Source organism: Musa acuminata, chromosome BXJ3-9 (genome assembly GCF_036884655.1).
Source record: "Musa acuminata AAA Group cultivar baxijiao chromosome BXJ3-9, Cavendish_Baxijiao_AAA, whole genome shotgun sequence".
Classification (NCBI taxonomy): domain Eukaryota; kingdom Viridiplantae; phylum Streptophyta; class Magnoliopsida; order Zingiberales; family Musaceae; genus Musa; species Musa acuminata.
The window spans coordinates 39164617-39236705 of NC_088357.1; the positions used below are offsets into that span (position 1 = coordinate 39164617).

At 35.2% G+C, this 72089-nt stretch overlaps 4 protein-coding genes across 8 annotated transcripts; 3 read left to right on the forward strand and 1 right to left on the reverse strand.

The window, feature by feature from the left end:
- Positions 1-4640: 4640 nt before the first annotated feature.
- Positions 4641-11604, forward strand: LOC135649909 (uncharacterized). 2 transcript variants are annotated; one of them, XM_065168871.1, is made up of 4 exons: positions 4641-6249; positions 6334-6773; positions 6847-8372; positions 11297-11604. In XM_065168871.1, the coding sequence occupies exons 1-3, from the start codon at positions 4765-4767 to the stop codon at positions 8297-8299; spliced, it is 3378 nt and encodes a 1125-aa protein (XP_065024943.1). In that variant the 5' UTR covers positions 4641-4764; the 3' UTR covers positions 8300-8372; positions 11297-11604. The 2 variants fall into 2 exon arrangements, with proteins under 2 accessions (XP_065024943.1, XP_065024944.1); XM_065168872.1 differs by having other exon boundaries at positions 11345-11604.
- Positions 11605-12389: 785 nt separating this feature from the next.
- Positions 12390-13921, forward strand: LOC135650126 (small ribosomal subunit protein mS78 (rPPR3a)-like). Its single transcript, XM_065169288.1, has one exon. It carries the CDS (start codon positions 12467-12469, stop codon positions 13685-13687), a length of 1221 nt encoding a protein of 406 aa, XP_065025360.1. The 5' UTR covers positions 12390-12466; the 3' UTR covers positions 13688-13921.
- A 24603-nt stretch (positions 13922-38524) lies between these two features.
- On the reverse strand, positions 38525-40483 carry LOC103998568 (gibberellin 2-beta-dioxygenase 8-like). The gene is made up of 4 exons (XM_018818068.2): positions 40354-40483; positions 39791-40253; positions 39185-39506; positions 38525-38855 (listed from the first exon to the last, which is right to left on the reverse strand). The coding sequence occupies exons 1-4, from the start codon at positions 40421-40423 to the stop codon at positions 38625-38627; spliced, it is 1086 nt and encodes a 361-aa protein (XP_018673613.2). The 5' UTR covers positions 40424-40483; the 3' UTR covers positions 38525-38624.
- Positions 40484-46287: 5804 nt separating this feature from the next.
- LOC135648511 (polyamine oxidase 5-like) lies at positions 46288-55006 on the forward strand. 4 transcript variants are annotated; one of them, XM_065166265.1, is made up of 10 exons: positions 46288-46629; positions 48251-48357; positions 48503-48591; positions 48682-48795; positions 49333-49420; positions 49528-49613; positions 49703-49805; positions 52397-52494; positions 53960-54389; positions 54469-55006. In XM_065166265.1, the coding sequence occupies exons 1-10, from the start codon at positions 46593-46595 to the stop codon at positions 54778-54780; spliced, it is 1464 nt and encodes a 487-aa protein (XP_065022337.1). In that variant the 5' UTR covers positions 46288-46592; the 3' UTR covers positions 54781-55006. The 4 variants fall into 4 exon arrangements, with proteins under 4 accessions (XP_065022337.1, XP_065022336.1, XP_065022338.1 ...); XM_065166264.1 differs by having other exon boundaries at positions 46289-46638; XM_065166266.1 differs by having other exon boundaries at positions 46289-46638; positions 48260-48357.
- The last annotated feature ends 17083 nt before the right edge of the window (positions 55007-72089 follow it).

The following is a 72089-nucleotide window of genomic DNA, read 5'->3' on the forward strand; positions in this document are numbered from 1 at the left end:
ATTGAAAAGAATAGAAGATAACATGAATTTCCCTGAACATAGTAAAAAGATTTCCTCGTATAGTTGAGAAAATCTTACCTGCTATCATGGATTATATATCATTGATATGACAATAGAGATTCTTGTACTCTTGGTTCCTCACCAATAACAAAATCACCAATGTCCAAGGTCCTACTCGGCAAATGGTGGTTTGTGCAGGTCTTTCCTTAATTCTCATTTTGTGAAAGCCTAATTGTCAATCATTGCTTGAAAAAATCACCTAGCTACTATGAAAACCTCAAGACGTGGGGGAGGAACTATTTACCATGAATTTGTTATCGAATGTGATGATACATATAACCCATCCTCTACTTTTGCAGGCATTGGTTTCTCGATCATGGGCGCTCAATGGAGCGGTTGGTTGTGCGACAATGAAGGCATATAATGTAATACAATGGCAGAAGGATTAAAGCCCTCGTTTATGTGGAGCTCGAGGGTTTATGGATCCATTTAATTCAACTAACATTGTCAACTATGTCAATGGCCATACAAATAGTCTCTGGTGTCTAAAAGTTATAATCTCTGCATGATGAGCCTAAAGGTTATTAAGGTCAGCTTAATTCCTTGACAACTTAACACATTGGCTCATAATCCTGCAAAATTTGGAAGCAGCATCTGCTAATAACTGTAATGCTCTTTCTTTAAGTGTTAATATATTTTTTTAAAAGAAATTATGTAGTTGATATAATTATTATTGGAAATGACCTTATTGCCATGGTAACAACTCTCAAAGGATTTCTCCATAGAATAAAAATAATATTGAAAAGTTCAATATTTATCAAGTTTGGAAGCAGCACATTCAAAAAAATTAATTTTGGTCTTAATATATATCAGAATTATATTTGTCTCTTTACAATTATCCATGTTTGATGGTTATAAATTCTATCTCTAAATTAAAAAGACTTGTTAGCTCACTTATTTGTCTTATGATTATAATCCCTGATAAAAACTTTCTAGATGCACCTTCTTAGTCAATTTACATCAACCTCAAAAACAATATAACTATCACAACAAATTGAAGTTTGTAATATTTAAAATAAACACCATAACATGGTCAATTTTTTTTGATAAAGAAGAATAATCTAGATTTAACTTAGCATTATGATGCTAATTAGGGGGATTGATTTATTATGAGAAAATTATTATTTTTCTTTTTTCGGATCTTATGTTTTTTTGCTTGAGGTTTCTCTCAAGCATCTCTTGAAAGACAAAAGGATAACAAAATGTTGCTCATTCCTCAGTGGAAGGAGAATATAGGCTATAGGACTATCGCAGTAATCATCTATGAATTTATCTAATTGAGATATTGTTTACAAGATTTATGAGTTAATATTTCAAGTTCTTATTTTCTGATAATCAAGAAGCAATATTGTATATTCAATAAACCACATCACCAAGCATATTGAATTTGATTGTCATGTGGTTAGACAAAAAAAGATTCAATCTAATTTTAGATTACTACTATATTTACTTTATAGTATTCTCAAATTACATATATTTAACTAAATCTAAACTATTTGGAAAGATGTTTTTTTTTATTTACATCTATATAAGTTGAGCATTTTGAATATCTCCAATTTGAAGAGGAGTATTTAAAATGATAATATATTGGACAAAATCTAATAAATTAGGTAAAAGATTCTTTTAATTAATTAAGAAAATATTCTTTTATCAACAATAACCTAATTTATTTTTTTATGATTAATTTACTATTAAAAATCCTAGTATTGAGTTTTTACCAAATGACATATCCTATAATTATTTTTTTATCAAAGGGTGATCCTTTTTTAAATAAATATTGATAATGTCCGTAGAGTATTTCAAGCAGATCCATAAGTCTGTTTGATTTAGTCTGGCCATCATGGTTCGGGTCAGACCGTTTTAAATTGATCGAGTTGAACATTATTGAATTTATAAACGAGTGTCCTAAATATAATACGAGTATAACAAATATATTTTTATCAAATCAATCTAAATTTATCTAGAAATACTAACAAATGATTCTAAAATATTTAGTATTTATTATTATTATTTTTATGATTTTAGGGTAAATAAATTTTTAAACATAATATTTTTGGGTTAGATGGATGATCAAATGTAACTCATTGAATTTTTACTAGATCTTTTTAAACTTCTTTAGATTTACTAGAGTGAGATGATAATTTATTTAATATATATATATTTTTTATTTTTACAAATTTAGAATAATTAATTTTTGAAATAGAATAGTTTTAGGTTGAATATGTAATCAAGTATAACTTCAGTATAACACAATTATAACTCTTTAAATTTTTATGAAATCTATCCAAATTTCTTTGAAACTACTAAGATAAGATGTAAGATATTTAATATTATATATTTTTAATTTTTTATGAATTTAAGATGATAATTTTTTAAAATTATATGTTTTATGTTAAATTTATGATCAAATATAATTCGAGAGTGATTTTTTTTAAAGGTAAACCTTGATGAGGAGGAGGAGGAGGGGGAGGAGGATGAAGGAGAGAAGGGAGAAGGCAATGGAATAGGAGGAGGAGGCGACGTTGAAGTTATAGTGAGAGGATGAGGAGACGGGGGTGGAGTGGGAGGAGGATGAGAGAGAGGGGGCAATGTTAATGTTGGAGTTGGAGGATGATGAGGTGGGGGAGGAGAAGAAAGCCGAGAGAGAGATTGAGGAGGAGGATGGGGAGAAGGTAGCGGAGTGAGAGGAGCAGCTATAGAGGTGAAGTGAGAGAAGGAGGAGAAAGAGAAGGAGGTGGAGTGAGGCTAAGGAGATAAAAGGGTAATTTGACAAAAAAAAATCAAGGGGTAATATAGGGCTTAATTAAATCGATTAAATAGTTATGATTTAGTTGAATCAGTCTCCAACTAAAAAAAATCAATTCAATTCTGAAAATTCAAGTGAAACTTAGTCAAAAAATAATCACTATCTTTTTATGATTTTATTAAGAATATTTTGATTATAATTAAAAAATCATTTAGCAAAGACCAAATCATTTGGCGCCATCATAATCAATAATGGCTAATCTAAGTTTTTGATGAATTTTAATGTGAGGAATATAAGGATAGTATTTCAATATTTTGAAGGAGATATATTATCTATTAAAACTTGTAGAGTAGAAACTGATTTTCAAACCGTATTTAATTTTTAAGCCAAAAAAAAAAGTGAAAATTGATTTATATTAAAAATATTGAAAACATACATGCAGATAAAAAAAGATATGCTACTCGATAAAGATATATTCCTTTCTTTCATCTGACGGAGACATATTAAGAAAGCAAAATATTAGGTAAAAAATATTATGAATCATGAGAACCATTATATGTGATTCTCTTCACTATAATATTATTTTATATTTATTCTTGATTGACAAAATCCATTGTATATATGTCACACACAGCAGCATCAACCATTGCTTTCGATCATAGTAACCCATGGCCATTCCTTCATCTACCTCATTGCTTGATCTCCTTCGTGGCCCTCCACTTCTCTTCCCCTATTCACCTCATCATCTCTCATGGTCTACGAGCAACAGCATGCTCAACAGCGTGACCGTCGTCGCAAGGAACCGCATGAAGTCGGCGGCGTCGAAAGAGTCGGAGCATAGTCGGAGATCAAGTCGCTTCGCGCCGAGATTCTCGGCGATCAATCAGGGGTTCTCCGAAGACGGTGACGACCACGAAGGATCGCTTTCTGTGGCGGAGTTGAAAGCCATCGTCGACCACCTAAAAGACTACGGATGGAGGATGAGAGCGCTGCGTTCAGGACTTGGGATTCAAGTGCATGTTAAAGGAATCGAGGAGCATTGTGAAGACGAGAAAGGAGACGATGACATAGCTGGTGACAGACAGGGACAAGAACAATGTGGTTGGTGAAAGCTCAGTAAAAGATTAGTTGCACAGAAGATTCATGTTCTTTGTTTGGTTGCGAATTGATTTCATACTGTGAGAGATCAATCAATTCCAGATTGATTTGTTGGATAAAAGCTATGCAACTTTTTAGTTAGTTAGGAGACTGTCCATAAGATTAAACCTCCCCTGAAGTCTTAAATCTACAGTAGTGGCAGGAGATGAAAGATCATTTTCACAGGTAACTTGAAAGCTTGATTGAGGAAATAGTTTGCATTTGAAGTCAATTCTTAGATGTCCAAAATAATAGTGATCGAATTTAGAAGATTAGGGTTTTAAAAGTCAGTCTGATATGACAATCGCTGGATGCAACAGAAATTTCCGAGTCAAACCAATAAAAGAAAATCGAGTGTAATTACAATTTATTTTTATATTGTATAAATGTTGGATTGTGATTTGATTTCTACGAAATAAATTGTTAGAGAATTATTTAAAGAACAAACCGATGATTAATTTGAAAATATAACTTTGAAGAAGTAAGTAATTAAGCCAAAAACACATGAACCATATAATAAATACATTCAAATCCTATTTTTACCAGAATTGGCAACTGTTCTTAACCGACCGCGGCCATATCGGACGCGGGGAAGCGGATCCAGGGCTGTTAACGGGCCGGGTATGAGTTCGATCGATTTGATCCGTATTCTTTTGATGACATTCTGATTCCAAATCTCGCTTCCACATTTACCACGCCGTCCTCTCTCTTTCCTCCCTCTCGCCACCATCCTCCCCTCTTCAATGGCAACCTCCTCCTCCTCCTCCTGCGATATCAAGTGCTAGATTGTGAAGAGGATTAGGAATTCAAATCGAAGAGAGATGGAGAAGCAGCCGCCATCGCCCTCGCTTTCCCTGCAGGAGTGGGAGACCCTCCTCGACGACTTCGGTTCCGGCTCCCCCGCCCGCTGCGCCCGGTGGCTGCCCCTCCCCCTCCTCGACCTTGCACTCAACGCTTTCCTCCGCCGCGACTTCGCCTCCCACCTCAAGCCCCTCCTCCTCCTCTTCATCGACGACCTCCTCTCCTCACCTACATCTGCCCCACCCCCCTCCGACTCCCTTCCCCCTCTAATCGACGCCCTCCGATCCCTCCTCCTATTCTCGTCCCCCTCCGCTTCCGACCCTTCTCCCGCTCCCGCCGCCGCCCTCCTCCGCGACCAGTTTATGGCCACCGCCGTCTCCGCTGCAGTCTCCTCCCTCGACGCCCCACTCGACGCTTCCTCCGCCGCTCTCCTCGAGCCCCTCGTGGAAGCCCTCCTCACAGTCACCAACCGCCCGAATCACGGTCCGGACCGCCAGTCCCGCGCCGCTGCCTGCGAGTGCCTCCGCGAGCTCGAGTCCGCCTTCCCTTGCCTCCTTGCCGACGCCGCCGGCCACCTCTGGGCCCTCGCCCAGGCCGAGCGCACCCACGTCGCACAAAGCTACCTTCTTCTCCTCGCCACTGTCGTCCGTGACATTGTCCTCCGCCCTGGTCTTCTCTCCTCCCCAACCTCTATCCTCTCCACCTTCGTCCCCCTCGTGCCCTTTAGTGCCCCTAGCTGTTTCTTGTCTCACCATTCTGCCGATCGTGACCGCGAGCCCTCGGAGGTGAACCTGAGGGAGATCAAGCGGGTTCTGGGGTTCCTCTGGGAGCGGCCGCAGGCCCTGACACCGGCCGCCACCATGGAGCTGGTCTCGATCTTGACCAGCATCGCTGGCGCGCTGGAGCAGCACGTGCCGACGGGCGGGGCGCTCCTGAAGGTGCAGTTCTCTGGCCTGATTTACTCGTATCACCCAATCCTCTGCCATATCGTTCTCATGCTCTATTCCGGCTTCCCAGATGCCTTTGCTGGCGAGGACGAGCGCAACATCGCTCGCCGCCTCGCCCTTATGGCCAGAGAAGCCCACCAGCCCCTCGTGTTTCGTCTTCTCGCGCTCCACTGGCTGCTGGGCTCGCCTAGGCTTGGCAAGGGAAAGGACTCGCTTGCTCCCTTGGCGCCCAGATTTTACCCTGGGGTTTTTGATCCTCTGGCTTTGAAAGCCAAGAAGCTCGATGCTTTAGCGTGCATTGCAGCGAGTTTGGATACTTTGGAAATGAGAAGAAAGGGGGAGGAGGATGGTCGAAGGGCCTTGATAGTGAAGCTCTTTCAGGATGGGTTGGTTTGCATCTCTGCTTACAAGTGGCTACCGCTGTGGAGCACAGAGACCTCGGTTGCCTTTCGGATGCTTCACAAGTTCTTGGTTGGAGTCATCCCACATCGTGACGATTGCTCAGAGGAACCTCAGCTTGTTTTTCTCATGGATTCCACCATATTCAGCACCCTTCAGGTGAGAGAGGTTTCTCTCCACAATAGTATCGTTTTTCCTTCATGTGTGTAAGTTCTTAATTTTTAATTACTTGACTATATGCAGAGTATGTTGGTAAATTTGGCATTGGAGCACCACGGTTTGGTTCTGGTCATTGGCATTTTTATCGACCAACTGTTGAAATGCAAGGGTCACCAGTCCGTAGGGGAGCGACTGCTCCAGAAACTTGATGAGCATTTGCTTCCGAAACTTGAGATGGGATACCGGTTGACTTCTTATTTTCCCATTTTTGAGAGGATTGCTGAGAATGATACCATTCCACCCCATGGTTTGTTAGAGTTACTTATGAGGCATATTGTTTCTATATCAGTGAAACATGGACCAAACTCAGGGTTGAGTTTATGGTCTCAGGGGACTAAAGTGTTGGGTATCTGCAGGATGATGCTTAAGCATCACCACAGCTCAAGGATTTTCCTTCCTTTGTCACGCCTTCTAGCATTTATTTGCCAATGCTACCCAGACTTAGAAGTTCGTGACAATGCAAGGTAATTACAAAGTTATATTCTGTTGGACTCATATCCAAGTTTTCGTCATTAATACTATTGACACCAATTTCAGGATCTATCTGCGGATGCTTGTCTGCATTCCTGGGAAGAAGCTAAGGCAGGTGCTGAATCTTGGTGAAGAGCCTTCAGGAGTCTCACCATCTCCTCACCCAGGCTCACTTTTCCAAGTTCCATCACCTCGCCACTCGGAAAACATCAAAAAGTCAGGCAGTGTCTCTTCTTATATTGATCTTGAAAGGGTTGTTCCACTTATTGTGAAACAGTCATGGTCATTAGTTATACCGAAATCAAACATGGAAGATAACACGGAAGCAAGTAATGTTGTAGGTATAAGTGATATCAGCATTTCTCCTTCTGCAGAATCAGACAAGGATGGTGAAATGAACTTTGAACAAATAAGTTATATTAAGGAACCACTGAGAGTGATGGATGCAAATGTGGCAGAAATTCTGGGAGTCCTCCGGAAGCATTTTTCATGTATTCCTGACTACCGACACACGTCTGCAATTAAGATTAGAATACCCTGTACACTAAGGTTTGAGTCTGAACCATATAGCCATGTCTGGGGAGATGGTTCATCTACTTTTGATTCAGAAGAGGGGGAGACTTTGCCTGCTATGTATGCAACTACTATCACATTTTCATCAACAGCTAAGTATGGCAAAATTCCACCATGTCGGGTACCTTTTCTTCTCGGTGAACCTTTGAGAAACAGATATGATATCGTACCTGCGGGCAACAGCTTTGAGGAGGGCTCAAGTCATCGTGCTTCAGTAAATATAGAATTGGAACCTCGTGAGCCAATGCCAGGTCTTATTGATGTTACTATCAAGGCAAATGCAGAGAATGGGGAAGTTATTTCTGGAAGGCTACAGAGCGTTGCAATTGGCATTGAAGATATGTTTCTTAGGGCTAGTATACCACCTGATATTGAAGAGGATGAGGTGCCTGGATACTATTATGATCTGTTTCATGCACTATGGGAGGCTTGTGGTAATTCTGCAAGCACAGGACGTGAGACGTTCCCTCTTAGTGGAGGTAAAGGTGCTGCAGCAATTCATGGCACACGATCTGTGAAACTTCTGGAAGTATTTCTGGATTCTTTGATCAAGAATGTTGAGAAGCACCTGGCTTCATATGTTGTGAGTGTCACTGGCGATCCACTGGTGAATATCGTAAGGAACAATGGAATTATTAGAGATGTTGTGTGGGAAAATGATGCTGAAGCTTTTGTTGTTCATGATGTTAATGCGCTGATGCCATATTCTGAAAATGTACCTCTTCAGCTCCCATATTTTGATGAACAGGGTGATGCAGAGAATCTTTCACCTGTCAGTAAGAGGACAATTGGTACCTTTATTATTTTGATATTCCTACCACCCAGATTCCATCTCCTTTTCCAGATGGAAGTAGGACATTCATCAACGTTGGTACGAATAAGAACTGATCATTGGCCATGTCTTGCATATATTGATGAGTACTTGGAGTCATTGTTTTACACATAGAAGGAAACAAACACAAGGACATATTCTGGAGTGCTACAACGATTCTATCTTGGCAAGCTTTGTCCTCTTAAAGGTCTGGTTAGATCCTGTGCCTAACTTGCTTATTTGCATGTGCGTTATTGTTAAATAATTGCTCAGGCCCTATAAGCTTAATAAAGTTTGTAAATTCTTTTAAAAGGCTATGGATTTACATAATTTTACTTGGTCTATTGAAATTAGAAAAGAATTCCCCTATACTATTTTTAATATGCTTTTCATTGATTTTTCTGACTCCATATGGTTACAAAGGGCTTATAAATCTTCTTTATGACATACACCAATGGCAAGCCAAACCATCCCTGGTAGCGCATATTACTTATCATTATGGTTTTACAGAATTTATTGTGATCAATCAGAAATGGACTTCGAATGCAGGCATTATAGTTTACTTCTGTTGCATCTTTTGGTGCTAGTATTGAGAAATTAAATTTATCTTTAATAGGAATAAGGCATGAAATGTTCCTATCCAATTAACAAGAGTTTGTGATAGAGTTATCTTCATTTTTTTTACCAAAAGCAAAAAAGGATTCATATTAAGTTATTAACCCAAAAACAGTGCTATTACAACTATAACTATGAACAAAATGACATGGAACTCAAGATGCCAATGGCCAGACCATACAACACCAGAATTTCGTAGACATGGCAAACTTCACAAGCCAATGTGCACTATGATTCTTCCCTAACATATACAAAACTTTCCAAGCCCGAAATAGTTTCTGTAACTCTTTCACAATTTTGACAGTTTGAAATACACCATGGTGGTGTTTCCTCTCCATTAAGTTCTTTCACGATTTGCAATGCATCAGTTTCAACAATGATGCACTCAATGTTGTTAAGTAGTGCAGCTTCCAGCCCTTTCTTAATTGCTAGCATCTTGTTAATCCAACTATTGCCTTGCTCCACAGATAGAAAACCTGCACAAAGACACATGACATTAGAGTTACTAATCAGAAGATCAGCTCCACCATCTAAACTTTGAGGATTAAAAGCTCCATCTATGTTTAGCTTAAACCACCCAATTTCAGGTCTACACCACTGCACCACAATTTGATATTTTGATGTGCCTCACTCCTATGTCCTTCGGACATTACGTCCAATTTGCTGTTCATTATATATGAAACGGACCCATACACAACTGTAGAGTGGCCTGTCCTTATGTTATTAAATAGAACATCATTCTTGGCCTTCCAAATCAGCCAAAGGCAATGGGCAATCAAGGATCTGACTAAACTAGGATGCTCTGGTAAGCCACTCCTCTCCTTGAGCTAAGCACCTCTTTCCACTCCCCAAAATGAGATAATTCAGAACCCAACTTATTACTAAGCATTGTCCACATCCTTCCACCAAATGGACATTCAAAGAAGACATGATTTTGATCATCCCAACCCTCATTAAAAACATAACACACACGATCATGATTGGCAAATACCCAACGAAAACAGCCTAACTGAAGTAGATAGCTTGTGATGTAAAAGTTTTCAACAAAATAAAAGAGCCTTAGAGATAACAGGAAGTTTCCACTAAGGTATACAGTTTCGAATGATACCGCTCGGTACGGGCGATACATATCGGTCCGAGAATAAACCGGTACGTGGATCACTCACTACCGGACGATATTTTTTAATTTATATATATATATATAAAGGCGACGTCGCCTTGTTTTTTTGTGACGTCGTTGTGGGAGAAGAGAGGCGACGTCACACATTTTTTTAAATTATATATATATAAAATATAAATATATAAATAAAAGATTATATATATATATATATATATATATATATATATATATATATATATATATATATATATATATATATATATACTGAATGGTATACCGCTCAATATACAATACTGTACCGTACCGAGAGAAGGTCGAAACTCCGGTACAGTACAATATTTCAATCCTTGGTTTCCACAATTCACTCCAACATCCTTCAACCTCCCCACTAGATTGATCCAAGTCTTTGATGTACCTATAAGCTAGTTTGGTTGATGGTTGCCCCTTTAGGTCAGTTCTCCAAATCCATTTGTCATTCTCAGGAGGAGGCACATCAATGTGGGAGAGAAGTCTGCAAATATTACCATCAAAGCATTGATCAAATAACAAATCATTCCATTTATTATCAAGCAGAAGGTTAGAAACATGCCAATGTCCATCAATAATAGAAATATTAAAAAATATCGGTTTAATGGCCAATGGAATGTTAAAGATCCAATTGTAATGCAAAACATTTAGTTGATCACCATTTCCAATAATTGGATGAAATATAGCTTTTAACACAGACATATACTTATTAAAAGGCTTCCAGCACCACCAGGTGGACTTGGGAGTAGGTTGACTGTTCCAAGGAGATCCCCAACCATACTTTTGACTTGGATAGAGTTATCTTCATGACTTACCCTTCCAGTCACTTAGTTATTGGTCTTATGTATCACTGCTGTTCTACTTGTCAGAAGAAGGTAATCTTTGTTGCTTCAAACTCCTCCAATTGAGTTCTTGGTCTTATGTCTCACCACTCTTGTTGTCAGAAGAAGGTAAGTTTTGATGCTTTAAACTTCTCCACACTTTGTCAAGGGCATCACTTGGTTATATCTTGTTTCCTCTTGTTTTGACATGGATGGTTTCTTCTCCAAGAAGAATTATTAATCACACAATTACGAGGATTCTGTTTAAAATGTCACTGATCTAGTGATATAAAACTAGATAGATAAGACCAGGTGCTGGGATTGTACCTGTTTCAGAACCATATCCTCCTATGTGTTTTCATCGACGAGTGTAGGTTTGATCTTCCGTTAGTCCTAGCAGAAGTCGGTGAATTCATGTGGCACATTTACTAGGGAGGTGACTCCATTTCGGTTGGTTCTAGTAATTTTTAAGCTCAGGACGTGTTGCCCTTCCTTGTTCTATGTTTACGTAGTTCCTAGTATTTAAGATGTAACTTTGCTTTTTGGCAGAACTTTATTCATCAGCTTGACTGAACGAACACCCGTTTTAAATCCTAGGCCAAGTAGAGCTGCTGGAGGCATCAAGGAAGTGAATTTGGGAGTGAGACTTGATTCTCCAAAGCAAGAATCTGGATGGAGTATACCACTTGTAGTTGAGAAAGGTGAGAGGAACTAAAGTTGGATCTTTTGATTGTAAATAATGTTATTTATTCATTTGGAGGATGTACTTGTTCAGTGTTATTTCCTTTGGAATGAGTCATAACTTGATCTTGTTTCCTTTATTCCTCATATTATATTTAGGTTTTTGGTCTTTGCAATATGAGATACTCTTCTGTAATCAGCAAATCGGTTATGCTTGGTCTTAGACAACATGAAATTGCGTCACCAGAAGCATCATCAAGAAAGTTGTTGCATTATGAGATGTGTTCAACAATATCCATGTTGAACGGCTTTGTTGGATCATCATGAGAATTGTTTTCTTCTTATTCTTGGCGACGATAGAATTTAACTGGACATTTGATTGGCCATTAGGTAGTTGTCCACTATAAAATTCCTTATTCTCTGGGTCCTAAGATCCACTAATTCAATCCTTTTTTATATACATCCTATACAAACAACACTTATTATTATTATTATTATTATTATTATTATTATTATTATTATTACTACTACTACTACTACTACTACTACTACTACTACTACTACTACTACTACTACTACCAACTATTATGCTATAATCTCTACTCTTGAAGTTTGTTTAGTTTATTAGTTCACTTGTATCACTTAAAATGTTTTCAAACTAAATGTTGTAACAAATCAATACATTAATTATAACGAATGATAAAAATATTTTAAATATTATTCAAAAAATATATTTTGAAAAGAAAAATAAAAACAGAAGCATCTTTCCAGAAAAATAGTCCTTTAATTTAAACAGATTTAGGTAGAGTTCAAAATCCAAATCAACATTTAATTGGGACATTACCCGTCTCAAAAACACACAACTCCCACTCCGGAGAGGAACAACCTAACCTGATCCGCAAAGGGTGTGAGTTAAAAAATCCGACCCGTCACTTACTCGGACCAAAAGCGCCTTTGATATACGCCATCTATACGACGGCTAAACCCTGCAGTCCGAAACCTAGCGATTGCTAATCAACAGAGTCCCCAACTCCACCAATGGCGGCGGCACTGCGTCGATCTCTAAGAATCCCCCTCTTCCGCCGCCGCTTCTCCGCTCTCTCAACCGCCGCCACCACCGCCACTTCACCCACTCCCTCCTCCGATCCAATATCCGCCGCTAAGTCCGCCATCCGCTCCGAGTGCGACCCCGACCGTCTCGTCTCCCTCTTCGAGTCCGCCGCACACGACCCTTCCTTCTACGACGACCGCCCAATCTACCGCTTCTCGATCCAGAAGCTCGCTCGCCACCACCGCCCGGACCTCATCGAGCGCCTCCTGGAGGGCGCCAAGTCCAACCCCGACCCCCCTAAGTCGGAGGGTTTCCTCCTCCGCCTGCTCTCTCTCTACTCCGAAGCCGGCATGCCCGACCATGCCTTCCGCACCTTCGAGGCCATGCCTGGCCTCGGCTGCCGGCGCACGGATCGATCGCTCTGCGCCCTCTTGTCGGCCTTTCTAAAGAACGACTGCGTCGATCGCCTTCAGGACGTCTTTGATCGTGCCGCCGTTGAGTTCGGGATCGCTCCGGGCATCGCCTCTTACAATGTCCTACTCAGAGCTCTCTGCTCGATCGACGAGGTTGAGAAGGCACGCGCCTTGCTTGATGAAATGCCTGATAAGGGCGTGGAGCCCGACATCATTTGCTACAACACAGTCTTGGAAGGGTATTTAAAGAAGGGGGATTATTCTGGATTCGATGAGTTTCTCAAAGAGTTCAATAGGAAGAAATTTAGCCCAAATGTGGGCACTTTTAATTGTAGGATTGCTGCGCTTTGTGCACAAGGTAAGAGCTTCCAGGCAGAGGAGTTGTTGGATGTGATGCAATCTAAAACAATCCAGCCGAATAGGCTTAGCTTCAATACCTTGATCGATGGCTTTTGCAAAGAAGGGAACATGGATTCAGCTATGAAGGTTTTCGAGAGGATGAAGGGGTTCAAGAGGCCCGATGACACTCGTGTTTCACCCGATTTCAAGACATACACTACATTGCTGGAGGATTTGGTTGAGAAAGAAGAGTTTGGAAAAGGAGTAGAGATTTGCAAAGAGTGTTTGAAAAAGAAATGGGCACCGCCATTTGAGACTGTGAAAGGATTGATCGATGGATTGGTGAAGAGTTCACGTGTAAACGAGGCAAAGGATGTCATCTCAAGGATGGGGAAGGGAATCAAAGGTGACGCTAGAGATGCTTGGAAGAAAATTGAAGAATCATTCTCCTTGTGAGGTGCGTAGTTGCTTAAAGTTAGTGGGTAGCAGCCCGGGAAAATTGACTGGTGAGCCTCGAAAAATGATGTGCTAGTTATGGATTGTTTTCCCTTTGGACTAGTGGAGTTGTATGTGTTCTTGCCGAGAAATCAAGCAACTTATGCTTTGGCTTTTGACTTTTGACCATCCAGTCAGGGATTGAACCATCCTCTTTATTTTGATGGCAAATAAAAATAACCTTTTTGGTTCTAATTTTAGTAGGATAATGCTTCATCCCTAAATCAAAGGGATCTATAACTGCTTTGAGTTGCTATTCGACGATGGGAGTAAATGGATTTGGCCACTTTGACTTGTTGATTGCATGAGAGACATGATAAGCTGCTTGAATGTATTATGCTTTGAACTTTATCTTCTGATATTTGACTAATCTATTTCCAAGGATGATATCGAAAGCAATATATTGATCTGACGATACTCAATCTCCGTTTAGAACTTTTTTATTTCTAATTTGACATCATCTGGCAACTTTTGTGAACCAATTGTTACAATCAGAGACCAAGAATTTTGTTCTAGCATACTGTCAAGTAATCTTGGAGCTTAAATAAAGAAATAGTGATTTTGAGAGGTTACCTGCCATCTGTTCCTCCAATCTGCATGTTTTTGATTCTCCCAATTCATTCTTTTGTGTTGTAATAAAATCATAATGGATTAGTGCTCTTCCAGTTTAATTAGTGTTTGGACATTTCCAATTAATAGCCACATCAAGATTGAGGTGAGGAGAGTTTCCATGCAGTTGGTTTTCTGACATCTTTCAGCAGTGCTTTTCCTTCAGACTAATTGGTTCCTTTTATGCCTTTTGTGTGCTTGTCCGAGCGGAGATCGAAGGCTTGGATTGGTAGAAGAGCAGGCTTACAAAATTGTGTGTAGCGTTAAAATGCACGAAGGAGAAGGCAGCTTCTGTTCATGGCAAAACGGGTACTTCGGCTGTTCTTCCGTGTGTGGGTTACCGGCAAGATGGAAAGAAGGTATCTCTGAGAAGTCTTCACCGGCGTTGGCAGGAAAGAGAAAGCTCGTTTCGTTCTTCTTGTGGATGCACATCTGCTTCTGGCGCTACAAGCCACTTTGTTTATCTTATATTTTAGTAACATTCATGTTCCTTTGCTTTGCCTTGTGATCAGATTTTGCTTAGTGCTTGTGGCTGTACTGTTATAATGACAACTTTTTTTTGATTTTGTTTTTGAAAGAAAGAGGCAACTATATTGATTTAAAGATTAATTACAAAGAGAGAGAGAGAGAGAGAGAGAGAGAGGAGTAGAATCTACCCAAAAGAAATCCTGGGCTAACAAAGTTAGAAGATGTAGGAAGGTGAGAAAAAAATAACAATTTTAAGCTGATCAATTAAAGGAAAAATGTCCCATAGAATAAATATACTCCTAAAAAAAACCAAGGGATTGAGAAGTTTTTTTCCTTCACAAAATTGACTCTTGTCTATTGAATCTGAGTTCATCCATGTTGGGAGGAAAGTCGTAGTGTTGCGGCAGCTTGCTTTAATGGGGTGGAATGGGTGAGAGGCGCTTCAGCCATCAGCGGGCTGGGACGCAGTGCAGCGCCGCCCGCCTCCCATCCAGAGGTTGACCGGTTTGGGATTTGAAAAGGAAGGCCATAGGAGATCAGCTGCCATAAAAGAATTCTCGATTTCAATACAAAAATCAAAACTTACTCGAACAGTATCCAAGCCATCGCAAGTGTTCTATGGACTCAGAAATGGTCATTGGCAGCGATCATAATGTTTCTAAGAAGGGTTAGATGAACCGGTAACGTGATTGTGGTACCTCAACCTCATTGCTGTTGTTCCATAAAAACCAAAGAAATAAAGTTACGGTGATATAGATAAGAGATGGGAGCGAGCAGGTTTATCAAGCAAAAGAACCTTCCTTCACCCAATCGCCCACATGCCATGAGTGAAAGAACTAAAAGCAAACTTGAAGATGTTCCCTTGAAAGATCCTAAGAAGTTCAATGTAAAGTTGCACTCACGTAGTATATTGGGTGGTGGAGTCAAAAATGCATATGACAAACCATCCTCGCTGACAATAAAGAATATTGGAGATGAATCTCGGAGTCGAGCGATAGGATAGTTTCATGTAATTTTTAAAGAAAAAAATTTAATTTTAGAAATAATCCTAAGAAGTCAAATCGTCTTTCAACTTTGTCAAAGTACATCAACAGTATAGTCTCTAGTTAGGTATATAGAGGTACTATAAAGTATGGTGTTGCTTGATGGATTGAGAGTCCATACCCAAAAATCATCATTAGGATGGATTCTAGTATTCTAATGGTTAGTATCAAGTCGGCACTAAGAGAGATGGTGAATTAATTAATACAACAGTAAAATTATATTGAGTCGAAAATTTTTGTACGATAAAAATGTATCAGAAATATGCTTAACTTGAAAGCATACGAAAGCGTAGTGAAAGTAACAATTAAGTTTGCAATATAAAGAAAAAAAAATACAAATTAGATTTTTATAGTGGTTCGATCATTATGACCTACATCCATTCTCGATTCCTCTTCACTCGAGGCCATCGGTTTCCACTATTGATTTTTTTTTAATGGACAAAGATCAACTACCATTTTATATCTCTCTTCTCCTTTTTATAAGTTTAGGAGACAATATTTTATAAGTATTCACTCCTCCATAAATAAAATTCTAAACTTGGAACTAGAGGAGAGGATCTCTCAAGTGATTGCTATAGTGTTTTTTCACTTTTAAGCTCTATATGCTTGTCTGTTAACCAGGGACGAGAGGGGTATTTATACGCCTCAAATGGATTCAAACTTAAATATTTGCAACACATGTTATCATAAAATCATGCATAATCAAAATTTCAATATATCATTCATTCCATGCATGATTGTCATCATAAATTCTCCCCCTTTGTCATCAACAAAAAGGAGAAGTGCAACTAGCAAATTTTTAGATATAATTTCAAATTATTGCATAATTTTAAGTCTTTGAAACACCATTGCATAATTTCAAGTTTTTGAAACATCATTGCATATATCATTATGCAAGCTAGCAAGTTTTTTGATATGAATGTTAGCAATTTTATTTACGTCTTTTGAAATGTACAAGATAACACTTTTGCTTCTCTTGAGATTACAAGTTAGCAATTTTATTTCCTAACAAGTTTTTCTCCTTGAAATGTGCAAGGTAATAAGTTTTAGCTTCTTCTTGCATATATCATCATGCAAGCTAGCAGATTTTATCTCCCCCTTTGTCATTGTCAAAAAGAAGGGAAGAATATAATTTTGTAATTCTTTTTCTCTTTACAATAATTTTCAAAGCATGACAAAAATAAATAGAAAATTTATATCAATATTCCAATCATAAAAAATGAAAGATCAAGTTATGATTGTTGACATATCTCTTCTTTTGTATATAGAAGGAATGATAGGGAAACGATCTTGATATAAAAAAAAGATTCTAGGTCTAAAAAATCAAGAAATCAAGATCGTGATCCAAAAAATATATAAGAAGAATTTATGTATTTGGGAGATCTAACATGTCTAAATTTATCATTCAGCTAGCAAATTTGGTTCTCTTAAGATGCTAGCTATTTTCTTTCTCCCCTTTTTCATTTTAAACAAGAAAGAAGAAGAAGAGAATTTTATAATGGTGCAATTCATTTCCTTGTTAGATCAATGCTCTAAGCATCACATAAATACAAATGTGTCATATGAAAATCATGACATAAAAGATGGAAGACCAAGAAAGATCAAATGTAAATGATTCATCTAAATAATTCTTTTTTTAGTAATTAACAAAAAGAAACATGGGAGTTCAAAAATAAGATCTTGATTCATAGAAAAATGTCATGTATCAAATATCAAGAAATCAAGATGATAATTCATAAAAAAAATATCACAAGTTATAATCAAGAGAAAAATCATCATTCATTTTCAACTCATTCAATTTATCAAATCAACAAAGTCACTTTAATAGTTCAAGAATAGATTCATTAATTGTTTTTTCAAAAATCAATAAGATAGAGAGAAAAAAATTTTAAGAAAAATATTTTTCTCTTTTTAGTTGTTTCAATTTAAGTGATTTGATTTCTCAGTATCATGCCTTTATCTTTTGTGTTAAACAAAAATATGCATCATCGTTTTTAAAAGTAAAGTTCATTACGACAAGATCAATATGCCATACATCACAAAGATCATCATGCATAATTTTAAAATATAAACTCATTAAGCATAATTTTAAATCATTATTACTTCAAATCATCATACATAATTAAATCATTAAATAATCAAGTATGATTTCATTAATCATAAAGCATTTTTAATCAAAATCATTTTAAAAATTATTTTTGACATAAAGTAAAATAATTTATAAATTTAAATCATCATAACTTAAATTTACAAATTGATGATTTTAAATTAAGTGAATCTAACTCATCATGCAATTGTCATGCTTTAATTTTTTTTTTCAAAATGAAAAGAAGCATGATATTTTTTGTAAAATTTATTTATTTATTTCTAAATTTAAAAATAACTCATGAAATACATCATGTAATTTCGAAATAAAGTAAAGGGATTTTGGTTACCTCATCATCGAAAGCCATTAAGGCGTAGGTTGCCACCTCGCCTTTGTTGGTTTGTTCTTCATCTCTAGATGAACTTGATTCGTCCCAAGCCACCTTGAGTGTTTTTTTCTTCTTTTATAGCTTTTTCTTTTTAGGTTCATTTTTATTCTTAGATTTTTGTTTTAAGAATTTTTTAAGCTTTATAGTCAAGAGTTCAAAGTCATCATCACTTGAGCTTTCGCTCGAGTGGTCTTCATTTGTTCTAAGCATCAAATCCTTCATGTTATTTGGAAGGTTGTTCTAAAGTTTATCATGTTCATCATGTGTCTTGCACGTCATTTCATATATCATCAATGAACTAATAAGTTCTTCAAGTGAAAAATTATTTAAATTCTTTGTCTCTTGTATTGTCGTTGTTTTAGGATCCCAACATTTTGGAAGGGATCTTAATATCTTGTTAACAAATTAAAAATTTGAAAAGCATTTGCCAAGAGCTTTTAAACTATTAACGACATCCGTAAAACATGTATGCATGTCAATAATAGTTTCACTTGGCTTTATACGAAATAATTCAAAATCATGCATCAAAATATTTATTTTAGAGTCTTTAACTCTACTAATGCCTTTATGTGTGATTTCAAGAGTGTGCCAAATCTCAAAAGTCGTTTCACAAGTCAAAATATGATTAAATTCATTTTTATCCAAAGTGTAAAATAAAGCATTCATAGCTTTCATATTTAAAGAAAATAATTTTTTTCTCAAAGTCATTCCATTCGTTCATAGGTTTATAGGGGGTTTGAAAACTAAGTTCAACAATATTCCATAAATCAAAGTTCAAGGAAAGCAAGAAAACTCTCATCCGAGTTTTCCAATAAGTATAGTCCGTCCCATTGAACATGGGAGGATGAATGATAAAGTGACCCACTTGAAAGCCGAAAAGAGTTATTTCTCTTGGGTGTTAAACCAAATGAGAAAAATATGGTTTTGATACCAATTATTAGGATCCAGTCAGCACTAAGAGGGGGAGAGTAGGGGGTGAATTAGTTCAGCGATAAAATTATATTAAGTCAGAAATCTTCATATGATAAAAATGTATCAGAAAGATGCTTAACTTGAAAGGATACGGAAGCATAGTGAAAGTAAGAATTCAGTTTGCAATATAAGGAAAAAGCATGAAGGAAATGCAAATTAGATTTTTATAATGGTTCGATCGTCGTGACCTATATCCACTCCCGATTCCTCTTCACTCAAGGCCATCGGCTTCCACTACCGATCTTCTTTCAACGGGCGAAGATCAACTACCTTTTTACACACCTCTTCTCCTTTTTACAAGTTTATGAGATAACTTTTTACAAGCACTCACTCCTCCCTAAACAGAATTCTAAACTTAGAACTAGAGGAGGGGATCTCTCAAGTGATTGCCATAGTATTTTTTTTACTTTTAAGCTCTCTGTGCTTATGTATTAACTAAGGATGAGAGGGGTACTTATAGGCCTTAAGTGGATTCAAACTTGGAGCATAAAAATGTCTCATCCTTGATTTTTGGGGTACTAACAGTACCACCGCCTATGTTGGGTGGTACCACTACCTACAGCATTGATACTGAGTGATACCACCGCTTGACACCCTACCACTGGGCGGTACCACAGCCTAATCTGGCGATACCACTGCTTGACACAATCTCGAAGATTGTGCTATAATGGTTCCACTTGCTGGGTCACTGTTTAGGCCTTTCACTTGGCCCAACATAGCCAACCCAATTGGCCCTTAATTTAGTTGGCTAAATTCTAACTCAATTATGCCTAAAACCTACTTCGATCTAAATAATTATTACAAAGCTAAATCAAATATTGTCCGGTATATCATTGGTTCATTGATGCCTCATCTGATTCTTCGGCGCATCGTCCTCTCTTGCGGTCTATTACCCAATCGACCAGTTGACCTCCGTAACTCTGATTTTCTTGACATAATTTTCGCTCTTTTTGCCCCGATGCCCGATCCTATAGCCCGAGGCCTTCTGTCAATACGTCGACCGATCCTCCGGCTCAACGTCCAATTTTTAATATATTTCACTCAAGCCCAACATGATTATTCCTACTTTAATTGTCTCTCCCTGATCGAAGCTTCCTGTGTCACTCAAAACACAGATCAGATCATAAACATATTAATTGATTTTATCATCAAAATATGAGATTCAACACTAATATGAGTCCAAAATTAGATTAGAAACTTAGATATAATACTTTATTTCATTTACCATAATGGTTACCTATTAAAAGACATGTTGTTAAGGCAAGGATCTTCTCAAATTTTAGTTGAGGATCCATCACTAATAATCTAGTGACACCCATCCTGAATACTATTAGTGAATTTAAGAATAAATCTAAAGGTTTGGGGGGCATTCTTGGTATTAAAAAATTCTCATGGATGAATAGTCAATATTTGGAAAGAAAAAGTTTGACCCAAAGATTATTATCATGGTTGAAAATAGGAGTAATGCGTTTAGCACATATAGCTTTTTTTTTATGAGGACTATGTCTCTTATACCCAATCCACCTTGATCCTTAGAAAGGGTCATGTTTTTCCAAGCAACAAGGTGCATTTTGACTGGTTATACTTATCATTCCAGAAGAAATCATGTGAGAGCTTGGAGAACATAGCAAGTAACTTATCGAAGATCGAAGACCTGAGCAGAATATGGATTGGGATCGAATTTATGACCGAGTTAATGAGGATCTATTTTTCAGCTTGTGATAGCAAGGCTTTATGCCATCCTTTCATCTTATCAGGGGCTTTATGAGTTTTAGTATCTATCAGGAAGTCTACACCGGATAAGAAAGTACCTAAGGATTTGAATATCAACTCTTTCAAATTAATTAAGGAAAATCAATTCTTTCAACATGTATAAATAGATATCATATCAAATTAATTGACGTATGTTTTTTTTATCTTTACAACTTCATTCTTATTTTATCATGGGATCAGATAAATGAGAAAAGAGCGAGGCTTCACCCCTACTTTCAGCCAGCGATCATCGCCGCCGTAGTCACATTCCCGAGAGAGGCTTCGCCCACCTCCCACCTTCTACCGCTGCCAGCATCCCATCCCGCCGCAGAAAACCTTTGTTCATTAACGTCAAAGCTATCTCTGGAACCATCAGCATCCTCTGCTCTAGTCAGTCCTACACCAGCAACTCTGCCAACCAGATCACCTCCAAGGACACCACCCAAACCCCCTGTAACACCACCATCTGATACATCGCCGACAACTCTGCCATCGGCTCTAATTGCTCGCCACTCACCCATGGGATCCAGTTCTCCGCCACATCTATCATCAACTCCTCCTACTTCAACCTTGCAGCACACAACACAACGGTCCTTCAGAGATCCACCTTCTTAGCCTCTTGCTGCTGCTCCCTTGAAGCTTCTCCTTATCTCTGGCAGCGATACTCACCACCCAAGGGCCCCTGATCTTTTGTGGTGCTAGCTTCAGAAGCATCACTGTCAGCACACCGTCCTCCAGCTTGGCACTCATGGAGTTGAGATCGGTATTGTCCGACAATCGAAACAGGCGCTAGAACTTGCCGTAGGAGTGCTCCACTAGTGATTCGCTGTTGGCCGCCTCTTCTTGACACATTGCAACTCCATTCAACTAGAGAACCATTCAAACAGAGCCCACACTCACAGAGCACAGTTGCAGCCTCTATTTCTACCATCGACTGTTGCTCCCTCGCCAACCGAAGTCTTTCGCTGAAGGTTCCATCTGCTTCTTCCTCCACCGAAGCTTCATGACGTCTCGAACTTTGGCGGAGGCTCCAAGTTTGCCAAGAACGTCCCCGATGCCATTAGCTTCCCACTTCCGATCACGCCCCATCCCCCTCGAGGGAGAAAGGGATGCCTCATCCCTGACTTGACCCTTGATTCGACGTATGTGCTCGTTTGAGGAGCCGCTGCCCACACTCCGGTGGTGAACAGAACCTCTACCCCATGCTCTCTTCTTCTTGCTCATGTTCATATTCCTATCACTGCCACGCTACCAAGGGCAGCCTCTACACCGTAACAGCATCACTGCCACGCTGCTAGGGATAGCCTCTACACCGCAACAGCACGCGAGGCGAGTGCAGCTCTGCTACGTCCTGCTCTACCTTCTCCGGTGTACCCGACCCGACTTCTTCGCCTCGACGAGCAGCATCTAGAACCATTTCTACTCCACTTGCTATCCATCACTGCATCGCTGCTAAGCAAAGTACCGTAGTGATCTTCAGCGACGAAGCATGCAACAATACTCTTCACGTTCTTCACTGCCCAGATCCCCAACCACAGAACTGCTACACAGAGATTTGCAACTTTACTTAATATACGCCTCCTTCAGCAAAAAAAAACTCATTTGCCAGCAACCCACCTCAGGCAACCTCAGGCGACACTGATCTACACAATACTTCTTCCTCCCTGATCACTGTCATTGTTATAGACTTCCACTTTGCTCTTTCATATTGGTACATATCTTCAATATGTCCTCATCATCTACCTCTAATACTCCGGTTACTATTTTCATAGAGAACCATAGTACTTTTTCACATACAAATCTTATCTCCATCAATACAACAACCCTCATCCCCTTCAAGTTATCCAAATGGCGTGCTCAATTCTCTAATCTCCTATTTGACTATGATCTACTAGGTTATGTCGATTGCTCTCTTTGTTGTCTACCAGCGGTGCTTAACATCCCAAGAGCACCCAGTTCAATACCAAATTCGAACCAGAAATTATGATTACGCTAGGATCGTCTCATCCTCCAAGCAATTTAAGCATCGGTCGCTGGATCCCTCGCCCCACTCATCTTTTCATGTGATACTACTGTCGAAGCCTAGTGTAAGTTGCAAACCACTTTGGTAAATTGTTCACGCACTTGCATGCTTAGTCTCTTATCCAGTCTCATGAAAATAAAACAAGAGGGAAGTACTGTTGTCGATTATCTACAAAATATAAAAATTATCATCGATAACTTAGCCTTGATAGGTCATTCCCTCAATGATAAGAAGTTACTATCCATACCCTCAATGGCTTAGGGGACAAGTACAAGAAACTGGTAGTAGCAATATGGGCACGTGACTCATCAGTGTCATTCGAAAACTCTACGACAAGCTTACTAACTTTGAGATATATTTAAAGCGCGAGGTTTAACAAGATTGTCAACAAAGGTTTGACTAAAATGCCTCATGATCGTAAACCTATGAGCTTCAAACAAACCATCCCTCCTCTATATCATCAATATTTTAATTACAACTACAAAGGTGACTACTTCAATTATCAGCAGTCCTGGTGCCCTAACCACACAAACTAATAAAGAGTTGTTTGTCAATTATTTGATAAAGTCGGTCACTTTGCAAAGGTTTATCGATCTCGACCTAGACTTCCTGCTTAATCACATTGGCCTTAAGCAAATCTCATAACTACTCCAAACACTAGTGATTATAATTGGATTGTGGACTCTGGCGCATCCCACCACATCATCTTTGATCTACAGATCTTATCCATCCATAACAACTATAGCGGAAATGATGACATCATCATCGGTGACGATAAAAGAATTCCTATTACTCATACTAGTTCTGCAATGCTTAATTCACCTACCACAACTTTTATACTCGATGATATTCTACGTGCACCTCACATTAAATGAAATCTCATTTCCATTTCTTAATTTTATAAACAAAATAATACCTCAATTGAATTCTTTCCCAACTCTTTTATTGTCAAGGATTTGAGCATAGGGGTATCATTGGTCCAAGACAAGAGTAAGGACAATGTTTATAAATGGCTGTCAGTTCCACAAATAAAATAGCCCAATGTTTACTCTTCAATTGCAGCTCCAATTGATATGTAATATCGTCGTCTTGGTCATCACTTACTCTCTATTCAACATAAATTACTTTTTCGTTATTCTCTTCCTACTTTTAAAAATAATAGCATTATAACTCATTGTAATGCTTATCTCAATACTAAAGTTATAGACTCCCTTTTGGCATATCCTCCATATCATGTTCTAAACTATTTGAAATTATTTATACTGATGTTTGGGGCTCTATCCCAATCGCTTCTTTTAACAAGTTTAGATTTTATGTCATCTTCGTAAACTATTTTACTAAGTACACATGGATATACCCTCTCCATCATAATGCCTCTCAACCTGTGGCATCCACCTTAAGTCACCCCCATATATTCCTCAACGAGTTGGCTCTGCTAAATGTAAATATCGACATATAGTAGAAACTGGTCTTATACTTCTACATCAAGCCTCCATGTTAGCAACCTTTTAGTCTATAGTTTTTCAAATTGTTGTCTACCTTATTAATCGTATGCTCATTCCAATCCTCCAATATTAGTCACCATTTAAAAAACTATTTTTTAAATCCTCAAACCTTAAAAAACTCAAAGTATTTGATTGTTTATGTTATCCATGGCTATATCCCTATGCCTCACATAAGATAACACTTAGATTTAAGCCTTACATTTATATAGGATGCTCTCTTGAATATAATATCTTTCGATGCTACGAATCTAAAACTCAAAAAGTCTTTATATCACGTCATATTATTTTTGTGGAGTCTCCCTTTTCATTTCAAAACCATGAGTCTCCTACCATGCAAGCTACTCCAATAAATATACATAACTGAAGTATACTGTCAATCCTCTCAAACGAGTCTCTCACTACACAATCCAGTCCTTTTTCTAAGGATCCACTCTTTTGTTCTTCCGGTTCAATAGATCCTCACTCCCTCCATTACTTCTCTCCTTCCTTCTTCAAAAGCTCTACTTACTACTGAACTAATGTCCTAAAAAACTCAACCACCTTCTTTACCCTCTATTGGACCTAGTGACACTGATGTACATTAGCCTACCCCGACCCATGTCAATGCCTCTCCACCACCCATACCAATAATACAACCTACAACTCCTAGACATCCAATGATAATACACTTGAAAAGTGATATCTTTAAACTATGTCAGGTTCTCAACCTACATGCTATCCTAAAATCCTCTCCTAAGACTAATGTATCTATCACAATTACTTAAGCCTAAAAATCTTCACACTGGCGCAAAGTCATGTGTGAAGAATATGATGCTTTACTCCATAACTCTACATGGACCCTTGTACCCTTTCATCCTACACAATATATCATCGAGTGTAAATGAGTCTTTCAAATTAAGCGAACCCAAATGGGTCCATTGTTAGATATAAGACACGTCTAGTAGCTAAAGGATTTCATCAATAAACTAAAATTGACCTCATAGAAGCTTTCAATCCTATTGTTAAACCCACAATAATTCAGCTTATTCTAAATTTGGCTATCTCCAAAGGTTGGCACTTATGACAACTGGACGTTAATAATGTATTTCTACAAGAGACTTTAACTAAAGATGTCTTTATGCAATAATCCCATGGCTTCGTTTATTGTCAGCTTCCAAGACATGTCTGCAAACTACAAAAAACCATTTATGGACTCCATCAAGCTTCAAGAGCTTAGTATACTAAACTTAGATCGTTTCTAACATCAACTAGTTTCATCAACTCTAAGTCTGATACCTCATTATTCCTACGGCAATAAAATTGTAACACAATATATCTTTTAGTATATGTGAATGATATTATTATCATAGGCAATGATCTCTTGGAGATTCAAGTATTTCTAAAATAATTGGCTGATCGATTCTCCCTCAAAGATTCAGGACCCTTAGTTACTTTTTGGGAGTTGAAGCAACATTTACATTGTCAGGTCTCCTCCTATCACAAAGAAAGTATATTCAAGACTTATTATCTAAGACAAATATGTGGATGCAAAAGAGGTTGCAACTCCCCTCTCTATTAGTGAATCACTCAAATTATGTAATAGCAACCCTCATACAGACTCAACTCAATACCGACAAGTACTTGACTCCTTACAGTACTTGGCTCTTACCCATCCAGATATCTTATTTTTAGTCAATAAATTATCTCAATACATGCACCAGCCTTCTACTATGCATTGGTCTGTGGTTAAACAAATTTTGTGATATCTTAAAGGAACCCTTAATCATGGCCTCTTTCTCCGCAAACACACCTCACTTTATCTCCATGCCTTTGTTGATACTGATTGGGCGAGCAATTTTGATGATAAAATATCCACGTTAGGGTATATTATTATTTTTGGATCTAATCCAATCAGTTGAAGTTCCTAAAGGGCAAAAGATAATCATACGGTCTACAACTGAAGCTGAATATCATGTCATCGCTACCGTTGTTACTGAACTCAATTGGGTTACAAATCTCCTTAAGGAACTCAACATTAGCTCTACCCTTCCTCCTATAATATATTATGATAATGTTGGAGCTACCTACTTATGTGTCAATCCAGTGTTCCACTTATGGATAAAACATATTATCATCGACTTTTACTTCAAGCGAGATCAAGTTGTCAGACATGAACTACGTGTCTCTTATGTACATACAACTGATCAACTAGCAGACTCACTCACAAAGCCTCTCACCCGTAAACTATTTTTGCTGCATCGATCCAAGATCGACATCCTTAACAAGAGCTCAATCTTGTACAGGCATAATAATAGAGAGATTTCCCCAATTGCATAGCAGATGAAAATTTTCCAACTGCACGAGAAAATCTCACTGCTCAGTTGAGGATAATCCTCTCTTTCAATATGTATAAATAGATACCTTATCAAATTAATTGACGTGTGCTTTTTTTTGCCTTTGCAACTTCATTCTTCATTATATCACCTTGATCCCTAGGGTGTTATAAATATTATATTTAGACCAAGTTTCACCGTGTATGGGTAAGATATTTGATTTAGATTGGTTGACATTTAGGAAAGTCATGTTAACAAAAATAACTATGATTTTAAGGATTTTAACATAAAATTTAGAATTAGCTTCGAAGGAAAGCAAAACATTATCAACGAACATGAAGTATAAAATTCTAGTGCCCTTAATATTAAAAGGGATGATCCAGTTACTATTGATAGCAATGGTAATCATAAAGAAATATAATTTCCAGATTGATATAAAAATATAGGGAGAGAGAGGATATCTCTACCTAATTCCTTGTGAACTCTAAACTAGTAAGATTTCTCCCTACTAATTAAGTAAATAAAGATAGGAAAAGAAATATAAGCCAACACCTAAAGGATAAATTTGTCTAGAAAATTCATTAGGCAAAAAATGTTAGTAACGATATCCTATGAAATAGAGTTAAGGACTTTTTCAATATCTAACTTAAGGAGAATAAGAGGGATTTTGCTTTTAGACATTCAGAGAATACACTAGTTCATTTGTAATAAGATATTATCATGAATGTCTCACCCCTTGATATTAAGACTATTTGAGAGGATATTTATATGAATTTTATAAATTAGGTTATAGAGTATGATCCCAACTATCAAAGAGAGAAGGAGAGGCAAGGAACTTATTGAAAGAATTTAAAAGGTTGTCATTAAGATCATTCGAGAATTCCCTAAAAACTCAACATTAAGCCTCTTCAAATCTGAGCCACTTTCGGAGCCCATCTAGAAAATAGTATTTTTTGATCTCCATAATAGTAAAAGGTTGAGTAAGGGAACTATGATACGATCCATTTAAATATAGAAGAGGGGGGGCAAAGTTTCCAATATAGAAGTAAAAAGTGAAAAAGTGAAGAATAAATTTAGTATCCTAATAAATAGAGTCATTAAAGTCTTTGATATAATGAATCTAGTTTTTACGTCTTTGAGAATTTAGTATTTCTATTGTCTTTATAAATCTATTGAGTTTCGACCTTAGTCCAATGTTTCACTTGGAGTTGTCTATTTATTTATGATAATAAATTTGTTTGAAAGGCACATAAGGCTAATACTCTCATGACCTATTGGACTCTTTCTACTCCAAGTGAGCAATGTCCTAGATGGTGATTTTGATTTGGTGTTCAAATTTTCTACTATTAGAGTGAAACTAATGGAAAATATTAGTTAGTGATAAGAAAATGAAAACACAAGTAAAAGTTAGCTTCCCTTCTTAGTGTACCCCGATGGCTAACCTAGGTATTAGTGATAAAGATCTTGAAGTCTATGTTAAAGAGTCAATGAGGGTCGAACTTATAATCGTAGGAATTTCTCTTAGGCTTGGGAAGATGAACAATTTTAACAAAGAGAGGTAAATGATCATAAGAAGGTAAAGGATTTAAATATTAAAAAGAATTAAAAAAATTGTTACCCAATAAGAATTAAAAAGGACAATGTCCAATCTAGCGATAACTCGAGAAATAATAAATCATTTTTTACACCTAATATATTTCAAGCTAGAGAAACTAGCATTTGAAAGAATATTATTAAAATAAATTATTTGAAATCTAAGGTTAAAGGAGAAAATCGACAAGATGTCCACCCATCTTTTCATCATCCAAAAATATAATATTTATATCATCACACAAAAGCCACGAAACACAGGCTAGATCTAAGGAAGAAAACATTCTTCATAAAGCACTTCGAACATAAGAAATGATACTAGTATGGATTGTGGAAAAGAGCCACGAATATATACTTTCTTCTTTAATAAATATATCATTCGCTTATCTATTTTTATACACTAGAGTGATGCTTTGAGTTTATAGGGTTTTCATACCACCAATAGTCCCTCGGGCTAATCTTTAATAGTCATAAAGACCTCATATTATGATTGACCTACTGGTCATTGGTGTTCTATAAGCCAATCACATGAGTGATGACACGTGTGATATGATACATTTTTTTTTGCTTATTATATTTTGATATTTTATCACTTTATATTACTTATTATTATATATATATATATATATATATATATATATATATATATATATATATATATATATATATATATATATATATATAGTGATGTCCATAGATTTGTGCAATAGGAATTGGATCGTGATGTGTTCACAATAATGAGAACGATTCACCTTTAAACATAGACCCTAAATAATCCTGATCATAGATTACTTGAAAGGGACATCGAGATAACCAAATAGATTGGTATGTTGTATATCCATCCATATGATGGAAGCAATTAGTCTCATAGCTATTTGTGTAGGGAGACTAGGGCTACAATGCAGGTGCTCATTGGAGAATGAGTTCACTGATTGATCCGCTCATGGAATGCTGGATGGTTAATGATACCTTATTGTTAGACAAATTCTATTATCTTAGTAGTGTAACTAGTTCTTAGACTTGAGACATCAATGATTTTCTATATGAATACTCTACTCTTTGATATCGGACTTATAAGTCACAATCGGTCATCGGGAGTGACAACCAACCTTATGAAGACTATTGAGTATCGATAGAGGATTATCAACTCTTGGTGTCATGAGATGAATATCACATGTGTTCTTGCTCAAACAAATTCATGGCTAGGGTCATTCAAATTGAGAAAGAAAGAGTTCTTTAGGAGAATTCGATTAGAGCACGGCTCGAGTAGAAATTGTATGTGTTTGATAGCACCATGCCTGATATATGATCTCTGGGATATTAGATGGATGAGAAACTACAGATATACGATAACTGAGGATAAACAGGTCTAAAGGATTAGATTCCCCTGTATCGTTTGGGAACTACGGTATAGTGGTCTAGTACGTCTATGGTCGATGAGTTGAGTTCACTAAACCAAAAGGAATTCTGATAGTTATGACTCACGGCCAGTTCGATATTGGGTCTAAAGGGTCAGACACATATGATAGATGTTGCGATGAGTAGAGGTTCGGATATGAGATATCCATCAGAGCCCTTATTTTATTAGATATTCAATAAGCTCATGAATTATTGAATTCTATGAATGAGATCTAATAAGAGCCAATGAAAAAATTTTGGATAGAGATCCACTAATCTAAGAGGCTAGGGTAGTTGGATGGAGATCCAATACCCAATAGAGTAAGATCCATTAGGGTTAAGTTGATAAGGGGCCTCTATAAATAAGAGAAAACTAAACTCCCATAGGCTAGAGGTTTTTTATTGTCATCTCCTATTCTCCTCTCCCTTTTCCTCCTTAGATAGCAAGTGTGGAGTTTTAGGCAATGATTTGAGGAGCATCGTCGTAGTCTTACTATGTGGATCACCACTAAAGAGAATGACGCTTAATCTCCTTCATCCTCTCCCATAGATCTACAGAGATTTAGGGATATACAATCTCCCTAGGTAAAACATAATCTTTCATATACGCAGTTTTTGATTTTGTAAATTTTATGTACCAATCTTCGCACGATGACGAATACATCATTGTGAAATTTGAGGATTTTTATTTTTTATTATTCTACTGCGTATATGAAGTCACCCCTAGATTTCCCTACATGACCAAAGTTTTCACAAGGTGTGAGATTATTACTCTTGCATATGAGTTTTAAGTAAAATAAACATATCCAAGTTATGAGTTTTAAAAAATTTAAATAGAGCTTCTTTACGCTATTTTTTAATAGCACTTTTATAGTTCTAGAATAGAAGATTTTAGGCATAATTAAAAGGAAGAAGAATATATTTTCTTATATTTGTATTTGATAGTGAAAAGAGGAGGAAAAAGATTTTCTTAGTTTTGGTATTGCCTTTTTTCAAGGGAACATTAATTGAGTTTAACATTCCGTTTTGGGTTAGATTCCTAAGTAGTAAGTTTACCCATAGTCTTGATATCATCTTCAACCACTCATTTGAAAGCTTAAAACATTTTCCCTATGAGTTTATTGAAGGAGAAAGATGAGGCCCTGAGAGAGGAGCTTTAGGAGCAAAAGCCTCAAAGCAAAATCCTGTACCATTTCTCCCAAGACATAGAAAACTCATCTAAGTGGAGATAGAGTTAAGGATAATGAAGGGATTTGAAATACTAGCACCTATTCCCACCTTAGAGGAGGTGCATTAGGAAACACCTCCATTCTTGATAGTAGTAATATTTTTTCTTGCCTTAGAAGTCACGTGATGAGAGACTTATTCATTATGTAAGATAGATCCTACCAAATTAAGGAGAGACCCGATAAGGGTTTGTTAGTCATTAAAGCTTCTACTACAAGCATGCACCATGGGCAATGGAGAATGCAATGTTGTGTATGTGTGTATGTGACAAGCTTTAAAACCATAGGTATCCAATGACTACTATTGCTGTTAAGTTGACAACATGTTGGAGATATTGGGCTTGATGGGTTTTGGCTCTATTACTCGATCTGGAGTAGGATTCTGTAGCTCCAAATGTGTTACATTCATGAAAATAGGTTGGGGTGTGTTTTGCGATAACAGACAATGAGAGGGAGACTGATCCAACCTAATCACTTGCTTGCTTTCTTTATGTGGGCTGCTTTTGGACCCGAACCCAAGGTTTTCCTCTTCCTTTAAACACTAGGCTAAGGGGATTGGGCACATGAGATAATTCTATGATTGACTCTTCTACAACGAAAGTAGATATTTTAAGAATTTTTAAAGTATATGGATGGAAACTGGGAGTTCCTCTCTTTAATTCATAGGTCCTAAAGGAGAGATTTACTGAGATCATAGATAACACAAGCATGACCAAACTCCCTCTAGAGTGGGAGATGGTGACTTAATTGATTTTAAGAAATTATGCTATTTTAGATGTAATCTGAAAAAGAATACTTGGCTGAAGCATTTCATATGGTAGATCAAGAAATTGGATCTAAGTAGGAATTTTATAAATTTTCTCATAGGTTAGAAATTAAGTTTTCAAGAAATTAGGGATAAAAGTTGGCTTTAGAGAAACCTACAACAACCAAAGAGAATATGGAGCATTTTAATTTTGAAATTAAAACAAAAGAAAAAAAAATCCAATAGCTATAATGATGACTTAGAGTATTGAAGATAGCCCCACGACTTAGGGAGGAAGGAGCGAAAGAAGTAGAGAGGAGGAGTTTTACCTAGAAACTTACCATAGAGAGAGACTTTCAAGCCTCCCAAACTAACCTCAACTTCATTAGGTTGAGTTCTATGAAGAGGGGGGATTGTGATTGAATCTTTTAGAGTTTGCTCTCAAGAGCGATATTGGGTCTCCAAGCACTTACCCATAAACACCCTTAAAAAGACCAATCTACGAAATGGGGGACAGGAATGGGGGGAAGCTTATTGGGTTTATGTAGATCGAGGGAAGGAGATGATAGCTTATGGTTGAAAGGTTTAGCGATCAGAGCATCAGTCATCGATTGTTGTGGTGTGAGCTGCTACTGAAGCAATGGATCAACCGATAAAGAGGGAGATAGGTTTCTTGGAGACGAGGGAGAGGGGTCTCCCAAAGATGGAGAAGAGGGGTTTGGAGGGGCAAGTGGGGAAGGACGGAGGGTGGTTGGTCTGGTGAAAAAAGTCATTAGGACAATATAAGAGAATAGATATATTTAGCGGATGATATATTAATATATTTTTCTTATAATAAAAAAAATATCTTTGAAAAATAACTCAAGTAAAGAGTTAATATTATCTCACTTCTTAGAGCTAAAATAGCCTAATTAGTGTGTACTATATCAGTTGAAGATAGGCCCCATGACTTAGGGAGGAAGAAGTGAAAGAAGTCAAGAGGAGTTTTGCCTAGAAACTTACCATAGAGAGAGAGTTTCAAGCCTCTCAAACTAACCTCAACTTTGTTGGGTTGAGTTCTATGAAGAGGGAGGATTGTGATTTTGCTCTCAAGAGCGATATTTGGTCTCCAAGCACTTACCTATGAACACCCTTAAAAAAACTAACCTACGAAGTGGGGGACAAGAATGGGGGGAAGCTTATTGGGTTTATGTAGATCGAGGGAAGGAGATGATAGGTTATGGTTGGAAGGTTTAGCAACCAGAGCATCAGTCATTGATAAAGAGGGAGGTAGGTTTCTTGAAGACGAGGGAGAGGGGTCTCCCAACGATGGAGAAGAGGGGTTTGGAGGGGCAAGTGGGGAAGGATGGAGGGTGGTTGATCTAGTGAAAAAGGTCATTGGGGACAATATAAGAGAATAGACATATTGAATGTGGATGAGATATTAATATATATTTTTTATAATAAAAGAAATATCTTTGAAAATTAATTCAATTAAAGAGTTAAGATTATTTCACTTCTTAAAGCTAAAATAGTCTAATTAGTGTGTACTATATCAGTTGATGATTTCAGTCAATATTTTGTCATCAACTTTTACCAAATTTAATTGGTATGTAACCATCATTTTTTTTCTTATCTAACCAAACCCAAATTAGATCCAATTAATATATTTTTCATATCAAACAAATTTATTCATAATTCGGACATACATAATTATAGCTTTGCCAAGTCTAAATTCAAATCCAAATTGATCTTAATTATGATAAACTCTTAATCATTACCCTACACAATCAACTGATTTATTAATTATGTTTTTTTTGTAAATTTAGGTTCTAACTACGATCAATTGACTTAATGAAGGCTAATTTTGCTATAGTTATATTCTAATTTTTTCAATTGGACCCCCTAAAGACCTAATTGGGTTTAACTGCATCATTAATTGTGTGTCTCAATCCAAGTTTTCGTGTCTAAAATTGTGGATTGTGGCACGATTTAGGAGAGGGACGGCGACTCGTTGAGGCATTATGCCTTGTGTATCACTCACTGTACGCGCCGAACATTGGACCCTCTCGGCGATGCCCGCTACCTTTTTGACGCAATGCCTAGCGCCTCCACCGTCCATGTTGCCATAGCTTTGTGTGTCTCAATCCAACCTTTACGCAGCTTTGTGTCGTCACAAATCCATATCGCCGCCAACTCCAGCGCCTCCACCATCTCTAGCCTCGTTCGTGCTGCTGCTTCCTTCGAGAACCTTTGTTTGGTGTATTCAAGCTGTGCTTCTCGAGATACTCGCAGACAGCAGAAGGTCGAAGTTGTAGAGTGATAGATATCATCATTGAAATGCCAAATAGTTCCAAGCAATGTCAGGAACGGTAGTGTTGAGAAAGACGTATGGTACTTTTGTCTAATGAAGAGTAAGTATTGCTGCTAATCTATATGCCTAACATAATGTTGTGCAATAAAGACCTTAAGAATTTTGATTCAACTTATTACAACATTGGATGCATTTTTCTTTATTATTGTAGAATAATAATGGAAGGTTTGTCCTATAATTTGCACATAAAAGTTACAATACTTAGAATAATGGCTCTCACATCAAGCTTCATGATTTTTGTCAAATACCCTGTCCCAAATGTACCCATGAATTAAACTATTATCTAAATCTCTGATTATATACTTTAAATTCCAAATATGATGCGATTAGTGGATATTTATAATTTGTTAGCTTCTTGTATATACATGTTATGATTGGTAATTCACCTTCTCACAAAATTAGATCTTTTTTATGTAAAATATGTAGCCGATCCGTTTCATGTATCTGTACATAGTAACACCATGTCATCACCCTGTCAACCCAAAAATAAAAGCTATCCCAAGATTTGGAGCCTAAATGATGTGGTTGTCAGCCAATACGCTATTGCTTTATTAACATATGTTTCTAATACGTGTAGGATAAAGTTTCACATCATATTTTGTGTAGTTTCGGAGAACGTTTCGGTTGGATTATGGCATACATGTTAGTTCAGAACATGTTTGTATTTCTCTGCTTGATATATGTTAAACACGTAGAGGCTGCCTTAAAGCACAGAAAGACTAAACTCCAGGTTTATATCTAATCCTTTAATCCTCAAGGTCTAGCTAGTGATTTGACTTTAGTATGCTTCAATTTTTGGAAGAATCACATGATCTACCTGGTGCGAAATGCATAGCACATCAAGATCATTTAGTAGAGAAGAAATCTAGAACTTGTTGCATCGTGTGTATCATTTATTCATCATCTACTTTGTCAAGAAAAATCTTATGATTATATACGTATTTGTAGTATACATAGATTTTTTCTATATTTTTTATATAACTCTATTATGATAAGATTAATTTAAATAATTAGGACTAGATGAAATAAAAGATAAGAGTATAGATTAAAATAAATAGATGAGGTGAGAAGATTTGTTAGGATACGATGGATTTCTTTATTATTTAAAAAAATTATATTTTTATCTTTTGATTAATAAATAGATATTTTTGGATGAATCCAAAGAACTACATATTGGAAGTATTCATCGTTCTTTCTACTATTTTCTTTCCTTCCCTTTGAAGTTTTGTAGAAAGCCAACAAATATGGCATTAGGGCTTAGTTCAAAGAAGACTAACAAGAGTATGTATGCCGGTTATAAAAAAAGAAATAATTATTAAATAAAAAAATAAAAAAGAAGATGATAAGCATTGGAGTAAGTATTTTTAATTAACTTTTTTCTATCTTCAAAGGTAAAAATTATGGGTCATTAAAATGTGAGCGCTATTTATTTCACAAGAATTATGAAATTTAATAGAAAATAATTTTGTTAAGTATGATCTATAGAATCCTAATATTACTGAAGATCAAAAATATCAAAAGAATGAGAATATGCATAAAGATGTAAAAGCTCTCTACATGCTACGATAAATAATAGATGAGTCTCTATTTTCTCAAATCATATTAGCATCAATATCAATAGACACCTAAAAAAATTAAAAACTATGTTTTGAGACAAATAAGGTAAAAACTTCAAAATTTAAATTTTTCGATGTGATTTTGAACCTCTTATGATGAAAATTTCTGAATCTATCATTAATCTTTTTCTCAAAAGTTTCTTCTATTGTAAACTAAATGAGGTCTTATGGTGAAAATCTAAAAGATCAAATAATAGTTGAAAAATTTTTATGAAGTTTATCTTCAAAATTTAATATGATTTCTATCACTATAGAAAAAGCTAAAAATATAGTTATATTAGTTGCTAATGAATTAATGAGCTCACTTTTAGTTCATGAACAAAAGGTAAAGGACATTGTCAATCTAACACTCAAGGTAAGGGACAAGGTTGATCAAATGAGAATCAAAGGAACTCCAATAAAGATAAAAAAGAAACTTGTCAATGTTTTTATTGTAAAAAAAGACATAATAAAAAAGATTACTGGTATAAAAATAAAAATCTAAATATTCACCTCTTCTCTTATAATAAAAAAAATATGGCCATATTGAAAAAGATTGTTAAAACAAAAATCAAGTAAATTATCATGAAGAAAATAATAGTAAATAAAGGATGAAGAAAATATTTTTTATGGCATCTAATGAAGGTAATCCTTGATCTATTTAATTTTTGGATAGTGGATATAATAATCATATGATAGGAGACACAGCTTACTAAAAATGCTTGATGATTTAATCAAATCTATAGTACAGATGGGAAATAACAGTAATGTTTATGTAGAAGGAAAAGAAACAATTGCTTTGAATACCAAATTTGATAAAAAAAATTTATTTATAAAGTGATGTTTATTCTTGATTTAAAATAAAATTTCATTGGGGACAACTGATGAGAAAAGGATATTATACTATTTTTTTATGATAAAAATATTTAATTTATGATAATAAAATTAAAAAAATTGATAGCACCTATGAGGATGACAAAAATTAAAAATGTTTCTCTTATTATTTTCAAATTTCTCCTTACATGCATTAATTGTTACTATTATTAATGAATCAACATTATGACATAAAAGATATGATCATCTAAATTATGGACTAAAATGATTAAATCAGAAGAATATAATAATTGGTTTACCTAAAATTAAGAATAAATATACTATTGTGAATATTATATTTTTTTAAAATAGCTCAAAATTTTTTTTCAAACATGTCATTCTTGAATAGCCATAAAACGATTGGAACATATGCATGTAGATATTTATGGACCTACCTAAAATTAAGTAAATATTTTTGTCATTTATATATAATTGCACAAGCATGATGTGGGTATATTTTTTGAAAGAAAATGTTGAAGCTTTCTATATTTTCAAAACTTTCAAAGCATATGTGGAAAAACAAAGTAGTTATTTTATTAAAACTATGCGTACTAATAAAGGGGTGAATTTACTTCTAAAGATTTTTTTTTTTTTTATAATAGTGCAAACATTGATAGAGAATTGACTACAAGCTATACCTTTTATTAAAATATAAGACAGGACAGAAGAACCAAGTTGTAGTCAAGACTACCAAGCGCATGCTTAAAGAAAAACTAATACTAAAAGAGAAAAGCTACGAGTACAACTGTATATTTATTAAATCACCTTTCTATTGAGATAGTATAAGAAAAAAAAACATGTAAAGCATGATTCAACAAAACGCCATATGTTAGTCATTTAAAGATATTTGGTTGTGTTGCTTGATAACAAAAGTGTTAAATGCTTATTTGTGAGATATAATAGTGAGACAAAAGGTTTTAGACTTTATGATCATATAATTAAGAAATTAATCAATTTTATTTTTGATGAAGAAGTAGTTTGAAATTCTAAAGTAGTTAAAATTCTAATAGTTGTAGAAGAAGAAGTCGATAAAGCACATCATACATGGTCTATTATTAATATCTCATATGAATCTTCTCATATTTTAAATAATTCTAATTCAAGTTATTCTAGTGATATTGAAACACCTTTAAAGAAATTTTGAAGTCTTTCACAGATATATCAATCTAGTGATTTTATATATTTTGTTTTAAAACTTACTTATTTCCAAGTTGTAAGTTAGAAGGAAGAATATGTGCAAGTAGTAAATGATGAACCACAAGCTATTGAAAAAAATAAAACTTGAAAGTTAGCAGATTTGACCCAGGAAACAAAGCAGTTAGACTTAAATGGATATACAAGTCAAAATTTAATGCCGATAGTTAGTTGAAAAATATAAAGCTAGCTTAGTTGTTAAGTATACTCGAATTTCATGTATCGATTGTTTATAAAATTTTTCTGCAATTACTAGAATTGATATAATTAAAATAGTATTAGCATTAATAGCCTAGAAAAAATGATAGGTTTATCAATTTAATGTTAAATAAGTCTTTTTGAATGGTAGATGCCATTGACATTTAGAGGTCAATCATGAACAGAATCAGTGTGCTAGAAAGGATCAAAAGGTGAAATAAGAAATAGCCGAAAAGATGTGAAACAAGAAGTATTTTGGGGACAAGAGTAGTGATAAGAAGAAAGAATTTGGTTTAAACAAATAATTCTTTTTCCAGTACAGTACAGTTTGACCTAAAGATCTCTGTTGAGTTCTTAAGTTATGCATGGTTGTGTGTTCTTGCAATTATCTTGGATAAGAATAGAAGGGTTCATTTGAGGTCAAGTGGCCACCGGTTAAATGAACAAGCAAATATTGTGCTTTCAGAATGATAAAAACAGGACATATCCTCTTTTTCTTGTATTTCCATATTAAATGTTGCAGGCTAGTGATATCATATATATATTTTTTGTTACAGAAACAAGCTAGCTAGAGGAGAAATCTTGGAAGCCCCACCTTATATCCACTTCTTTTCACGTCCTCTTCCACCTGCCTCCTGAACTCCCCGAAAGTGAACTTCTTGTAGATGGAAGGCTCCCTGCAACTCCCTATGGTGGACTCGTTTGATGGGCAAAGGAAATAAGCTACCGAATACCTCTCCACCTTCGTATTGGTCATCACCTTGTGCTGCACACTCTTGTAGACATCATTGCTCCATGCCTACCACGAACCATGTTGATCACCATTAGTTTGAAAATACTTTCTGGTGATCAACAAATAAAGTGTGGAGGAGAAGAAATAAGAAGAAACTAGTGGTTATTCATTAGTCTTGTGAAATCGTGGATAAAGGTTACTCTTCAAAGTGATCTCATGGGCCATGGCTCGAGTAAAAGTGACCGCAAGTAGATGCAGCCTTGCCGCAATTACTGACTGTGAGTTCCCCACCATCCGGTAGCAAACTTCCATGGTTGCAATCATTTGAAATGATTTGAGAGCACTGCTTTGACAGGGAGTAAAAATGATTTCGATCTTCATCGTGCAGAATATACCTGAAAGAGATCTCCAATGTTGACTATAAGTGCATCTGGGTTAGGCTTGACAGCGATCCACTTGGAATCCTTCCTCAGTTGCAAACCACCTACTTGATCCTGATGAAGGATGGTGAGGAAGTCGCTATCGGTGTGAGGCATCAGACCAAAAGTCTCTGGTGAGAATGGGCATGGCGGATAACGATTCAGCCGAAGGAAGCATGTGCTCTTGCTGCAGCTCTTGGTGAATTGATCCCCAGGGGACCCCAGATTCTCGGCCAGAACTCCTGCAAGCATGCGAGCCAGCTCTGACATTGTGCCTGCAAGCCTCTCCATCGCATCACTGGAGGTGCAATATATTCTTTGTCAGTTTAATGACTTGTTATGATTAATCCTATTAATAATATAGAGAATGGTCCTGTTATCTCTATCAAGTTTATTCCGTTCGGCCGAATACTTATTCTAGTACATGTTCGTAATTTAGAATCGATCGACAAAAGAAACACTAAAAGGATGATTCATATCCATTATTCAATCAATCTTCACAAATGATGCACTTGGACATAGAAGACACCGATGGTGGGCATTCTGGAGATTTCAGTGGATTTGAATCAAGAGGGAAAATACCTCAGAGAACCGAACTCCGAGCTGCAGCAATCTGGGTCAGAGATCTTAGCGAGAGGAACATGAAAGGCTTCTGACCACGAGAACTGATCAAGAGATTTTGCGGTCGGAGTTCCCCAGCGGTATGAGCCATTCAGGAGCTTGGCGCTGGCCTTCATCTCGAAGGGCAACTCGAACATCCGCTTCTGCTCCCTACTCATCTCACCCAATAGCTCATTGCTAACCCCATGGTTAAGGACCTGGAAGAAGCCCCAGTCCGATGAGGCCCTCACGATTTCTGAGACGCAAGACACCCGCTCTTCTTCGTTCTCACTCCTTAGGCTGCGCAAGTCTATCATTGGGAGCTCATGCTCTTCCACAACTTGGCGTCCTTCATGTTGTGAACGTTGCAGGATAGAGCCAGTGAACAGATCTCTGTACCTATCGAAAGGAGGGTCGCACATCATGGTTTTCCTTCTTGCGCACTCTGCTGAGGGCTAGGAATCAAGTGAGTATTGGAGTCTTTATATATATATATATATCGAGAGAGAGAGAGAGAGAGAGAGAGAGAGAGAGAGAGATCTTACTTCCTACTTGCATCATGCTGCATGCGGCGATGGATACCTTTGAGGCCAAGTATCTAGCAGTACCCTGCATGGAAAATTTATAATGGCTTCCTTCGATAACCTTACATCTCACTACTGCTATCCATCTCGACCGTCAGACTATATTTTAGATGAGAAAATGGGCATCATAATGTCTCTTTGACTAAATCAAGCAAGTGGTCAGATGGAAAGTTAAAAGAGTAGGATGTAGGTTTTGGAAGGATCCTCTATTACTTTCCTATGCTCGGTAGTTTGTACTGGATTTGCACTTAGAAGGATGACGATCGGCCATGTGACACTTGTCGAGGAAGGGTGGGGATCATGCTGCAAGGCTATTCTGGTGATCAAGCCACGTAGGTAGTGCTCAACTATGGAGGAGAGAAAAGACACGAGCTATGCAGTACCTGTCTCTGACGTCATCCTTTTTGACTTTGTTGCACAAACGAATGAACCGAGGCAGCTGCAGAGATTTTGTGTGACTAGTGACATTCACTTTGTGATCTGAGAGTGTCATTGGTGGATATGTATGCGAAACTCCATGAGAAGCAAAACCGATTGACTTCGAGATAGTGTCTATGTCTCTCGATCTTTCTTACCTTTTAGCAGAGATTATTCATGTCATGACATGTGAGAGAGGGGGAGGGGTGGGGGGGGGCCGTGTGTGGGAGTCACATTTGCAATGATCATCCCCCACTATGGATGCCATTTTGTCTGTTTGTGTTTCATGGGTCCAATTATGGTTCCCAGTGACGTCTCATCATTCCCAACTTTCTTGCATTGGGCCGTTCTTTTTCGAATGTTTATAGTTGGTCTAAGATGAGAAGCTCACTTGCAACTCTCTTGTAAGTTAGTTCAATATGGAACAGTAATAAAGCGACATAAATAATCTGTCTGCTCGCATGAGACGATAATCTATCAATTTTGTGGACTTGGTATTGCTTGTACACAAAGAAAACTAGCTATTTTTGCAGACAAAATGACAGCATAAGGGAGGAGGCCAATAGAAAATAGACCAATCAACAAAACAATTTGTTGAGTGTTGATAAAACGTAAACTATACAAGTTGATTAAAAAGAATGCACCTACCAGCCAATGCACTGTTTATTATCATGAGGAAGACTCTTAAAACTATTTTTAAACTTTTTTAATCATTCATATATATATATATATATATATATATATATATATATATGTATGTATATATATATATTTATATATATATATATGTATGTATATATATATGTATGTATATATATATATATGTATGTATATATATGTATATATATATATGTATATATATATGTATGTATATATATATGTATATATATATGTATGTATATATATATGCATATATATACATACATATATATATACATACATATATATGTATATATATGTATATATATATGTATATGTATATATATATATTTATATATATATATATGTATGCATATATATATATATATGTATATATATATAAGTATATATATATATATATATATATATATATATATATATATATACTTATATATATATACATATATATATATATATATGTATATATATGTATGTATATATATATATAATACATACATACATATATATACATATACATATATATATATATACATATATATAATACATACATACATACATACATACATACATATATATATACATATACATATATACATATATACATATATATATCACAAATAAACTATGGCTAGTCAATGCTCACCGTGATAGCTTGTTTGAGCTTAAAATAAAAAATATTAAATACATAAAATGATTTTATTATTCTTATCGATCATTGTGTGCTTTATTATATTTCTTTCATCCCTTCTTATCACAAGACTCCTTTTTTTTATTTCACCCTTCACTTTAATTTTGGAAGAGAACTAAATATTTTAAGAATTACATTAATAATAAAAAAACACTTAAAGATTCGACGATAATTGCATCACAAGAGGAGTCATTCAATCAGAGGGGTCTTGATTTTAATTAATATTTTAATGTCCTTATGGTAATGGTAAACTAAATCATATCAGATACAAATAATGTATCTACAGAGAAGAAATAAAATACTAGTTCAATATCTATTTTTTAATAGTAAAACTGCTAAATTAACTACTGAACAGTATCTTTTTTCGATTTCAATTTCAGTAACCTATAAAATCAAAATTTTACCAGTTTATTAGTTGGTATAGGGACATACATTTGTCCGATATCATTTAATAAGTAATAACTTATATTCTGATTGCATTGGTGATGGTTCCACTCTATTCTGATTACTCTGTGTCACTCAGTGGCAGATCCCAAGCAAATGGTTTATTTTATTTTTATTTTTTTATAGATCAAGCAACTGTTGATCTCCATCAGCTGCCACAGGAAGCACGGACAACGGTTGGCATTTGTTTGGCACCGAGGCGAGGAGGTAAAGGAAGTAATAGCCACATGCACTGCTATGATTGAACCTTCCTATCATTAAAAGAAAAAAAAAAGGGAATTATAGAAAACTATGGGTTTAGACTTGAGATTGTTCTCCCAGTCTGCAGCCAATTTGAAGGCGAGATTAGGTTCAATGAATTAGGAACGAGTCCCTCTCAGTCATGTTATTTCTCAGATATACATGGACGAGTGAACCATTCCATGGTGCGAAAAGGTTTTGAGAGAGGTAAGTTGTCCAAGGAATTATCTAACCCAGACTGGTTGATCGAATGAAGATTCAAGTCATACGTATAGTTCAGGTCAGTAGTATTCGAGAGAGACGCGGATGAATAGAGTGTCCCATGATGCCGAGAAGACTTAAGTTGCATTGTGATGTGCTGATTCACTAACGTCGAGCAGTAGATGCTCGAGAGACTTCAACTTATTCCGACTGCTACGAATGTTGGTGCAACATTATTGGCATCAGAAACTGGAGCATCAAACATGTGTGTGGAAGAAAATGGAGGGCTCGCTTGAAGATTCACATGTCACACTACCTTCGTCGGTTGTGAGAAGAGGAAAAATTATAGCATTTGGCAACCAAATTAAATGCTCAAACCACTATCACATAATGTCGGATGATACTGACTTCATTTTAGAAAGGTGATCAATAAAAGACAAACTGAAAAGTTCCTTCTCCCCAGCAACGAGACAACATTTAGTAGAGCAAATGTAGCCAGAAAATAAGCTTCGAATTCCACCACTTGAGGGAACGAAGAAGGATTGCTGAGCCAAAAAAGATGACCTCGCAACAGGCTGCCTTTACGACTCCCCAAGTTGTGGGGAATCTCCGCAACCCCAAACTTGTGGGCTTCTTCTACTTGCCCACTCCCTGCATCACTTGAGCCAAGAAAGCATGGAGGTTAATTGCTTTGCAGAGAAGGTGGCAAAAGAAGGTTGCTATTTGCACAAGTCTCGTGTTATTTTGTGGAGGGTTTTCATTCTCTTTTGGCTTTTGATCGGGATATGTAATATTCTTATGCTCCGCTCTACTATGTGTTTTGGAGAGGGTATATGTCGAGATCCAATCTCCACGTGACACCTCGGCACCAACCTGCGAATATTCTTATCATCAGAAGATGCATGACGATGATGTTAGCTTTTGTCATCTGATATCGATGGGAAGAGTGACTGAGATTGTTCGCTCGATTCTTACAACTGACCCAAAGTGGTCTTGAGCTTCTGAATTAGACCCCAAGCCGGCTTCCACAGAAGAGAAGGCCAATAGGATCTGTAGATGATGAGTGCTAAAACTGATAGATGGCGCATCTAATCTGATCTATTTTTGAGGAGTGGATGCACATTCAGGACGCAATTAATATACGTCGTAAACATCACATACAAAATTAACGTCGACGGCTTCTTTGGTGCGATCATTCTGATGCTCAAACCCATATACGTGGGTTCAAATAGAGTTTCCGATCTTTGACCATAACCCTGCCGAAAATATTTTAAGAATAAAAAATATATATACTTTTTCTATCGTACTTATTATTGGTGTGGCAGATCTGACCGATCGGGATCGGATTCTTCTGGATGTGGAGTTTCGATTGACCTAAAAAAATATAATATTAATCATATTAGTTAAAAACTTTGATTAGGTAAATAAACTAAGCTCGAGAAAGCCTAAGACACAAAGGCTCGAGTCCTAAGTTTTAGCTGTAGAATCTATGTGTTCTGACGTGTTGATGAAGTTTAGTTAACAATACGATTTCCTTTTTTAAATACATAAAAATTATTATATTCTAAAAAATTAAGTAAATAAAAAAATGTTAATCACATACAAAAAATAGTTCAAAGTAATTAGTTCTCTTAATTAACAAATGAGGGGACATACCAATAAATTTCAACATGATTTCTCTGAATGCCCTCCGCCAGTGAGTATCCCTCCGTCCAAAATGCTACTTATACTTGCAAATACACTTTGTATTATTAATCATTATAATTAAGAAATTTTGAAATATAAAAACATTTAATTATTTCAAAAAAATAAATTTAAATGAACAATTACAAATTTACTAATTTATAATAATATAATGCTTTAAAAAAAAAAATTACTCTTGTTTAAAGTTCCAATAACGTCATTTTTGTTTAAAGCTTTAAAGAGGTAAATATAAAAATTAATAAATTTAAAGGTACACATAAATGGTCTATTATATCGCTAAGGACTTGTATCGGCTAATTATCTATTATATCGTTTATAATCAATATACATTTACCGATCCAGCTTTGGTAACCAATCTAATTCGTGGATGAATCGTGGGACTTATGAAGCAAAACGTGCAAGATATGAATTAAATGATTGCCCGAATCTAATTAGTGGATCAAGGTATTATCTTGATCAAACAAAAAGCAAAACTTTTTCTAAGCTTGACGGGGATCCACAAGGTGCCATCCCATCAAAATTTTACGCGGATCTTGAAGCAGAGGCGTCAAGAGCCTCCTTGAGCTCCCTCGAATCGTTGGATGCCCTACTTTAAGATTCGTGCAGAGGCACTTGGTTTTAATGCTGCACGCGGATTTAGTCGTTCTATCCCATCTAACCCTTCGAAATGACCATTTTGCTCCTCCGGCATCTCACTTTTTACATTCAAGTCCAAAGATATTAAAATAATCTCCAGTCTAAATAATATTATATTATCCGTATATCGAGCATGCACAATTTAGTTAAATATTTTTTTATATAAAAAAGGGTGAATTCTCATTAAAAAAAAGTTGGAACTTCTAGAATTTTTAACAGAATTCTTTAATCTTAAAAAATTCTCATAAAATATTCTTGATAGAATAAAAAGATTATTTTAACCCACTATTCCCTCTTATTATCTTCGCCCATCAATCATCCCTACCTTTGAGTGGATTCCTACGTTTGGATTTGCTCAACGATGAAGGTGCAACCTTTATAGCTCTCGATCTTTTTTTCATTGATTATAGGAGAGAAATGAGGGGTGGCTCATCGTTGCCCATAATTTTTACTATATCTTTTTTTCATTGATTATAGGAGATAAAGGCTATATCTTCATCACATCACATGTGAGTCGATTGTTATATCTTTAATATTGTATGAATAGAGAGACGATTGACAGGAGGGGGAGGGGGTATAATCATACGTTGGACAAAGGCCGATAGCTAATCGAGAGATGATTATTTTTAAAAATAATATTCTAAAAAAGTGCTATTTGAAAAATTATGAGTTTTTTTACGAAAATTTGTCCATTAAAAAAATCCCCGTTTCTTCTACTGCATCACGTGAGTTTTGTACCCTTTTATTAATAACTGAAATGACTATAGCACCCTTGAAAGGATTCCCAGTTAGGCGGTCATTCTGGTAAATAGTCGTAGAACGAAGGGTCTATTAGTGCATATGGGCGGACAAGAAGGACCTCGTCCTCCCATCTCGTCGGCTATAAATAGGGCGGGGTTTCTTCAATATCGAAATACCCCAATCGCAGAGGACGAGGGCCGACGCGTCTCCCCCATTTCCTTATTCTCCGTCGTAGTTTAGATCCCCTCCCTGGGTCTCGATCTCTTGCCGGTTTGGGGATCCCTCGCAGGCCTCACGCATGAGCTGGTTTGAGAATCTCTGCGGCCTTTCCGATCCGAGCCAAGACGGGCTCATGATCTTTGTCCTCCACCTCTCGATTCCTATACGTTCGAGTAATCCTTCCTTGAATTCTCTACAATCTTAAGCGGCGAGGAGAGGCCCTACGATTGGTTCTTGTGCCAAGGGGGGAATGACGTCGAAAGGATTATCGAGCCGGAAAAATTTTGGTATTGGCGGTATCAACCTTCTTTGATTTGTCTCTTGATCTTTTTTGTGATGGGATTTGTGAATTTTTTGTGGCTTCTGATCGGATTTGGTTTGGTTTATGTATGGCATTCAATGCAAATCTGGATTTTTGTTGTTGATTGTAGAGATTTTGTTATCAATTGGACTGTCTCGGCATGTACTTGTACATAGTTAAAATATTTGTAGCTTTCCCTGTATCCACGACCTTCGATCATATTTTGGCTTTGAATATTAAACTTCATGGTTTTGCATGTTTGCTGGAGATTCTAGAAATATAACGAGGATCACTGACATAAAAGTGGAAAACGAGAAAAGAAATGACTCTAAACTATCAATTTTTGAAAATTATTAACAGATAGTTAGAATCATGCAATAAATATGTTATATATATTCTCTGCGGGTATCCAGCTTTTTTCTACTTGTTCATCTTCATTTATTAACTGACTAAATCTTCTTCTCCATCTTTTCATTTCATCCTATCAATTTCTGAATTTAATGTCCTGATCTTTAATCAATGTCCCTTAACACAATTCTGTCTGCTCAATGTTCTTCCATTTTATGGAAAATTTTAGCATCTAGGTCAACTAGCAAAAAGATTCCAAATTGTTAATGCTTTATAGTTTCTGTATTGTTACCTGTTCGATGACTATACAGATTCATAAGGTTAAGCTTAGTAATAATATGTAAGGAAAAAAAAAAAGAAGAAAGGTGGTGGGATGTGGAAAAAGATTCTTCTTTTACATAGAAGCCTAAATAACAAGTGCAATGAGAAACAAGCCTTCTGCACTCAGATATGCAAATTCCTCATCTTGGAGGCAAACATAATTGTATCTTATATTATAATATTGAAGGTTCATTTCACATGCTTTAGGATGGAGATTCGAACTACAACTTGGTCTTAAAAATGCCTTATTCACATTTTCAAAAGAAAGTTTAATTGAAGATTGTTTACATTGAGTTTGAAATGAACAAGTAAAACAGTGAGCCACATAGAAGCATTGTAGAAAATCTACTCAAAAGGCTTTGAGTTGCACGATCCTGCTTAAGCGCCCAACTCAATCTGTAGAGAAGATGTGTGGCTAACAGAATGTTGCTAACATAGCATTAATGGGCACTCCAATCACTCTGTTTTCTTGGTGTTTGGAGTCTAAAGGATACGAATTTCCAGTGTTGATTTGTTAATTACCTAAGTAATTGGAGAAAACATCAAAAATCAATTAAATCCAAAGTAAGATCTGTTGGAGGTATGACAAATTTTATCACTTGGTATATGAAGTGCGGAAAACGAATGGGACCTTGCAAGTAAGGTTTAAGGATTTCAGTGAGATGATGGCATTCTTGTGTGAAATCTTGTTGCTTATTCAAGTGACAGCATACAGTATGCGAATTTTTTTCATGAATTCTCGAGTATAACAACATACCCATGTACAAAGCTTTCCTATGACTCTTTGATGTTTGCTTAGAGTGATGTAACTATGCTTACTAATTTTTGTATCATCTAATTAACAACTGTAAATTTCTTTCTTGTTAGGTCTCTACACCTCTCTCTTTTTTAGATAACTTCTATGTTTCTTTTATAAATAACTATATTTATTGTCTTAGGTCTTCTAGTCTCTCACGTCGAGAGACCACAACCTTCAGTTATTGTGATTGGTGGAGGAATTTCAGGGATTGCAGCTGCCCGTGCATTGTCTAATGCTTCTTTTAATGTAATGCTTTCTCTTGCTCTTTGTCACTGACACTTTATAACGTATTTGAAAATTAGAAGCTTTCTTAAAGTTACTTTACATTAAGTAAGCCAATTCCATAGTGCTCAGAATATTAGAACTTAATATCATATGCTATCTTCTTCAGGTCATTCTGTTGGAATCACGTAACCGCCTTGGTGGGCGGGTGCATACTGACCATTCTTTTGGTTGTCCTGTTGACATGGGAGCATCATGGTGAAGTTCTATTTTAAAGTCAATCTTTCTCGATAATGATTCATTGCAGTTGGGCTCATTGATCTCTTCTCCATGCTTTTTGGTGTTCAGGTTACATGGTGTTTGCAATGAAAATTCTCTAGCTCCATTAATTCGTGGCCTAGGCCTAAGGTTATACCGCACTAGTGGTGACAACTCTGTATTGTATGATCATGACCTAGAGAGGTACTCATTTTTCTATATATCTTCTAATTATTCTTGATGCTTTGGGATTCCATAGATGGATTATGATTTATATTTTAGTTCAAAGAGCTACAAAATAATTTATGTACTATACTAAGTTGGTAAATGATAATGTATATCTGAGCTTGATTGATTATTTGTTTTAATTGTATAGTTCTCAAGGGTTAGGTTTGAATTTCTTTTAATTGGATTCTGAAGGACCATGACTGGACTTTTATTTATAGGTCAGGACAAACAATTTTCATGTGTTTTTTTATATACTCATGCTTGTTGTGTAGGGTTTTGTGAAGCCAGTTCCTTTTGTAATCAAGATGGCATGATAGATTTGCCTCCACCTGTATAAATAAACTGGTTATATACATACACATACATACATACATATATAATAATAATAATAATAATAATAATAATAATAATAATAAATAAATAAATAAATAAATAAATAAATAAATAAAAAATCTGTATGGATGAAATTAATCGTTTTTCTAAATTAATAAGAGATTTGGTTGGTATGTGTAGTTATGCTCTTTTTGACAAGGATGGGAACCAAGTCCCTCAGCAAGTAGTCACAAAAGTAGGAGAAGCATTTGAGAGGATTCTCAAGGAGGTATTCTTTAGTGTTCTCTGGATATTTTTCTTGCTTCCCTCGTACATATATTGGCTTCAATATGATGTGATATGTGATCATAAAGATTATTATTTTTCATATCACAGACTGAGAAAGTAAGAAATGAACATGTCGTCGACATGTCTCTTTCCCAAGCTATTTCCTTTGTTCTAGAGAGATATCCACAACTAAGGTATGTCACTGCATCTAGCTGAATAGGACCTCACAGTACTGTACTGTATTTGGCCGAGCGGTCAACTAATGTGTTTCCTCAATTTACAGGCAAGAAGGGATGGCGCATGAAGTGCTGCAATGGTTTATATGTAGACTGGAGGCATGGTTTGCTGCAGATGCGGACACTATATCACTGAAAAATTGGGATCAGGTAACGACTTTGCCATGTTATCATTGTCACAAATTTGCTCCTCGCAAAGGAGATGATGAAGATAGCTGTTACAGAATTTATCTCTTTTATGATCATAGTCTGGCATCCTATTCTCACAACTCAGTGGAAATAAACTGCCTAAAGGTACAGGTTAAAGTAAGTCTCTCTCATCTCCTTTCTTAACCCAGTTTGTAGCTATGCCAGAAAGTCCTAGAAAAAAGGAAGGTTAAAATTATTTAGTTGATTAGTTAATTTAGCTTCAAACTGGGTGGAGACACAGAAGCCTTCCGGATGATTTTTCTGCAGTTTTAGGCTAAAATTGTGAGAGAAAAATGTGTGTGATATATGCTGCTTTAAGGAAAAGTAACAAAGAAAGAAAGGGAAGAAGTTTCTGGCCTTAGCCTAAAATAATCTGTCAATAATATGCTGTTACTATAAGGGAAGAGGAGGGAAGGGTAATTATTGATTAGTAGGTTAAGAAGAAAGATGAGATCATGGAGCTGATGGCATACGAGATATTTTTTCTTTGAACTCACATCAATCCCCAAAACAGAATAATTTCCTATCATTTATGCAATCTCAACTGATTAAGTATTATAAAAAAGGAATTGTGATGTAACTCAGTGTTTTTAAAGGCACTAGGTGCTAAAAGGCATCAAGGTCCCAAAACGTTTGAGGTGTTAGGCTCTTGCTTAGGCGTTTTCTCGAGTGAAGTGAGATGTTCTAGAACATTAAAATATAAAAAATATATAATATACTTAATAAATATGATTGATAATGCTAAATAAGGATTAATAATTCTAAATAAAAATAAGTTCTAAACAGGCTCAAGAGTTCTAAGGATTAATATTAGTTTTAATTTATTGGAAGATATGGTAATAGTAGTTAACAGTAGTTTTAATATTAGTTCTAAGGATTAACAATCCATTCAATAATAGTTAAGCCACTGTTAATAGTAGTTATAATAGTGCACAGTATGGGGGACAAGAGGAGTCACCAACGGTGGAAAGTGGGGAAGGAGAGGGCGGCGGTGATGGAGAAACCTTCAGGTGGTGGCAGCGATGGCAAAGGAAGCTGCAGACGACGGCAGTAGTAGTGGAGAAAGTTGCGGTCCTATCTCTCGGCGATGGAAAGAGCTACACACTAAAGCAGTAACGATGGAGGGAACTGCACACAAAAGCTATAGTAGTAGGAGCTTCAGACCTATCCGTCGGTGGTAGAGGAAGCGTCGAACCTATCCGTCGGTGATAGAGGAAACATCGGACTTGTTCATCGGCAGTGGAGGGAGCTGCATTTGGAGGCAGTGATAGTGGACTAGAGGTGGGTTGGGGCGGTGAGAGTAATCAATATTTACTATTAGTAGGTCAGGGGTCACATGTAGTGGGGGATGTGGGGATTCTGTTAGTGTTTGCTATGCTTTATTGGTTCGATTGAACCAATGGAAGTTACTGTTCAATCGAACTAGTGTTGACAGTCTGGTTCGATTTCTCACTTTCAATAGAGCGCTTGCTCGAGGTGCCTAACTTCTGGGCTCAGGCAAGCACGCAGGCGGTGCTTCACTAAAGCGCGTCACCCTACCACTGTTGGAGGCGCTTGGGCCATGCCACGCCTCTTTCGAGCGCCTGGGCGCCTTTTCAAAACATTTATGTAACTAGGCCTCTATGATCAGAAAATAATAGTCTTCTATGCTTTCTATATAAAGCATCCATATGCGCTCTAAAACTGATTCACTAAACCAAAAATCACTATATCATGCACTACTCACAGTATATTGTCATGCTTTTTTCATGATTAGTATGTCAACGGTAACAGTCTACAGCAAAACCCAGCCAAAATTTAAAATTGATGATAGTTAAAGCCTGGATAGATACAATAAACAACGATTATTTGACTATGTGAGTTGAACCAGACCTAGCCAGGTTTCATACAAGTTGAACATTTTGGATTTTGACTAGTAGTTGCATTTAAGAGTTTAACTACAAACAACCCATTAAATGGGTCTGGATTCATTTAAACCACACCTCAGTTATATGAATAGTTAAAGGTGAGTTTAATGGGAAAAGGTACAATGTACCAAGTCATGGTCTGCATGACAGCTTTATAGCAGCTGAAAGCTGGTTAATAGTGTATCGATAGTCAGAATTTGTGCACTTCAATAGGGAATTTGAGGCAAGATTGGTAGGTGGCCTGGCAGGTGGCAGTTAGTTTTGATAATAATGGTTCTCAGATAAAAACTGTCACCATGATCATAGAGCACAGGCCACAATTAATTTTGTTTACAGGAGGGGATTTTCTACTGTTTATTTGGTCCAGCACGGCCTTTCTCCTGATGTTATTAGGTTATACTCTGGCTCATGGTTCATTATTGACAAGAATTTAACACACGAGTATAACTTTTGACATGTTTAATTTAATTTTCCTGGTTCAGAGCTACAATTATTGTTCCCTTAAAATTCTGTTGCATGTTTGTTGAGTTTCTATAACATTTTTTGGCATGCACTAATTGTAAATTTATGTTCAGAGAAATTGACAGTGACAAGTCAAATGAGTAAAAATGACATGACTGGTTACTCATCTTCTTTTGAAAGCAGGAACATGTTCTCTCTGGTGGTCATGGACTTATGTTGCAAGGTTACTATCCTGTTATACAAGCCCTTTCAGAGGATCTTGATATTCGTCTGAATCATAGGTATACTTTAATAAAATGTTCTATTAATCTCCTTCTAGGTAGAAATCAACAGTATTCTGAAAGTTCTTGTGGCCAATAAGCTGCTGCATATGGAAGGCAGTCATATGCTGAACTATACAGAAAAGAAAAACCTTGTCATTAATTTTGGTGCAGTGTCACAGTATATGGGTCACTACACATGTCTCAGACACTTGCCCATACTCATCACTTGAGTAGGTTCTTAGATGAGTCTAAAGATATGAGTCTAAAGATAATTCCTCCTTGAGATAATCCTGAACTCAGTCATCTTTTTAATTGTTTTCTACTGTATGCTAGTCACGTGTTTTGTGTGCTCTTTCTGTTGTAACTTATTTCTTAACCATGATTCTTTTTCTAAATAGCAGAGTATTTCATATAAACTTCATATGCCACATATGCATATTGTGTTTTCTCAGCTCAACATACTGTGTTTATTCTCTATTGAAAATAATCTGTAGTATCTCTACTTGTCATATGTGATTTTTTACGTGGAGCTGTTTATAACTGACATCAGTTAGCTACTTGAATAAACCTTTGTCAGTTCCCCATGCCCTGGGTCACATGATTGTGATAACACCTTGTTATCCTAGCTGGGGCTTTAAGAAATGGGGTTTTAGATTTAAACCATGTATTTAGATGGTGATCTTCTTATGAAAATTTGTGAGCAAGTGTTATAAATTTCTTGTTACTGATTCTTTTAACATCTATAGATGGCTGATTACTAGCTAAAAGTATGTCTAGGCTAAACTTCAGAATCTTTAACTGTGCACTACTTATTGGTGGTTTCTTAGAAATTATATCCCTACCATGATCTTCATCAAATAAAATGTTTTCCATTATTTTAACTAACACAGTGCAAACCAAAACATGGAACCTTAAGAGTAACTGGTAAGGCCTAATCTTTTGGAGCACCATCACATCATCCAGAACCCAAATAAATTATGAGTTTAATAACTGGAAGGGTGTAATTTTCTTTAGATATATAGTGGTATCTTGGATATCTCTTCATAATCTCTTTAGAAAAACACTTACAAGTCAAAAACCAATTTTAAGGTACTATAGACGATATGAATTCTTTTCGTTTTGTCTACATTTTGTCAAAGAGCAATTGTATTTGCAAAGAATGTGTGCCTGAAAGATACAAACAAATTTGACATTCTCAGGCTGCTGTATGATTTGAGTTATCAATTGTTTGGAAGCTAATTATAGAATATTCTGATTGCAGAGAGTTTTTCTTCATATTATTCTTATTTTGCTGATTAAGGTCCTTGAAGGTTGCTTTATCCATAACTTCTTTTCAATGGAAAGGATCTAGGAATGCCCCAGTTATTACATCTTATGTTACCGAGACAATGAGAATGACAAACCTGATTAAGTTAGCAATTTGTACTCAAGCTTTTTTTTCTGCTTATTTACTACTTTTTTTCGTATCTATTCATGTGATCAGGGTGAAAAAAATTGCACAGTGCAACAATAGAGTAATAGTTACAGTAGAAGATGGAAATACATTTGTAGCTGATGCCGCTATTATTACTGTTCCTCTTGGGGTTCTCAAAGCTAATCTTATAGAGTTTGAGCCTAAGCTTCCGGAATGGAAACTCTCTGCGATCTCTGATATTGGCGTTGGCATCGAGAATAAGATTGCTCTTCGCTTTAGCAATGTTTTTTGGCCTAATGTAGAATTTTTGGGTTTAGTAGCTCAGAAATCTTATGCTTGTGGCTATTTTCTCAATCTCCACAAGGCTACAGGACATCCTATTCTTGTGTACATGGCTGCTGGAAGATTTGCTTATGACATGGAGAAACTTTCTGATGAAGAAGCTGTCAACTTTGTGATGTTACAGCTGAAGAAAATGATACCAGATGCAACAGATCCGGTTAGTTTCTATATATTGATCATATGATGCTTTAATTCCTTGAAGAGTTCAAATAAACCAAACTATGATATTTTGGCAGATACAACATCTGGTTTCGCACTGGGGAACAGATGGAGATTCCCTTGGTTCCTATTCTTGTGATCTAGTTGGGAAGCCAGCTGACATATATGAGAGGTTTTGTGCTCCTGTCGACAATTTGTATTTTGCTGGTGAAGCGGCAAGCGCCGACCATTCTGGTTCTGTTCATGGAGCTTACACCTCAGGCTTGATGGCTGCTGAAGTATGCCAAAGGCACCTCTCAGTACAGCATGGCATATCAGATCTTTTCCAGCTTGTAATGAGGGAGGAACTCAGTGAAGCCATGGTTCCCCTTCAGATATCTAGGATGTAATGCCGTCGCCATTGCTACATTTCTAACTATTGCTTACACCAGTTGAGTATGAGCTTAATATAAAACTAATGAAGCTTCTGTATTAGTTAATAAGGCCTTGAAATATGATGTTAAACTTCAATATCTGCATAGTTTCCATGCGTTGTGCTGATTTCTAATATTCTGTTCTTACACAAATCAAACTATGAAGTGGGGTACCAAACAGGTAAACCACCTTTTTAGATTCCTTTTCTGTTCTCCAGGGTTTTTAATTTCGGCCAATGTTTTGGATGGTTGGATTCAGGTTTCTTTTCAGCATTGGATTTGTTCATCCCTTTGCTAATAGTAGATGACTTGAGGGTTTTCTCCAACCTCCAACGGTGTATAGAATTTGATAATTAAGAATTTACCAGCATGCATTATTCGTACATTTAATGGAATTACACAGGCATCGTTAGTCACGTGACATGACATTTTGTCCCTATACATCCAATATCATCATAATATTGGATATATATATATATATATATATATATATATATATATATATATATATATATATATATATATATATATATATATATATATATATATATATATATATATATATATATATATATATATATATATATATATATATATATATATATAGAACTATAATAGTGGTCCTATCTAATTAGATAATATATACTATAGATATTATTAGATTTTGATTATAATTATTGATCAATATAAAAAGTCTAAGATTTCTTAAAAGTTGATTTAATGGGAGATTTCTAATAATTGTCCTAGGCTCTCTGTAGTTGTTTATAGGGATGAAATATTAGTTATTAAGATTACATATTTATTCTCAATCTTTCTTAGTTTCTAATTCATTCATCGCTAGTGATCTTGTAAAAGATAGGAAAAGAAAAAAAGATAAGTTTAATTTTCCTTATAGATTGATATCGTTATATCTTTCAAATCCGTACAAATCAGATAAAGACTTTTTAAATGACTTGATCTAATGTTATTTGATTTCAATTTATGACATTAAAGATTTTCATATAACAGTAACAAAATCATGATTTTTATGTTTACAATTAGTATCAAAGCTATGTTTTGAAATAAAATACCTTAGATTTGTTTATTAGCATCATTCATTTGAGAAAATGTGTTATTCGATTTTGATTTACAATACATAAATGATTTGTTTATGTTGACGATATGCTTTTCCATCTAGTCCTTCTGTTGCTTGCTTGTGAGTGATCCGAGGTTCCTCTTGATCAATAGGCCACCATAGATAGTTTATTATCGACGCTAATGTTGTTGAGAGCGATGGTCTTTGATAATCGCTAGCTTAGTCACGAGCAGCAGTTGTGTACAAGTGCTGTTATACGCTGCAAAAGCATCATGGGGTATGACAACCGATGGCGATCGCATGTATAACTACTTGTGTACCATGATTGGTGTCAACTGGATGCCAAAAGCTGCAATTTCCAATAGCTATGTAACATAGAAAAATAATTGCGACTGGGTGGATGCATGGACACAACCACATGTCACCATAATCGTGGGAGTCATCGGTTGGTGCATATGTATAACTTTATGATGGGATAATCATGGGTGGCACTTAGTCGACAATGCCCCATGAGGAACTCGCACGTGGTGAGAACAACTGCATGTGAGCATGATGACATAATATGACATGATAACTGGTGAGAATAGCGACTGCTAGAGTGGCGATCGCACACTGTGAGTGCCACATTGCTAAAGAAAAAAAAAAGGTTTCATTTATTGAAATTATAGTTTTGCTCTTATAAATCTCTTAATTTCAATTTATATCCTTTTGAGAGTTTTGCCATTTAGAAACTCTAGTTTCATTATATATCATAAGAAAAATTATAGTTTTATCCCTCAAAAATTAAATTTTTTTGACTTATATCCTTAATTATAAAATTATCTAATTTGATTTATTTTAATCTTGATCATGAATGTATTTTGATTGCTTGACTTAATCAAGTTTTAATTAAATTTAGGGAAAGTCAATTTTTGATCAATGATCAATTTTAATTTTTGACTAACTTAATTGGGCTGATATTTAGTCTTGGACTTGTCTAATTAAATATGGTTGATTAATCTAATTTAGGATTTCATATGGAAATAAATAAATAAATTATGATTTTTCTTTTATAGTTTTCTTATATGATATATTGATAAAATTTTATATGTGATAATAAAAAAATAATTATTATTCTTGGATATTTATTTGATTATTCATATATATATATATATATATATGTTTAAAATTATAAAATATATTTATTTTTCATATAAAAGCATGACTTATGTTCATCCTGATTATAGTTATCATATGATTTTTTCTTTTTACTGATTGATATTTAATAATTATTATGATTAGTATTTTATTATTATTAAAATATTTGGTATAAATTAGATTAAAAATATTTGATGAATATTTTTTGTAACTTACATCCCTAAGCTTTATTTGACTAGTAGTGCCAAAGTGATTTTAGATGGTAAACTTATGGGATATGAATTGTGATAAATATCTTATCATTTATAAGATATTTTAAATTATATTATATTATTATATTAGCCTTGTAGTTGTCAAAATAGTTAAGACTAATAACTTCTAAAATTACATTAAAGACTTAGTTTTAAATGATATTAAAATTTAATATTTATAATGATACATAATTAGAAGATCTAGATAATCCTAATACGATGGGTAAGATGATACTATTTTAGATATCCTTATAGTTTAGGATTATATACCCAAAGATAGTAATACTATTCTATAAGAATTATATCAATAGTTCAATATTTATTGAAAAGCTTAAAATATTAATATTATTTTATTTTATTATAATGAGACTACTTTCATTTCATTCTTATTAATGTCTCTCTATTTTTTAGATTAAATTATTATAAATAACTTAAGCATATATAATTTATATTGGATGTGTTAGACCTTGATCATATTAGTTGAAAGGATATTAAACATAACTACTGAAAGTTTTGTAGAGTAAATAATTGACATAAATAATCAAGAAATGTATAAAAGATTCAATTTTATGATAATTATTAATAATATTTAGATTCATTACAATCTACAACTAGCATACTTGAATATTTAAATTTTTAATTTTAATTTATTGATAAATCATTGACTAACATATTTATAAAAGATCGAAATAAAATTTTGTATGATGGTATTTGAGGAATTCAAGATTATATACACTTAATATAGCTGACAAAGCTATAAGTTCAAGAACATTAGGCATGAATGTAATTAAGTTATTTCTCGTATAATTTATTCTTAGTTTGATGCATTTAAAATTTGTTACAATACAAAAGGATAAGTAAAATTTAAATGAGTTGACTAGTATATGTATTTATTAAGAATTAATATTAAAATAGAAAAGACTCATAATATTTTAGATATTACTCTAGGAGTGGATAGTAATAAAAGAAAGTTGAAGCACAAATCACTTGAGTTTATAAATAATTTATAAACTTATAAAAATACTTTATAGTAAAGTGAAAAGTTTCGTGAAGGACTATAAGATTGGTTCGAAAAGGAGAGGTATAAGTTTAACCTTTATATATTTCAAATCAAACATTGCAAAAGTCATTTTCTAATAGTTGGTGGATTGATTCTGACACTTCAACTTATGTTACTAATAATAAAAATTTATTTTAAATATAAAAAATAAAATAGTATAAAATATTTATCATTATATGGAATCATCTTAAAGTGAAAATGATAATAGTGGGTACTTATTGCCTATGCTTAAAGATGATTCATTATATGAATTTTGAGGATATATGTTATGTTCCTACAATTCTAGAAATTTAGACTCTTTATCTAGAATTATCAAGATTTTATTTCTCTTTTGGTGATGGTAAACTTATCATGATTCAATAGTCTTTTAAATTTTATATGATGATTTATATAGAATTAATATGAATATTTAGTTTATAATAATTCTATAATCAAATATTAGAATGAAATATAGTTTTATGAACTCTTTGAGATTATATATGCTTGCATATATGAGTTACTCTATTTTTTTTATTTTAGTGGAGAGAGATATGTTATCACTTTTATAGATTATTTATTGAGATATGATTATTTAAGATCTCAAGCCATTGACATATTTAGGTGTACATAAAGTCAAAATATAATTAGATAAAAAATTAAAATTATCAGATTTGACAAGGATTATAAATTTTATAGTAGTTATGATGAGTTAGATCATAATTTTGACTCTTTCTTATATTCTTAAAAAAGTGGGTTATTTGTGCTTAGTATGTCTTATCAGATGTGCTAAAGTAGAATAAGGTTACTAAAAGATAAAATCATACTCTCTTGTAGATATAGTTACGAGCATAATGAGTTATTTTCTATACTTTAATCAATGTGAGGAGAAACTCTAAGGATTATTATGTATATCTTAAATAGGATTTCTAGTAAGTAAATTTCATTAACTTTCTTTGAGTTATAAAATAGTAGGAAACCAAACTTGAGATATTTATATATGCTAGGACCATTTCAGCACTTGGGTGAGGGATTAGTGCTTTCGTAAAATTATATCGATTCAAAAATCTTATTCAATAAAGCCCATATTAGAAATATGAGTTTAACTTGAAATGTTCGTAAAAGTAGTGAGCAAGTAAATCGGTTTGCAATATAAGTGAAAAGCAGAAAGTAAATGCAAATCTAGTTTATAGTGGTTCGGTCGTTACGACCTACGTCCACTCCCGATTCCTCTTCTGTCAAGGCCACCGACATTCACTACTGATCTTCTTTCAATGGGCGAAGATCAACTATCCTTTTATAACTCTTTTTCCTTTTAACAGGCTTAGGAGAGAACCTTTACAACTCTTTTTTACACTAGACCTCACTCCTCTATTTATAAGACTTTCTAAACTTAAGAGGAAGAGACTCTATACTTCAAGAGAGTTTATACTTTGTTTTTCTCAAGTATATTTTCTCCCTTTTTTACTCTATTTCTTGTCGCCTCTAAGTAGGAAAAAGTAAGGTATTTATAGACCCTGCCAATCTGACACTGGGCGGTACCACTGCTCAATCTAACGGTACCACCACTTGAAACATTGACACTAGGCGATACCATCGCTTAATCTGGGGTACTACCACCTGACTTTCTCGGAGATTGGGCTTTTGACTTTTCCAGCTCATAGGCAGTTCCATCGCCAGTTTGGTGGTGCCACCACTTGACTAAACTTTTGAGTCACTAAATGAGCTTCCCAATGAGCCCAAATCAATCTCAATTTAGGTCTAATTAGCCCATAATTGAGTTAGCATGATTATATCAAAAACTAACTTAATTAGCCCCTTAAACTACTTCGATCTAGACAAATTGTTTGACATATCATTGGTTCATCTGGCCTTCGTCTGACCCTTTGGTATATCGTCCTCTCCTTCGGCATATTGCCTAATCGACGTATTGACCTCCTGCAATATCTGATCTTTCTGGTGCAATGTCCAATCCTTCTGGCCAAATGCTTGAACTCATGACACGAAATCTTTCTATTGGTACGTCGACTAGTTCTTCGGCCCGATGTCCATTCTTCTGACATATTTTACTCCAGCCTAACTTCTAATTCTTCATGCTTTAATCAATTTGCCTTTGTATGATCAAAGATAGTCCTACATTACTCAAACGCTGATTAGATCATAACTTCATTAATTGATTTCATCATCAAAATCCGAGATTCAACAATCTCCCTCTTTTTGATGACGACAATCAATTAATGATCGAGTTTCACTAAACTCCCCCTTCTATATGCCATAATTTCAATTATGAATCATATGCAATACATCATATCAACATAATTATTACTTACATCATAAGTTGAAGTATTGTATGCATAATCATCATACATAATTTTAAAATATAAAAGTACATCATACCGTATGATTCAAATTTTAAACCATCATCATAACTTCTCCCCCTTTGTCATTAACAAAAAGGAGAAGTGTAACTAGCATATTTTTAAAACACACAGGTTCTACTTCATTATATTCACTATAGAACATGCAAGCTAACAAGTTTTAGAGATATGCAAGTTTAACAATTTTACTTTTCTTAAGATGTGGAAGGTATCACTTTTGCTTCTTCTTGAAACGTGCATGCTAGCACATTTGCTTCTCTTTGAGATTTGTAAGCTAGCAAGTTTTTCTCATCGAAATGTGTAAGCTAGCACTTTTGTTTCTTTTTGAGATTTGCAAGCTAACAATACTTTCTCCCCTTTTATCATTGTTAAAAAGAAAGGAATAATATAATAATATAATTTTTTTCCCTTTACATCAATTTTCTAATCATGACAAATATTAATAACAAAGATAAATTTGCATCAAGAGTGATCAATTTGATGATAGGGTATAGATATCATAAACACAAAGGAGTCATAAACTAATCTCAGTTGTGAATATCGAAAGATCATGACTCATTTTGATAAGTCTTCTCTTTAGTAAAAAAAAAAAAAAAATCATATGAGAACAAATAATATAAGACTTTATTCATAAAAAATAAATCTCTAAGTTATAATTCTGACAATTCAAGAGAAAAATCATGATTCATTTGGATAAATATTTTCTTTAGTAAATAGCAAAAAAAAAAGTAGGAGATTAAAATATCTTGGTTCATGTAGAATAAATCTCAAGTTATAAATATTGAGAAATCAAGATCATGGTTTATTTGCATAAGTCTCCTCTTTAGTAAATGGTGAGAAGAAGAAATCATAGAAGATAGAAAAGACTTTGATTCCCATAAAAGATATCTTTAGTCAAGAAATCAATAGAAAGTTCACGATTCGGTTGGAGAAAGTGAAAGATTTGGATAAAACTCATTCAAATTCAATTCGTCAAATCATCAAAATCACTTTCATAGTTCAAGAGATTCATAAAAAATAACATAAATAGATTCATATTAGCATGCCCTAGTTTTTCATACAAAAGTCATGCATCATCATTTAAAAACCAAAAAATAAGTTTCATCACAAAAATAATCAAGATCAATAAGTCATAAATCATAAAAATCATCATTACTTTAAATTATCATTATATCATTACATCATTAAACATAAAGCATCTTCAATCAAAATCATTTTGTTTCGGCTAGTGAGCTTTGTGAAGTGTGTTGGATCTCCGTCATATACATTGAGCATTCACTATCAAGATTTTAATTTTTGCTCCTAGTTTTTAGTTGGTGAAAGTGAAAGATTTGGATAAAACTCATTCAAATTCTGTCAAATCATCAAAATCACTTTCATAGTTCAATGGATTCATAAAAAATAACATAAATAGATTCATATTAGCATGCCCTAGTTTTTCATACAAAACTCATGCATCATAATTTTAAAACCAAAAAATAAGTTTCATCACAAATATCATCAAGATCAATAAGTCATAAATCATAAAAATTATCATTACCTTAAATCATCATTACATTATTACATCATTAAATATAAAACATCTTCAATCAAAATTATTTTATTTCGGCTAGTGAGCTTTGTGAAGTGTGTTAGATCTCCTATCATATACCTTGAATATCCACTATTAAGATTTTAATTTTTGCTCCTAGCTTTCATTTGTAGAGATATCTACAAGAAAGGTGGGTCTGCTATAGGTACCCATTTGATTTTGGGTCCCTCATATTTAGATCTATCTATCTTGTTTTTTGACATAAGATCATTTATGGTTCATTTTGGAACTCAAACTAATTTATGCAAGTTATATCTTTTAAATAAATATTTATATACATAATGACCATGTCTATCATAAAAAATACACTTAACCTTATGGGGAACATGCAAAGTCGATCTTTTAACAAAGACTTTTATTGAGTATTATTCACAAAGTCAATTCCTTTCTTTCTACATATATGACCCTTATTAGTAAGAATCATGTTTAATGATTTGCTACCAATTTTAAAATTTTTTAATACTTATTCTAATAATATATATATTTTTTGTATGAACCTAATTCTTCACATTAAGTACAAGAGGTTAACATGTAATTATCATACTTATTTTTAAAATTTTTAAAATTATTAGAGAGAGAAGCGTGATCTTTTGTTAACAGTTTATATTTTTTATCAACTAATTCAAATAAATCATGAAAAACATCAATTAATTCACTGTAAGGTAAATAAGTTTTGGTTGAATCATTACCTCGTTGTTGAAAGCCATTAAAGCATAGTTCATCACTTCATCTTCATCGGTTTGCTCCTCGTCTTCGGATACACTTGATTCATCCCATGTCATCTTGAATACTTTATTTTTCTTTTGCAGCCTCTTCTTTTTAAGTTCGTTTTTATTCTTAGGTTCTTGTTTTATGAACTTTTAAAACTTTTTTATTATGAGTTCAAAGTCATTATCACTTGAGCTTTCGCTCGAGTGGTCTTTTTTTGTTCCAAGCGTCAAATTCTTCCTGTTCTTTAGAAGGTTATTCTTATATTCATCATGTGTCAAATAAGTCATTTCATAGGTCATTAAAGACCCGATAAGTTCTTCAAGAGCAAAGTTGTTCAAGTCCTTTGCTTCTTATATTACCATCACTTTTGAATCCTAATATTTTAGAAGGGATCTTAGTATTTTATTTATAAGTTCAAGGTTAGAAAAACTTTTACCAAATGCTTTTAAACCATTGACAATATCCATAAAATGAGTGTACATGTCTCCAATGGTTTCGCTTGGTTTCATTTGAAACAACTCATAATTATGCACTAAAAGATTAATTTTTAACTCTTTAACTCTAGTTGTGCCTTCATGTATGACTTCAAGTGTATGTCAAATGTCATGTACAGTTTCACATATAGAAATATGATTAAATTCATTTTTGTATAAAGAACAAAACAAAGTGTTCATCGCTTTAGCATTCAAAGAAAAAATCTTGTTTTCAAAATTATTCCATTCATTCATTAGTTAAGAGGACTTTTGAAAACTGTTTTCAACAATTTTTCATAAATCAAAATCCATAGAAATTAAGAAAATCTACGTATGTGTTTTTCAATAAGTGTAACCCGTCCCATTGAACATAGAAGGATGAGTGATAGAGTGACCATTTTGATTGTTGATAAAAGCCATCTCTCTTGGGTGTTAAACCAAATGGAGAGAAATGTGACTCTAATATCAATTGTTAGGACAGTTTCATCATAAAGAGAGGGGGGGTGAGGGGTGTGGGTGGGGGGTGCGGGGGGTTTGAATTAGTGCTTTCATAAAATTACATTGATTCAAAAATCTCATTCAATAAAGCCCGTATTAGAAAGATGAGTTTAACTTGAAACATTAGTAAAAGTAGTGAGTAAGTAAATCAGTTTGCAATATGAATGAAAAGCAGAAAGCAAATGCAAATTGAGTTTATAGTGGTTCAGTCGTTGCAACCTACGTCTACACTTGATTCCTCTTCCATCGAGGCCACCAGCGTTCATTACCAATCTTCTTTCAATGGGTGAAGATCAACTACCCTCTTACAACTCTTTCTCTTGCTAACATGCTCAAGAGAAAACCTTTACGACTCTCTTTTATACTAGACCTCACTCATCTCTTTAGAAGATTTTTTAAACTTAGGAGGAAGAGACTCTATACTTTAAGAGAGTTTATACCTTTTTTCGCAAGTATATTTTCCCTCTTCTCTACTCTATTTCTTGCTACCTCAAGTAGGAAATAGTGAGGTATTTGTAGACCTCAAATGACTTAAAAAATAGAGCCAAAAAGTGTCACATCCTTGATTTCAAGGGTACTGGCAAAACCACCACTTGCTAGTCTAACACCGAGTGGTACCACGACCCAGTCTAATAGTACCACTACCTAACACACTGATACTATTGGGAAATCTAGGGGCGACATCACATGCACAATGGAAGAACAGAAAAACAAAAACCTAAATTTCCCAAAAATATGTTCGTCGTCGTGTGAAGAGTGGTACGTTAAAACCTGTAAAACTTAAATTTACATGTGAGATAGTGTATTTACCTAGGGAGATTATATATCCCTGAATTCCTATAGATCTATGAGATTGGATGAAGGAGTTCAATTGCCCTTGTCTCTAGCGGTGATCCACACAATAGGGTTGCAATGATGCTCGTCAAATCGCTGTCCAAATCTCTATACCTGCTATCTAAGGAGAAGAATGGGAGAAGAGAATAGGAGGTGAGAACCAGGAAGCCCCAACCTATGGGCCTTTGGTTCTCTCTTATATATATAGGCCCCTAAGTAACTTAATCCTAATTGATCATACCCTATTGAATACTAGATCTCCATCCAATTACCCAAGTCTCTTAGATTAGTGGGTCTCTACTCAATAATGTCTTATTAGCTCTTATTAAATCTCATCCATGGGATCCAATAATTTAGGGGTTTATTGGATATCCAATAAGATAGGGGCTCTAACGGATATCTTATATCCGAACCTCTACTCGTTATAATGCCTACTATATGTATATAACCTTTTAGGCCCAATATCGAGCTGGCTGTGAGTCATACATGTCAGAACTCCTTCTGGCTTAGTAAATTATTATCTCTATAATAATTCACTCAACTCATCGACTACAAACGTACTAGGCCACTACGCTGTAGTTCCCAGATGATATAGGAGAATATAATCTTTTAGACTTATTTGTCCTCAGTTACCATGTACCTATAGTCTCTCATCCATCTAATATCTCAAAGACCATATACCGGGCATGGTGTTGTCAGGTATATACGGCTTCTCCTCGAGTCTCGCTTTAATTGGATTATCTTATAGAACTCTTTCTCTATCAATCCGAATGACCTTGGCCAAGGATTTGTTTGAACAAAAATACATAAGATATTCTTATTATGATATCGAGAGCAAATGATCCTATAACGATACTCAATAGCCCTCATAAGGTTGGCTACCACTCCCAATGATCGGCTATACTAGATCCGGAACTTCTAAACCTATAAGTATAGTATCAAAGAGTGGAGTACTTATACAGAAAATTCTTGGTATCTCAAGTCTAAGGACCAGATACACTACTAAGATAATGAAATCACTGTCTGATAATGATATATCATCAACCATCCAGTATTCCGTAAGCGGATCAATCAGTGAACTCATTTTCTAATAAGCACCTACATTGTAGCCATAGAATCCCCACACGGGCAACTATAAGACCAACCATCTTCATCATATGGATGGGTATATAACACACCAATCTGTTCAGTTATCTCGATGTCCCTCTCGAGTAACCTATAACCAAGATTATTTAGGGTCTGTGTTTAAAGGCAAATATGTCTCATTATCATAATCTCATCATGATCTGATTCCCATTACACAAATCCATGAACATCACAATATACAATAATTATATATATATATATATATATATATATATATATATATATATATATATATATATATATATATATATATATATATATATATATATATATATATATATATATATATATATATATATATATATACAACAAGTAATATAAAGTGAGAGAATGTCATAATAATAATAAGCAAAAAGACTATGTGACATATCACTATGTCACACATGCCATCACTCACGTGATTGACTTGTAGGGCACTTATGACTAGTAGACACTGGGAAGTACCACCGTTTAACAGTCTCGGAGACTGAGCTTTTAACTTTTCTAGCTCATAGACAGTTCCACCTTCAGTTTAGCGGTGCCACCGCCAGTTTAGCGGTGCCACCGCTAGTTTGGTGGTACCACTGCGTGACCCAACTTTTGGGTCATTGAATGAGCCTCCTAATGAGCCCAAATCAGTCCTAATTTAATCCAAATTGACCCCTAATTGAGTTAGTATGATTATACCAAAAACTAACTTAATTAGCCCTCTAAACTACTTCGATCTAGATAAATGATTACAAAGCATGAATCCTTTGTCTAGCATATCATTAGTTCATCCGGCCTTCGTTCGACCCTTCGGCGCATCATTCTCTCCTTCGACGTATTGCCCATTTGGCATGTTGACCTTCTGCAACATTCGATCTTTCTAATGCAATGTTCAATCCTTCTAGCCTGATGCTTGAACTCATGGCACGAAGTCCTTCTACCAGCACATCAACCAGTCCTTTGGATCGACGTTCAATCTTTTGACATATTTTACTTCGACCCAACTTCTGATTCTTCCTTCTTCAATCAATTTGCCTTTGCATAATCGAAGATAGTTCTACATTACTCAAACACTAATTAGATCATAACTTCATCAATTGATTTCATTATCAAAATCTAAGATTCAATAATATATTTATGATTATCTTATAGAGATAAGGGTTTTAAAAATTATTTTTAGATATTTGATTGGTTATTCAGAAAAATCCAAGGATACAGATTTAGTATAAGGATAATAGAATATAGTAATGTAATATTCATAGAAAATGATAAAATAAGTGAGAGTGAAAAATCTTAAAAGATTATTTTTGATATAGATGAGATATACGTTGATACTCTTTTATCATTTTCTATTCGAGAGATTGATGTTCCTTAAATCACTAAAAGAATTAATGAGGGTGAATAATACAATAATATTGATGAGCTCCTACATGATGTGATGTTGTTGCTAATAAATTTATAGAACAACCACAACCAAAAGTTTTAAGAAGATCTCCAGAGAAAGAAGATATATCATTTTTTATTATTATGTAGTATATATATAAGAATCAGAATATGATACAGGAATCAAAAGGATTCCTCATTATGTTCACAAGTTATGAAAAGTAATGATTTTGAAAAATGGTACGATATAATAAAAGAAGAGTTGAAATCAATAGATTAAAATTATATTTAAGAATTTATTGAATTATACAATAATTACAAAAGAGCCTATTATATAAGCATGACTTAAAGAGTAATGTCGAATGATATAAAAAACAAACTTATAACCAAAGGTTTTACTTATAAAGAATGCATCGATTATAACGAGATATTTTCTCTAATTTTTTTAAAATAAATTCGTTAAGAATCATCATAATATTAGTAACTTATTATGATTTTGAGTAATATCATATAGATATGAAAATAATATTTCTGGATGAAAATCTGGATAAGAAAAATTATATGAATTAACCTAAATGATTAGTAGATAAGAGATAGGAAATATAAAATTTGGTACACAAATTTAGGAAATTTATTTATGACTTTAAACAAGATTCTATATTGGCATATAAAGTTTCATAATATTATTATTTCTTTTAGATTTAAGAAAAATATTATTGATTAATGTTTATATCTAAAGATCGGTTAGAGCAAGTTTATTATATTAGTTTATATGTAGATAATATTTTACTTATAATAGTGATCTTGGTTTATTATATCGAACCAAGAAATTTCTCATCAAGATTTTTAAAATGATTGATATAAATGAGATAACTTATGTTATTAATATTGAGATATTTAAGAATAAATCTCAAATATTACTAAGACTATCTCATTATATATTCAGTAAATGACAAAAGTAAAAAATTTCAACCAAAACAATTATGTTTAAAATGACTTGCAAGATGATCAAATAAAAAAATATTTTATATATATGTGCAGCTAGAAATCTATTATATGCTTAAGTCTATAACATACTAGATATTAATTTTATAGTTGAAATACTAGATATATATATCGGAGTTACCCAAGAATAAAATACTAAAAGGCTACAAAGAAAGTAATAAGATATTTGGACAAAGGATTATATGCTTATATATATGAAATTAGATCATCGTGAAACGATGGTACTTTCAAATGTTAATTCTATAAATTGTCTCGATAGTAAAAAGTCTACTTTACATTTTATATTTATTAGTTGAATGAGTAATTTATAAAAAAGTATAAAATAATATATTATTATATTATCAATAATAGAAGTTAATTTTGTAATATACTTTGAGGCTACTAATCAAGCTTTATGACCATAAAATTTTATATTAGGACTTGGTGTAGTCAGATTTAATTACCAAGTTATTGAATATATATTTTGGGACATATCACAATAATTTTCTTCTCTAAGAATAATAAATATTTTAGTAATTCTATGTATTATGATATAAATTACTTGATAGTTAGATAAATAGTTCAAAAATAATTAATGTCAATTAAGAACTTAAGTTTTACTATATTGATTGTTAATGTTAAATAAGTGTTTGAAAAAACATGTTCTTATGATTGAGTTTGTGAGTAACCAATAAAAGATATGATGATACATGTTTGAGTGAATATTATAATTGACATTCTTATCTACATAATTAAAGTTACTTGTTTCTACTATTCTATTCAAATTTATATATGCACATATTATGGTCAAATATGATAATAGAATTATCTTGATATGATAAATTACATGGGTTATTTGGATGAAGGGCTAACAATATTATAGTACATAGAAGGAACTATGATTTTTACTGATATATAATCACAATGACTCGTATTGATAGTTAGACTTAATATGGTATGATTATATTTATTGAATTTATTAGCTTGTTCTATAAAATTGATGCGTACTGTCACGAATGATTGTCACGCACCCGTAACAACTCCGTTCAACGAACCGTTCGTTACTCTCGTCTACATGTACAGTTACTTGGCAGCATGTTTTGGCTTAGTTTTAAGTCCTTTTGCTTGTAAAAATGTAAGTTCGAACAAGTTGCAGCGCTATAGTGCGACCACTCACCGAACCGAGCAAAACAACCCCAAAACAGCTCCGTTTTCACGTGCCACGGGCTGATTTCTATAGCTCACTACTGCACGTGAAACGTCAGCCATCTCAGTACCCTAGAATCCCTCGGGTAGCACAAGGCTGGATGGGGCTTCGGTATAGTATCGGGAGTTGAACAATCTTTCGCAAGTTTGCACGTTACTTTGACAGGAACTTGTTGTCGCGCCCGGCACCCGGTGAACAGCTGTTTGTGGACTTGCAGTTATTCGTTCAACCTTCTGAAGTTCTTGTTTCCCCCCTCTTCCTCTTTTCTCTTGTGCACGCAAGGTACTCGCTTAATTGCTTGTAAAGCTTCCCCTTTTCGCGAGACGTCGGGACTTGTCCGTCGCTTGTTCTTCGAACTAATCAACTTTCTCTTTTTACAGGTCCTTCGGGACCTGCAAGAGGTTGCAAGTGGGCCGATCTTTGCAGATGAAAATCACAAGGGTGAAGCACAACTTAGGCAACACAAGCAAAGTTCACGTCTTTGCCACAAGAGTGCCTCGCGGCAATGTAAGCTAAGTTCGCGTCTTTGCCGCAAGGGTGCCTCACACCTTAGGCAATTCCAACTAAAGTCGTGACATTGTGGTATCAGAGCAGGTAAGCACTTCGAGCAAGTAGCGAAGGAACTTTGCAACTTAGCAATGACAAAGCATCATAGCAAATCAAGCAAGACGGGGCAAGCTGGACCCTTGCCCCATGTAGCCGCAGGTGGGCTACAAGTGCACATTTGCTCACATGTTGTTGGAGCCGCTCAGGAGGAGCATGATAGTGAACATGATGAGCAAGAAGTTGGCTACTCTCCGCGAGCAGAGGAGGCACAATCTGGAGCACTAATCGGGAAAAAGAGTCATAAGGAGAGACTCACAACGACGAAAACCCGCTTGGACGTTCTCGAAGCGAGCTTGGAGGAACTCTACCATGGCTAACGAAGGCTTGTTGGGGTAGAGAGCTCATACAAAGAAGTAGAGTCTAGGATCGACAAGGTCGAGGCCCTAGTCGACCGATTGTCAGATGACACCAAAGACTCCGTGCAACACCTGTAGGAAGTTATGGCGGAACTCACTTCGAGGGTATCCATGCTCACAAGGGTACTAAATATGGGAGGAAGCAACACCCACGTTGCATTGTCATAAAACTTGAGGGCACCCGAGCCTCATGGTTATGGAGGGGCCAGAGATGCAAAAGAGCTTGAGAATTTCCTAGTCGATATGGAACAATACTTTCGAGCTTCGAGGCCTGATTCTGAAGAAACCAAAGTTTATATAGCGACCATGTATTTGAACGGAGATGCAAAACTTTGGTGGCAAACCCGTTGGGAGGAGATCCAACAAGGTCGGTGTCGAGTTGACATATGGGAGGACTTGAAGCGAGAGTTGAGAACTTAGTTCCTATCGGAGAATACTGAATTCGTTGTAAGAAGGAAATTGAGACAACTTCACCAAAATGCTTCCATCTGAGACTATATGAAGCAATTTTCTACACTAATGCTGGACATCCAAGACATGTCCGAGAAGGATAAACTGTTTAGCTTCCTCGATGGTTTGAAGCCATGGGCACAACAAGAACTACATCGAAGGAATATTGTCGATTTGATCGGGGCAATTGCTACCGCAGAAAGGCTTACTGACTTCGTTTCCTCTGAAGACCCAGGAAGAAAGAAATAATCTTCAAGCAATCGCTCTTCAAAATATTCTCGAGGGAAGGAGCTCGGGGGAGAACAAAAGAAGAAGAGTTCCCACAAAGGTCCAAGCCCGAAAGGCAAGACCCCGAAACCTAGCAGATGCTTCTTGTGTAAAGGGCCACGCATAGTGAGGGAGTGCCCACAAAAATAGGCACTCAATGCTTTAACAGCTTCCATCCATCCCCCCAAATCGGACAAGGGCAAGGCTTTCGCTCTTAATTCGAGTAGTTTTGAATCTAGCAACGATGACGAGAAGTCGTAAGGACCCTGGATGGGAGCAATGCGTTTGTTGAATGCCATGCAGGGTTAAGTGGGGGAGAACACGAAGATAAAGCTACAAAAAGCAGGAAGTGGTAAGCTGATGTACATAGACATCAAGCTAAATGGCCAAACGACCCGTGCAATAGTGGACACGGGTGCTAGTCACAACTTTATTGCCGATCGAGAAGTAAAGCAACTTGGGCTGATCTTGGAGAAGAGCCCAAGTCGAATGAAGGCGGTGAAAACAAAGGCCAAGCGGGTCTCTAGGTTAGCAAAGGGAGCCCCCATTAAGATTAGAACATGGAACGGGAGCACGAATATGATGGCGGTGCCATTAGACGACTTCCAACTAATTCTTGGAATGGAGTTTATGAACGTAGCGAAGTTGGTGCCAATGCCGTTCCTAAACACCCTATGCATGATGGGGGGTGACGACCCTTGTGTGGTTCCTATTTCTCGAAGAGGAACCAAAGACCCCCAACAGATATCGACATTACAACTGATGAAGGGGGTACAAAAAGGCAAACTAACATTCATGGCTGCTATAAAGCTAGAGTCACTCGACGAGAAGGCCATGCTAGTCATAAGTGCCCAGCAAGCCAATCACGTGAGTGATGGCACGTGTGACTTGATACAGAATCTTTTTGCTTATTATATTTTTGGCGTATATCACTT

Coding starts and splice junctions, on each gene's coding strand:
- LOC135648511 (XM_065166264.1), top strand. CDS start 46,593: ATGACGTCGAAAGGATTATCGAGCCGGAAAAATTTTGGTATTGGCG. Junction 48,358..48,502: donor TGTCTAATGCTTCTTTTAAT/GTAATGCTTTCT, acceptor TATCTTCTTCAG/GTCATTCTGTTGGAATCACG. Junction 48,592..48,681: donor GTTGACATGGGAGCATCATG/GTGAAGTTCTAT, acceptor TTTGGTGTTCAG/GTTACATGGTGTTTGCAATG.
- LOC103998568 (XM_018818068.2), bottom strand. CDS start 40,423: ATGCAGGGTACTGCTAGATACTTGGCCTCAAAGGTATCCATCGCCGCA. Junction 40,254..40,353: donor CAGCATGATGCAAGTAGGAA/GTAAGATCTCTC, acceptor AGCCCTCAGCAG/AGTGCGCAAGAAGGAAAACC. Junction 38,856..39,184: donor ACATTGGAGATCTCTTTCAG/GTATATTCTGCA, acceptor GGTTCGTGGTAG/GCATGGAGCAATGATGTCTA.
- LOC135649909 (XM_065168871.1), top strand. CDS start 4,765: ATGGAGAAGCAGCCGCCATCGCCCTCGCTTTCCCTGCAGGAGTGGGAG. Junction 6,250..6,333: donor CCATATTCAGCACCCTTCAG/GTGAGAGAGGTT, acceptor GACTATATGCAG/AGTATGTTGGTAAATTTGGC. Junction 6,774..6,846: donor GAAGTTCGTGACAATGCAAG/GTAATTACAAAG, acceptor CACCAATTTCAG/GATCTATCTGCGGATGCTTG.
- LOC135650126 (XM_065169288.1), top strand. CDS start 12,467: ATGGCGGCGGCACTGCGTCGATCTCTAAGAATCCCCCTCTTCCGCCGC.